Source organism: Podarcis pityusensis (genome assembly GCF_964106645.2).
Source record: "Podarcis pityusensis genome assembly, chromosome: 6".
Taxonomy (NCBI): Eukaryota; Metazoa; Chordata; class Lepidosauria; order Squamata; family Lacertidae; genus Podarcis; species Podarcis pityusensis.
The window spans coordinates 35,263,670-35,335,758 of NC_138030.1; the positions used below are offsets into that span (position 1 = coordinate 35,263,670).

General features: G+C 43.2%; 2 protein-coding genes across 2 annotated transcripts; both read left to right on the plus strand.

Annotated features, from left to right (window-relative positions):
- Positions 1 to 16,675: 16,675 nt before the first annotated feature.
- Positions 16,676 to 38,539, plus strand: LOC308479506 (protein-glutamine gamma-glutamyltransferase E-like; the record flags this gene model as incomplete). The annotated part of the gene is made up of 10 exons (XM_081010217.1): positions 16,676 to 16,738; positions 30,383 to 30,552; positions 31,844 to 32,011; positions 32,314 to 32,556; positions 32,776 to 32,888; positions 33,790 to 33,918; positions 34,288 to 34,465; positions 36,169 to 36,268; positions 37,718 to 37,824; positions 38,283 to 38,539. The coding sequence occupies exons 2-10, from the start codon at positions 30,546 to 30,548 to the stop codon at positions 38,537 to 38,539; spliced, it is 1,302 nt and encodes a 433-aa protein (XP_080866343.1). The 5' UTR covers positions 16,676 to 16,738; positions 30,383 to 30,545.
- An 830-nt stretch (positions 38,540 to 39,369) lies between these two features.
- LOC308479198 (protein-glutamine gamma-glutamyltransferase E-like) lies at positions 39,370 to 41,796 on the plus strand. Its single transcript, XM_081009640.1, has 4 exons — positions 39,370 to 39,544; positions 40,566 to 40,717; positions 41,002 to 41,135; positions 41,634 to 41,796. The coding sequence occupies exons 1-4, from the start codon at positions 39,457 to 39,459 to the stop codon at positions 41,779 to 41,781; spliced, it is 522 nt and encodes a 173-aa protein (XP_080865766.1). The 5' UTR covers positions 39,370 to 39,456; the 3' UTR covers positions 41,782 to 41,796.
- Positions 41,797 to 72,089: the final 30,293 nt, after the last annotated feature.

The window sequence follows — 72,089 nt, forward strand, 5'->3', positions numbered from 1 at the left end:
CAATTAAAGGTACCTTGTCAAGACTCAAACATCAGCTCCTGCAGGCTGATATTGATTAGGGGTTTTAAACTGCAGCGCTTGTCAGGGAACACCCCGCTGGAAATAATAATAATAATAGATATAACAGTAAGAATCCAACAAATTTACTGTGTGTCTTGTAAAGGCAACTGTGTCCTTTACAGACTAATAATTAATTGTTATGGGGCCCACTCGCACAAAAGGACAAAAATGTTCATCGGAATAGATCAGTACATGTTACTATCTTCAGGATCAACAAGTTGTTCCATGATAAGTAATGCTAAATGATAATACTGACCCCATCTCAAGCCTCCCTCTCGCCCCTAGATATGACATTATTTGCAAAAATAGATGTGATTAATTGTGTGGGATGTGAAACATATAGCAGTCAATTACAACATTCCTAGAGTGGACATGCTAGGGGATGCTTTGTACCAGCCAGGAGAAAACTTCCTGTTTCCTCCTGAGCTGGGACAAACTTCCTCTGCATGTGACTAGAGGTGGGCGTGATCTATTCTGGCCCTCTCTCTGCCCTGGGGAACAAGAGCAAGGCAGGGAGCATGCCTCTCTCTCTTTCTGCTCTTCTCCATTTTGTTTTTCTATGTGTGAGGAGAAGTGACTGCTTGTTTGCAGTCACTTAGGAACTAACTCCCTTATGGGATAGTTCCACATGTGTATATACTTTTGTAACATAAATCTGCCTTCAGGGATCCAACTGTGAACTGAATGAATGTGAGTAAACTACTGACTTTAATAAGATTGCCGTGTTTATTCTTTTTAAGAGGGACAAGAAGGTAGCTTACCAGGAATCCTATATTCAGAGGCTAAAACTAGCCTGCAACAAGCAAACCGCTGTGCGTTTAAAGGTGAATGTTTAAACTCTGCTTAGATATAGAACTTGCTAACGCAAGTTAGGAAGGATATCATTAAACAATATATCCTCTCCTGCTTCCCTGAACATTCCCACAAATTGCATGAATTTGAATTAAGTTGCATATTTTTAAAATGTGTGAGTGGGAGAGCAGTGGAGTCGCAGGTGGTGGGGAGGGTCAGTTTGTCTTCTTTCCCTGTCCCCCACCCTGCTGCTATTCAGAAAGCACCACTGGAGCTTCAGTTTTTTGTTTCGTTCCCATCCCTTGCAGCAGCAACATTATTCACTGAGCCTGGCTCCTTGGATTCTCACTCCTGGCTCTCACTCTTCTAGCACTGACTTCCGGTTCTTGATTCCTTGCTCCACCACCACTGCCTCCAGCTCTGACAGCAGCACCTCTTCTTCACTTTTCATGAAACCGCCTGTCCCCATTTCCTCTTAAGAACCGTGCTGCTTGCCAGCTTGCTGCCATTTAATCAGCAGAATCCTATCTCCACCCCACCCCCTCCCCATGTCTCTTGGAGCTGCCGTAATCTGCACTTTGTAGGAATTTATTTCTCTCTCTTCTCACCAGCAAGGGGAAGCGACGGACTCTTGCTCTTCTCCATTGTGCAGCAATGTATGCTGATCATGCTCTGTGCAAAAGTTCAAAGTCCTTTTCAAATGCATTCACAAGGCACCTGGGTGTTAATCAGGTTCTAATGTAATATGCTGTCCAAACCTCTGGAGGGTAAACCCACACTTTCTTCAAAGCAGGCTTCTCTGATAACTTATAACCTCCCTGCACCCCCATCTGCATATTCTCTCCCCTGTGAAAGGAAGTGGGTTTTGCAAAGGCATAAAGGAAAATATTATGCACTGTTTTCCTCTCCTTTGGATCGTCTCTAATGTTATTGTGCTTCTTACTGGTTGGGTGAGATTGGGGAAAATAATCCAGTCATGAGCCAAAGCACCAGATGAAATCCAGATCAGGGCATATTTAATTTTTAAGTGGATTGCTTTGCTTTTTAAAATATGTGCCAGTGCTCTGGAATTTGGGGGAGAATTTAAAGAGGCCTTTATCTGTAGTTAACCAAACATGGTTTCCTCGCTATGGCATGATAATTTTGCTTTTGTTTCATAGCAAATGAAAAACTGAAATGCTTGGGGCCCATTTAATGCCAGAACCACAATTGAACTCCAAGTGTCATTATTCATGTGTTAGTCTTTTGGAGCTTATTCTTTTCCTTTCATTTTACTCTAGATTCAAAATAAAGCAATTTGTGGGGGGAGGGACCAGGAAGAGAGAGAGAGAGAGAGAGAGAGAGAGAGAGAGAGAGAAAGAGAAAGAGAAAGAGAAAGAGAAAGAGAAAGAGAAAGAGAGAAGGGCAAAGAAAGCTGACCAAATAACAACTCAAGACACATTTAAGCAAAAGTATCCAATATTCTTTCTGCATAGAATTTTCCAATGTTAATGTCAAAGGAAGGGAGTAATGAAAGTAATGAAAGGCAAAAGCTTTCTTGTTGCTTATGTAAAGCCTTTCTCTTAGGCTTGAGGTGTGTTCCGACCACGAATAGGAGCCTGTGGTGGCCCTTAAGGGTGGTGTAGTCAGGTATATGGCCAGTAGCAGCATCCTAAACAGTTCCATGTGAACAAATTTCTCCAACCAGATTTTGAGTGTCATATGAGGCCTTATATTCCACCTGGGCCAGATTGCCTACCAGATTTTGCAGCTTTCTGAAGAACAGAGCCTTGAAGAGGTAGCATCCTCAGGGTTGGCCCCTCAGAGGAATCTATCCCTAAGGTCTCTAGCTTGGGGATCTCTGGCTGAAGGAGTTCAGTCTTGGCCTCCACAGCTTGTGCCTGTCTTCCTGATCCAGCTGGTTCCATCCTCTCTGCGTCAGAGTTCCCTCTATCTGAAATGGCTGCTATTCACAATTGATTTGTCACCTCCAGTAGCAGAAGCACGATGCCTCTGAATACCACTGGCTGGAGATCATGAGCACAAGAGTGCTATTGCATCATAGGTGGCCACTAAAATAACAGAAAACTGAACTAGATTGGCCCTTGGTTTGATCCAGCGGGGCTTTTGTTATATTCTTAAATCTTGCAGGGCTGATGCCTTCAAGGGTTAGTTGAAGGCCTGGAAATGTGACACTGGTTGGGTGGAAAACACATATTATAGGCAATAGAAGAGCAGCTGGGTCTTCCATTGAAAGCAATGGAAAAGGAATGGTGATAATGAAATAATCAATCATGAAAATGAATGTAATTTGGGACAGATGAATAATGAAATTAAAGAGGCTTGAGAGAAAATGGAGTAATGAGATAAACATTTTATTTTCATTATGAATGAAACTATGGGCAAAGTGTCTAACATAATCTCACTAAAATTTAGTTAGGGCTGCTAGAGGTAAGTAAAATTGCTTCATGGGCTGGTATGTCACCATCTTTGAACTCGGAGACCAGAGCTGTAATCTGACCCGAGATACGGAGTCATTGGGCAGCCTTTGCAAAGTCATCAACCTCAGCATTTCATCTTTAAATTGGGACTAACACTGACCTACCTTGCAGAGGTTTTGTGGTGCCCCATATAAAAATGCCAGTGGAGCACATTTTCATTTATATAACATTTAACTTGCCAATAGTTGCAGCGATTGCATTGCAAAACTTGTGACGCTGTCTTCGTGTTTTCATGCTTTGAAGGAAAAAGGAGGTAGCTTAGCCAGATGCAAAGGAGGACAGGGCTGCTATATCTTTAATAATTGCACGGAAAAGGGGATTTCAGCAAGTGCTGCATTTACCACCCCTGCCTGACAAGCCACATCTGTCGAAACTTTTTCTTCAACAAAGTTATCCAAAGGTACAAAAATGCTGTCCTCCTTTCCATCTGGCTACCACAAGAGGAGGGATGTAGGGCTATTCTTTGCTCCTAATGAGTGTTTCAGTAATGCAGAATTTTATGCAGGTTAGGAGTGGTGGTGGAATTTGCTACAAGTGGACAAAGCACAAAAGTGACCCATAGTCACTTGTCTCCTTTCTGTGAATTTCCCTGATACCATTTTTTTTTTTGGGGGGGGGGGGTATTTTTACATTTATTTCTTTTCCAAATATGGCAACATTTGTTTCAGTGCACTTTAGTCAGCTATTTGATCTGCTAACAGGGTACTGCTGAAATTTGCACAGTAAGCCAACAACTTACTTGGGGATTAAGTTCTGGGGATTGTGCCTAAAGCCAAAATGTGTATAGTCAAAACACAAAACAAAATGGGGGGGGGGAGATTGCCAAAGTCATTTCTCCTGTAACCCCACCCTCTTTTTATTTTTAATTCTCTCCCCCCCCCATAAAACTGAATCCACACAAGTTAAAAGTGCGTAAGTTGTGAACTTGCTGTATTCACTTTAACTTCTGTCTGATTGATTCACCGTTGAGGTGATCATGTTAGCCATTAACCACAACTAACATTCATTTTTTAATTAACCTTTCTTTCACTGTTTTGCACTCTGACTTAGCCAAATTCACTCAAAAAATGCAATCATTGTCTTACATCTTAATTCAAAACTATAATATTTATTAATATAACCATAAATGGGCTTCATTTGTATTTTGTGAGTGTTAAGATGTGAGTCTGGTGTATATACTATTTACATTATTTATTTAACAGTATAATAAATGGGTGTGTGCTTTTGTCATGTTGATGCTTGTTACGTTTCCTTATTAATCCATGAGAATAATTTAAAATAGCAAACTAAGCAAAATTGTATAGGTGATGAGTCCATCGCATGAAAATCCAAATCTGTACCATGAATTGGATTACATCCCTAATGCTGGTTCATCTTAGGTTTCATAGTGGACTAGAAAAAAACAGATAATCTGCAGAGAAGCATTGCATAACATCTTGGCCATGTGTATGCTGGGACTTGGGACATGGAATTTTCTGGTCAGCATTTACTTCTCAGATAGCAAACCTCAGTGCTTGTTATTTCAAAGGCTTCCAGGCAGTAGGCAATGCACAATAGTATCCTGTGATGTGGCAGTGCTTTGAGATTCTCCTGTGTTTGTTTTCTTGATTTTGCAAATTAAAACCTGAGGCTTGCCTTTCTCCAGATGTTTCAAGTCTCTTGGTGGAAACATGCAATAATCTAGAGGTGCCTTAGGGAAAACTTAACTGTGTCTTTTGCTCCCAACGTGCCCATATCTTAAGCGCTGAATGATCATTTGAAACTAAAAGATGAACAACTATTTCCCAACATGAGTTGTGCAATAAGTTGATAAAGGTTTTGCTATTACATATTGAAGAGGAACAGATGTGTCCCAGCTCTCCCCTCCCCTCCCCACCTGCTCTCCCTTACTTCCTGCACCTTCCTCAACGATACCAGATTGCTTCTGAAAAGCCAACAATGATTTCAGATTATTGTTCCTAAAGTGATAGCACAAACAGCCTTCCTGGACCAGGTACCCTCTGGATATTTTGGACTACAATTCCCATCAACCCCAGAAAGCAGCCAAGTTGGGGAAGGCTAGCATAAGTTGGGGAAGGCTGCTCCATCCTTACAACCTTTCCAAGAGAATTCCAATGTCAAAATCATTCTGTGAATGCACTAATGAGGTCTAAAAGGACACCTGTCAAAGCAAAAACAGATTTCTGTCTTGCACCTCTGTGTACCAGCTAATCTTACTTATTTAGAATTAACAATAGAGTATAAAAATGCAGAAGCACTGGAAATATTAGACCCAATGCACTAGGAACTCCATTCATTGAACTAAATGGGTGTTGTGGGAAATTGCAAGTATCCCATTCATTTCAGTGGGGCATATGCTCCTGGTGGATTATACAGCTGCTGACATTAGCTAAGGAACGTCAGAGAATTCTCAGAACCTATTAGTGAAGCTAGTTTATCCCCCTCCTAAGATTGCTACTTCATTCTGTCCAAAATCTTTTGAGAGCACTGCTAAAGCACCATTTCTGTTCAGAAACACTATAACTTGTTCAAATTTTAGGCCTTGCTGAATTTTTAATCTATCTTTAGTCAGCCAGAGCTAATAGTGCGACAAGGAGCCATGTAAAAGCCTGTGGCAGTAGCTGCAAATTGCTTTTTACTCTGTTTTCCTTACAGAATCTCTAGTCCCACTTTTGTTACATTGCGTTTTGCTGCATTGTTTCAGCACAGGGCAAAGACAGAGTGGCCAAATCTGTCCATGTATTCCCCTTACCACCAAGGGCAGCGCAGCGTTGCGGCAATGGTGGCATCCTGTTGTCTCCGCAGACTCTTCCGCCAGGGTTCCTAACAGGTGGGGGATGCAAAAAGCCTCTCTCGTCGGCTGGGGATCATTTGACAGGGGCGAAAACAGGCTTTATTTCACCTGGGTCTAAGACCCAGTTTGGCACCCTCCCAAACAAATTTGAGTACACACACACACACACACACACCAGTCAATTTTGACTGAGTACTCCCCCCCCCCCCATGTAGTCCACACACAGTCTAGATCTACTGCATATTTTTTGTCCCTGAAAAGTGCTTCTTGAGAACTACAGTGGTACCTCGGGTTACTTATGCTTCAGGTTACATACGCTTCAGGTTACAGACTCCAGTAACCCAGAAATAGTGCTTCAGTTTAAGAACTTTGCTTCAGGATGAGAACAGAAATTGTGCTCCGGTGGCACGGCAGCAGCAGGAGGCCCCATTAGCTAAAGTGGTGCTTCAGGTTAAGAACAGTTTCAGGTTAGGTACAGACCTTCAGAACGAATTAAGTACTTAACCCAAGGTACCACTGTACTTCCCTTCCAAAAATAAAATCTCACTGCAGATCGATTATCCCTTGCCTTGCTGCCATTTGAAAACAGATGAAAACAGTTGAAGGCAGTCCTGGCAATGGGGAGGTTGGCTGGGGCTGATGGGAGCTGGAGTTTAACAGCATCCTGAGGGCCACAGTTTCCTCATCCCTGGTTTACTAGACATGCCAATCAGGAAGCTAGAAAATACTATGACTGTCTTTCTCAAACCACAATAGCAACAGGAAGTGCCTGACTCCAGATACAAGGAACCCCAGTGCCACTTGGTAATTAAACTAGTTAATGCCACTTTCCACATATATGTGATAAGGGGCTATAGGGAAAGAGACTCAGGGCAACTAACAACAGTAATGAAATAGAACAGGAATAGAATAAAACAAATACAATCCCTAGAAATTCAGAATATACACTCAAATTCATTAAGTTAATATGCAACCCGTCTAACAGATCTAGCAATGCAAAAAATAGTATTGAACCAAACCAGCTAAACCTTAAAAAGTCCTTTAAAAAGGTCAGGTCTTCATCAACTGCCTGAAGCAGCATAGTAATGGATCCTGGTGGAACTCACTCAGCAAGATGAGTAGGTGCCACAACCAGAAAAGGTCCTAGCCCTAGTTGACCCCAGCCTTGCCTCTGGAGGTGGTGAGGTTTGGAGCAGGGTTCCAGATGACTATCATAGCATGCAGGAAGGAATGTACAAGGAAAGGTGGTTCCTAAGGTACCCAGGTGGCAAGCTATTAAGGCTTTTAAGAACAGCAACTTGATTTGAGCCTGGAAACTAAGCAGCAAGTGGACTTGAAGAGAAGGGAAGTAATCATAATTCTCTTTAAAAGCAATCACATTTTTAAAGCAACAGCTTTGAGGTATCTTACACAGGAAAAATGGGATAGAAATCATGCAAGTAAATAAAAATAAAGTAATGTGTTCCTTGGTGTGAGAACAGAAGATGTGGAAATGTCTTGTAAAATGGACAGGCTCCTGACTAGAGCAGGTTGTCTGGGAATAACAGTGTCTCAGCTGTCATTTTGCCCTACCAGCATATCTGTAGAAGAGAAACTGTGAAGCTTTTTCCTAATGAGCAGTCATATGCTCTTACTCCCTCAACCACTTGGGTCAGCAGGTCTCTGTTAACACCTTTCTAGAGCAGAGCGCCAGATGACGAAGAGGCCACAGCTCAGGTTGGCTGCCGGTGGGACTTGTGGATGCAGGTTAACAAGACAAAATTTCAGCATGCGACACAAAGCACAGAAAAGCTAGTTTTCAGGCAGAGAGTAAAGAGGTGGAGGTCGCAACTATAGCTTCTGTTTTTGATGCAAGGTAGAAAAAGAACTTCCAGTGAACCCCAATGTACAAAATGGATATGAGCTCTAGCTGGAATAGATGCATGTGTTTAATTCTGGATCCCTTCCAGTTGGGATTCAGGCCTCATCATGGGATTGAAACTGCCTTGGTTGCACTGGTTGATGATCTCCGGTGGGCTAGGGACAAAGGTGAGAGCTGTTTCCTAGTTCTGCTGGATCTCTCAGTGGCTTTTGACACCATCGACCATAACATCCTTCTGGACCGTCTAGAGGGGCTGGGAGCTGGGGGCACTGTTATATACAGTGGTTCCACTCCTTCCTGCAGGGCCGTGTTCAGAAAGTGGGGGGGGATGAGTGTTCAGACCCCTGGGCTCTCACTTGTGGGGTGCCTCAGGGTTCTGTCCTCTCCCCCATGCTTTTCAACATCTACATGCAGCCGCTGGGAGAGATCATCAGGGAGTTTGGGCTGGGTGTTCATCAGTATGCGGATGATACCGAGCTCTACCTCTCTTTCAAATCAGAACCAGTGAAGGCGGTGAAGGTCTTGTGTGAGTATCTGGAGGCAGTTGGAGGATGGATGGCAGCTAACGGATTGAGGTTGAATCCTGACAAGACAGAAGTACTGTTTGGGGGGACAGGGGGCGGGTGGGTGTGGAGGACTCCCTGGTCCTGAATGGGGTAACTGTGCCCCTGAAGGACCAGGTGCGCAGCCTGGGAGTCATTTTGGACTCACAGCTGTCCATGGAGGCACAGGTCAATTCTGTGTCCAGGGCAGCTGTCTACCAGCTCCATCTGGTATGCAGGCTGAGACCCTACCTGCCCGCAGACTGTCTCACCAGAGTGGTGCATGCTCTAGTTATCTCTCCCTTGGACTACTGCAATGCGCTCTATGTGGGGCTACATTTGAAGGTGACCTGGAAACTACAACTAATCCAGAATGCGGCAGCTAGACTGGTGACTGGGAGTGGTGGCCGAGACCACATAACACCCATCTTGAAAGAACTACATTGGCTCCCAGTACATTTCCGAGCATAATTCAAAGTGTTAAAGGTCAGCGCCTTTAAAGCCCTAAACAGCCTCGGCCCAGTATACCTGAGCATCTCTACCCCCATCGTTCTGCCCAGACACTGAGGTTCAGTGCTGAGGGCCTTCTGGCAGTTCCCTCGCTACGAGAAGCCAAGTTACAGAGAACCAGGCAGAGGGCCTTCTCGGTAGTGGCACCCGCCCTGTGGAACATCCCCCCACCAGATGTCAAAGAGAAAAATTACTACCAGACTTTTAGAAGACATCTGAAGGCAGCCCTGTTTAGCCCTTTTAATGTTTAATAGACTGTTGTAATTTAATATTTTGTTGGAAGCTGCCCAGAGTAGCTGGGGAAGCCCAGCCAGATGAGCAGGGTATAAATAAATTATTATTATTATTATTATTATTAGTAGTAGTAGTAGTAGTAGTATGTGTTCAGTCAAAAAGCCATTCAGCCATGCTTCCAGATTAAACCTTTTTTAAAAAAAATATCTGTATGAAGATTTATCTTTAGAGACTATTTAAATACATATTTATTTATAAAAAAATAGTTATACACCAATATATATATAAAGTATCAGAGCAGTTTACAACAATTGTACACAACATCTAATAATAATAATAATAATAATAATAATAATAATAATAATAAATTTATTATTTATACCCTGCCCATCTGGGCGGCTTCCAAAAAAATATTAAAATACTATAATACATCAAAAATTAAAAGCTTCCCTAAACAGGGCTGCCTTCAGATGTCTTCTAAAAGTCTGGAAGCCCAGCCAGATGGGCAGGGTATAAATAAATATTATTATTATTATTATTATTATTATTATTATACGATATTGTGTACAATTGATGTAAACTGCTCTGATACTTTATATATATATCGGTGTATAACTATTTTTTTATAAATAAATATGTATTTAAATAATCTCTAAAGATAAATCTTCATACAGATATTTTTTTAAAAAAAGGTTTAATCTGGAAGCATGGCTGAATGGCTTTTTGACTGAACACATACTACTACTACTACTACTACTAATAATAATAATAATAATTTATTTATACCCTGCTCATCTGGCTGGGCTTCCCCAGCCACTCTGGGCGGCTTCCAAAAAAATATTAAAATACTATAATACATCAAAAATTAAAAGCTTCCCTAAACAGGGCTGCCTTCAGATGTCTTCTAAAAGTCTGGTAGTTGTTGTTCTCTTTGACATCTGGTGGGAGGGCGTTTCACAGGGAAGGCACCACTGCCTGGTTCCCTGTAACTTGGCTTCTCGCAGTGAGGGAACCGCCAGAAGGCCCTTGGTGCTGGACCTCAGTGTCCGGGTAGAACGATGGGGGTGGAGACGCTCCTTCAGATATACTGGACTTTGTAAAAACAACATTAAATGTTAAATTTAGAAATCGGGCAACTATTGTGGAAATATATATTCTCAGTTGCTTGTATAAGCCTGATGGAACAGAAATGTTTTCAGAAGGTGCTCAAAAGTTGAAACACCTGCTGAATCTCTAGTGGCAGAGTATTCTATGACAGTGGGCCAATGACACTAATAATTCTGCTTCTTATTGTTTTCAAACGAACCTTGCCAACATGAGGAATGATCAGCAGTGCTCCTTTAGATGATCTCAGTGATTGAGCTTTGATATAAAGGTTCAGGAAGTCCCCAAGGCACCCCGAACCTTTGTAAATTAATACAAGAACCTTTAATTTGGCTCAGTGCAGATGTTTCAACAATATTATCACAGTGGTTAGACAGGTGCCCCCACCAGCAGTCTGGCTGATGTATTCTGTAGCAGCTGGAGCTTTCAAACCTGGCCCAAGGGCAGCTCTACATCGTGCGCATTGCAGTAATCTAGCCTTGAGCTTACCATTGCATCATGTAGAGTGCTCAAGCTAAATACTATATATGTATTTCAATGTATGACTTTCTAAACTATCTTATCATGAAATATACATTTTTTTAAAAAAAGACTTTGGTACTACTTTGGCTCAAGACTATATCATAAAATTCAGAGAAGTGCAAAAACCCAAGCATAATTATGTTCCATTTCACATTATTTTAGGGAAGCCAAAAGTTAGAGTCAGACCAGAAAAACATTTTCGGGTAGGAGAGATGAAACAAACACAAGGTAAGAGAACCTAATCAGCCAGGGCATATTTTCTATATTTCCAAGTGTGTGTGTTTTTGGTCACTGATTAACAACGTCAGCTTCCAAACAGATCAGACATTTAAAACACATTAGAGACAGTTAACTACTTTAGAATACTCAGTTAATTAAAAGCACGTTGTAAGATTGCCAACGAGCCAATCAACAGTTGTCTTGTGTGTGTGTGTTGTTGTTTTTTAAAAAAAATATCATGGTACATCATGCATCATGTTGTCAAGGATGTATGCCAGATTAATGAGAAGAAACGGTAAAAGTTGAGCAAATTACATTATAGACTGACATTTGAGAAATGGGGAAAAGGTATAGAATAAGCAAGAAGAAATGTAATTTAAATATTTATGTTAAAATGTATTCCCTGTATTCATAGTGCAGATTAAGCCTCATGTATTACACACTTTAAAATCACATTTTTAAAAATGAGAACAATCCTAACAATTACATTTTTTGCAATGTAACAACCACACATTAAAAGTATAGCAACAATATGAGTTAGCAGGTCATGTTCAAGGTGTTGTTATTAACATATAAAGACATGGCAATCTGGGAACAGATTACCTGAAAGCCCACTTGTATACCTGTAAGATCACTTAGATCACTTGAGGAAATTCTACTTGTCGGAAGGATAGCCCTTCACATAGGTAAAGGTAAAGGACCCTTGGATGGTTAAGTCCAGTCGAATTTGACTATGGAGTGTGGCGCTCATCTCTGCTTTCAGGCCAAGAGAACAAGCGTTTGTGTGCAGATGGCTTTCCAGGTCATATGGCCAGCATGACTAAACCGCTTCTGGTGCAATGGGACACTGTGGCAGAAGCCAGAGTGCATGGAAACACTATTTACCTTCCCTCCACAGCTCCCATGATCCCTAGCTAGTAGGACCAGTGGCCAGGGATGATGGGAATTGTAGTCCAAAAACAGCTGGAGACGCAATTTGGGGAAACCCTGCTTTAAGAAAACAAATGACTGCCAGTGCTGAAAAAGTCCAGAGTCTGAAAAAGACAAATTCCTGATGTGCCCTCAATGAGAATCCTGTGCTATGGCATTGGGGGTTTCCTTATATAGGAGAAAGGCATAATATCTGTAGAAGTTAATGATGTCAATCCTTATCTTCTGCTCAGCCAGGATATATGTGTAAATAAACCTTATATCATAGAAACATCTTAAGTCTTCAAGGAAATCATTCAAGGAAACGAACTCAGGTTATGTGCTTGAACATGTGGAACTGCTTCCTGCTTGGAAAATGGGGTGTGTATAATTATCCTGTACTGTGTTATACATGTTCCTTAGTCACCTACTGTCCTGATTTGCCTGGAACAGCTCACAGAGTCTTGCCTCTGGTAGAAGTCCCCAGTATGGGATTATTTTTTAATTAAGTGTGGTTTAGAAATATAAATAAATACAATATATTAAATACTACTTTGGTTGTCTATAATCTAATCTAGTTTTTTTACCTGTATCTAGAACACTTCTTCCACACTCCTAGATCCATCCCAGCTAGCTAATAAAAATGTGTGTGTAATATACAGCAATAAACTTTTATTGTCAAACCACTCATGTTTAATGTTGAGTATAGTGAAATGTTTGTATTTGTGGAAATTAATAACCAAGGAATTCTACCACCCAGTCTGAGCACGTTTCTTTTATTATCTGTTGGTGAACTGAGGAAGTTTTCTTCCATAATCTGTAAACATAATATAGAAGACTTTTTCCAATGGATCAACTTTGTTAAGTGCAGCAGTATGCAAACTTCGTTACACCGAACTGTTCGGCAGGATCTGCTTCAGGTGAAAGTGAATTCTGTACCACTCCAGCGCATATAGCAAGACTTTAAAAAAAAACCCGGAGTCAATGATTTTGAGTGGATTTTGTGAGCTTTACAGTTTTCTGCTCATTAACAACAATTCTGGAAAAAAGGAGATCTAAATTAATTAATTCCAGTGTTTACAGGACAGATCGTGAAGCTGAGGCTCCAATACTTTGGCCACCTCATGAGAAGAGAAGACTCCCTGGAAAAGACCCTGATGTTGGGAAAGATTGAGGGCACAAGGAGAAGGGGACGACAGAGGACGAGATGGTTGGACAGTGTTCTCGAAGCTACCAGCATGAGTTTGACTAAACTGCAGGAGGCAGTGGAAGACCGGAGTGCCTGGTGTGCTCTGGTCCATGGGGTCACGAAGAGTCGGACACAACTAAAACGACTAAACAACAACAAATTAATTGCAATGTGACATGACCAGGAACCCGATAATAGTTTCCTGCATGCTGTTTTAAGAGCACCTAATGTGGAATAGCTAATGTGGAAAAGCTGTACAATGTTCTTCATCTACCATGCCAGTTATCCGTCTAAGAGTGGGTGAATGCTTCATTTTAGACCCATATGGAGCAGTTCTCAAGCTGGTATGAAATTCAAGATTCTGCTTTTACTTGTTGGAAAAGAACAACAACAACAACAACAACAACAACAAACAACCTTATGTAAAAGCATGTGGAATCGACAAGCACTGTGTGTATGGGGGGGGGGGGAGAGTTTGCCATACATCCAGAATTTCCAAGACATATCCAGGATACTGGAGTTGGAAGCAGTGTCTGGGCAGAAGTTGCTAAAGTGTTTTTTGGGACATTTCCCCTTAAAAATAGCCAAAAGAGCTCGACAACTTTTCTGTCCGAATTTTTACTGTTTGAAATATGGCAAACAGCCCTCCCTGCCTACCCCCATTAGGGGGCATATGCCCATAGCTTTACCCAGATACTCTCACAGAGGAGTGCACTTATTTTCATCAGTGAGATGTTGATAGCTGGGTGTCCATTTATCAGGGTCAATGCAGCAGCATCATGTGTTGCAGATTCTGCACTGAGTACTGCACTGAGTATTTGGACTGAATACGAGGGTGATGCCTGCCCTCCATACTTTATGCCCTCACATGTTCTTTGAATGCTTAAACAGGGCTGATGAGTCTATGTGGATGTATAGGGCTATCCTCTTTTTCTCTCCTTTTAGAAGTGACTTGTCCAGTCCCACTCCCCGCTCAGTGCAGAATCTGAAATACAGGATGCAGTGACAGTAACACTGACAGATGGACATCCAGTCACCAACGTTGTGCAGGTAGGTGGGAGATAGCTTCCCTTGGTGTTGTATCAAAGCATTCTCTATTGATTTCCTACAATTTTCTAGAATGCAAGAAATAAAACCTCAAAATGTAGCCTGGCTCTTTGCCACAAAGACTTCATGGGCTTTCTCAGCCTTTAACGCTACCCAGCTGCTGGCTGATTTGTCAGTACTAATTAAGCACAGTGCATTCGTACCAGATTAAGTTTTTTTTTTTACTTCTGAATAGGTAATTTATAGAGCAACAAAATAAGGTTACAGGCTATTCACATAATGTTGCAAATAAAACACAGCGTGTGCTGCCGCTTTGAAAAAAAAAAATACAAATACAAAGTTCCTCTTTGAGGTCCCATCACCTAAATTACCAGAAATCTCCCAATGTGCAGGCAGAAAACATCTCCTAAAAACTAGTAAGCGTTTAGAGCAGCATGCCAGGTCAGTTAAAATGTTGGGTTCATTTCAGAACTTCAGCAGAGGGAATTTTTAAGCATCACACCCATAATTTAAAAGGAATCAACCAACAGCAATTCAGCCTAGAGAGTCTCTTCTGAAGGCCCATGGCTTTTAGGAAGACCATATTGATTTCAGAGCATGTTGCTGTAAGCAGGCAACATGCCCATCTAAGCCCATGCAGTGTGGCTGGACATCAGAACAGGCTGACCCAATAACCCTTGGAGGCCTGTTGTGACAACTTTGCAAAGGAATTTGAGGGTAAAATCACTTGCATTCATATTGAACTGCACAGAAATAGTATATATCTGAAGGGGTCTAAAGCACCATCTGGCATGGGATCAAATTCAGTTGCTGTGGCCTGATGATGTGGGCAAGATGCTTGAGGGAATTCATCCAATTGCATGTCTTTTCAAGCATTACCCAAAAGCTAGCCAGAGAGGGGTGACTGGGTAGGTCCTGTGGGAGACTGCAGTTAAACACAACTATGAGTGACTGAGAATTATTTGTAAATGACCACAGAGTTGTAACTTAGCTGGTTAGGTCACATCCCCTCTCCTCCAGAGTGGGAGGAAGTGAAGCTTTTCTTCTCGCTGTCCTCCCTTTGCATCATGTAATAAGCCAGGATGGATGTGCTTAAGCTAGCTCTAAGCTTAGAGCATGTGTCTGATGCTATCTTGCTGTACTTTCAACCCAAGAATATTTTGCCTGCATTATCCTTGCTGCTTCATGAAGGACTGAGACCTTGAATCTGTAAGTAAAGCATTTTAAACTTACTTAACAATGTTTAGTCTGCTCATTGCAAGAGGGGTAGAAAGAGGCCAGCTGCTTTGTGCAGCTGAACGAAATAGAAAGATCTAACAACGTATATTCCTAAAGCTTTTCTGTGTTGCTTATCTTTGTGAGTTTAATGCTCTGTACTGGGGCTCCCTGTGTGCAAGCCCTGTGTTTTGAATACAGGCACGCAGCCAGTTCTTTCATTGTTCATCCATACACATCTGTCCACAGGGATTCATATACACTTGTACCTTGGAAGTTGAACAAAATCTGTTCCAGTAGTTCATTCGACTTAAAACATTTGGAAACCAAAGCGCAGCTTCTGATTGGCTGCAGAATGCTCCTGCAGCCAATTGGAAGTCGCAGAAGCCCCGTCAGATATTTGGCTTCCAAAAATAGTTCGCAAACTGGAACAGTCACTTCTGCTTTTTGATCATTCAGGAGCCAAAATGTTTGAGAACTAAGCTGATTGAAAACCAAGATACGACTGTATTTATTTCCTCACAGGTCCAGGGAGTAGTGAATGTTTTGCAGAACCATGCAATGCCATTTGTTTCCATGCAGAAATGTTCCAGTGAATTTAATGGATGTACACCTTAATGTTGATTTGGTTTGAGGTAATGATATACATGGATTGATTTCAGAAATACTATGAAACAGGAGCAGTGAAATTTTAAAGCGAAATTCTGTCATTTGATGAAATGAATAAACTTTTGACACTTGAGTTGCATATTTTTTGGGAACTACCCTGTTCTTGTGATTGCAATTGGTTTTTAATGCTATGTTTTTGAAATATACTCAGAGTCGCAAAGTGATTTCATGCTCTTTATTCAGCTCATAGTGGTGAGGAGGAATGAATGAAAGTCCCCTCAAAGTATCTGCTTTATATACATTATTTACACAATGGGCTGCACATGATTGGCTAATTTCTGGAATTCTACTGTAAGCCAATCAGGTTGTGGATTCACTTCTATCTGGAGCATGATTGGGTGGTTCCTGCCAACCAATCATACTGCTGCATTGTTCTAGGACCAATCAGACTGCTGCATTCTGAATCCTATTGTTCTAGGACCAATCAGACTGCTGCATTCTGAATCCTATTGTTCTAGGACCAATCAGACTGCTGCAATTTGGATCCTATTGTTCTAGGACCAATCAGACTGCTGCAGTTTGGATCCTATTCAACTCAGTACATAACAGTTTTAAATTACTCTGACTTGCTTTGGAACTTTAGGATTGAAGGTGAGTAATAAACCAAAATAAGAACTATTACTACTAAAAAAAAACCTTCAAGAAAGTAGCCCCAAGATTTTGTCCTTTTGTTTTTTTAATTTTTTTTCTTTAAACTGAACGAAATATCGGAAAGAAGGTTCTTTTGATCAGATGCTTGATAAATGTCTGGGCCTGTGCAGCTTCCTTTTTCTCTGGAGAGATAGTTTTATATGAGTTGCTTTTGGCTCCATTGTCAGTTTCACACGCACCTCCTACATCCAGGAAGCAAAATACTGTCAATCTAGCACTTTCTTTCTTTCTTTCTTTCTTTCTTTCTTTCTTTCTTTCTTTCTTTCTTCACTCTTTCTCCTCCCCTCAGAAATGTACACCCATCTAACCAAAACAAGCAAATAAAATAGAACAAAAACAGTGTGCTGATAAAGTAGGAACACTCTAATTTATGTTCCACTTTTTGCTGGGACTTGTTTCTTTCCTAACTTCAGGCTTATAAAACTCTGCACCACAGACACATTCAAGACACGTCACTGAAGCCATTCCTGCCACTGGCAACATGGTAGGACTTGCTAGGCTAGAATTCAGGATTCAGAACAGCTCCCATTCAGCTCTCACCATTGGTGAATGCACAAGAGTGCTTTATTCAACGTGCAAGCAGCCAAATGCATGTATGATTCAATGCCTGCATGGGAATGTGTTAAGAACATGTACACTACTACACACGAGTGCACACCACTTGATTTGTACAAGGACGTCTAAACGGGACTGCTGTCACAGGCTGCATATACACCATATGCTGAAAGCACACACCCCAAGAACCCTGGGAACCTCTGTTTGTTAAGAGTGCTGGGAATTGTAGCTCTGTGAGGAGCAAACTACAGTTCCCAGGGTGTTTTTTTTTGGAGGGGAAGGGAATGTGCTTTAAATGTACGGGGTGTGTGCAACTCTCCTTAACAGGGGAAGAGAGGCTAAGACCAACAACATGAAGCAACCTAAAAAGAACATAAGAAGAGCCCTGTGAACTCAGAGTTCTAAGAAAGCATTGCTAAAGAAAACCAATTGACTAAGCTTTTTTTTTCTGTCTAAGTGATGCAACCATGCCAACTAATGCATGGAACAGCCACTACCCTGGATTCAAGATGAGTGCTGGAAACTAGAGGAAGGGAGAGTGCTCTTATGCTCAAATCCTGCTTGTTGGTTTCCCACATGCAGGGATGAAACTACCTTCGGCAAAGACCCAGTTTGACACACCCCCCCGCACACATTTGCGTATACACAGAGAAAGACTGGGAGCTCAATGGTACCCCTCTGAAGGCTTCACCAGGGCAAAAAACTTGGTTAGACATCCCCGCCCCCCATAGCTATAGCTCTGCCCACATGCATCTGTTCAGCCACTGTGAGAGCAGGTTGGCCCATTAGCCTGCTCCGGCAGGCTCTTCTTATGTTAATATCTGTTCCCTTTTCCTCCTGGTTTCCCCCTGGCTCTTTTACTTAGAGTTGGGTAGCTTCAGTCTGTGCCAATTGGGGAGAGCGGCAAGAGGACATTTTCACCCCCCCTTTCTAGATAAAGAGAGAAAAGAAATAGAACACACACACACACACACACACACACACACACACGTCTCACTAATTTCCTTCTTGCTAAAGGCGTGCCAATTTGGATTTTAGATCTCTCATGTGATTCTGAAATTGGCACCTGCCTCCTAACCGTTCAGGCTTTCTGGCATGGTTCCCGCTATTTCTATCACCATGTCTTTATTCCAAGCGATAACGAGCTCATCCAAAACAAGTAATGTTTAAGGAAGTGGGGCAGAGATAAGCCACAAGCAAGACAAAATAAGCATAAATTCTGCATTCCAGGGAGCCTAACACTCAGAAATCAGCTTACTTATCCAGCATATGTAGGGATCTTCACGATTGTATGATGAAGACAAAAAATGGTGAAAGAAAGAAAGATAGAATCACCTCACCTGTATCTTGTTTGGCCAAAGGGTGAATGGGGGGTGCCTTCAATGAGGAAAGGTCTGGGCAGGGTGTGGCAAGGCACTCACTTCAAATATGGATTTGGTGGGGCGGGGCAATTGCTTCTATGCTTAGAGAACAGAAGAGGTGTTAATCGGAAGGATCTCTTTGTGGGCTCCTCTCTGACAGATTTAGCTAAGGAGGAATCAGTATCATGTATTGGGAGGATGCTTTGCTTGTGACTATCCAGTCTTTGAGCAATGGAGTCTTTGGTGTAAAGCAGAGACAAACAACAGCTTGGGGCCAATAGGTGGGGGCTGGGGGGCATGCAGCATAGAAAGATGTGTAAAGCATGGACAGCAAACATTAAGTCAACATGATTCTTCAGTGATATGTAAGTAGGGATACCTGAGAATTGAAACAATGATTTTTTTCATCCCTTGTTCGGAACAGGAACCAGTCCATTGAATACGATCAGTATTCACTGTTCTTGATTCTTTCAGTTTACAAATGATATGTAATTGTTTACATTCACAGTGCTGTGTATGATTAATACAAGTTAGAACAGAAAATGATGCCTTTCACCCCTACCTGGAAGGACAGGTTCCTTTCAGTACATCAGTACATCGCAATAAATAATAAAATAATAAACAGTAAACAGTGAGTAAACAGTGCACAACATCGTTGGCAATAGGAAAGTATGATGATGATGATTTAATTTCTATGCAATTTAATATATTTAAAATATCTCTAAGCAATGTACAGAAAACTGAAGCAACAGCAGACAAAATAAACAGAAATATTACAAAAAGCAGGCAATTACATATAAAAATGTTGCATTAATACAACTGGGAAGTAGCTTTCCCAGTAAAGGGGCATCACAATTTTGCTTTTCTTTGTTTATGATAGGTCATGGGTTGCAGGGAGATTGTGCCACAGTAGCTCAGAGTTCCAAGGAAGTATTGTACAGTAAAATAAAACCACTTAGCTGAGTGCCTTTCCCCCTAGCTACCTGATACAGCCATGCATGGGACAGCTACCACACTGGGTTCAAGATGAGGGGAGGGGTTGCCATCATCACACAGAAGAAGAAATACATCTGCATCTCCAGAGATTTCCCTCTTTGATGAGGCAACAAAGGATGAAGAGTTAATCTCTATTATCTTTTCTTCCAACTTTAGCTGTGGCATCTCCACCCCTTTTTCTTGGAAGTGGATAATTCCTTTCAACATGTCAGTCAATTTATTTGCAGGAAGGGTTTGTCAGCATAATGGCTTTCCACAATACTTCTGTATCATTAGAGATGCCCCCCTTTGATGAGGCCACAGGGGATGAACAATCTCTATTCCATTTTCCCTCTGGCATATCCACCCCTTTTCCTTAAAATTGGGCTAAGCTTTTGAAGTTGTCAGGCAATCAAATTATGGCCAATGGAGAGCTAATCTGCATTTTAGATCCCTCATTTATTCTGGTATTGGCATCCATCCCCTACCATTCAGACTTGCTGGCATGGCTCTCTCTTTTTCTAATTGCACCAGCAATATTTCTGTTACAAGCTGGTACTGTCTTCACATGTGTTGCCACTGTTTTTCACTCAAGAAAACATCAGAAAGAACTATCTGATGGTAAGAGATGTTCAACAGTGGAACAGACTCTCTTGGAATGTGGTGGACTCTCCTTCCTTGTTGGCTTTTATGCAAAGATTGAATAGTTACCTGTTATTGATGCTTTAGTTGGGATTCCTACATTGCAGGGTTTGGGACTAAATGACCCTTGGGTCCGTTCCAACTCTGGTTTTGCATGCATTGCTGTTTTTCACTCCTTAGGCCACCCTAAGGTAAAGGTAAAGGGACCCCTGACCATTAGGTCCAGTCGTGGCCAACTCTGGGGTTGCGGTGCTCATCTCACTTTATTGGCTGAGGGAGCCAGTGTACAGCTTCCAGGTCATGTGGCCAGCATGACTAAGCCGCTTCTGGCGAACCAGAGCAGTGCACGGAAACGCTGTTTACCTTCCCGCCGGAGCAGTACCTATTTATCTACTTGCACTTTGACGTGCTTTTGAACTGCTAGGTGGGCAGGAGCAGGGACCGAGCAATGGGAGCTCACCCCGTCATGGGGATTCGAACCGCCGACCTTGTGATTGGCAAGTCCTAGGCTCTGTGGTTTAACCCACAGTGCCACCCGTGTCCCTGGGAGGCCACCCTAGGGCTGCCATATTTCTAACACTGAAAATCTGGACAGAAAAGTTGTTGAGTTTTTTTTAGTTTCCCCCCAAAATGACAAAAATGGCACTGCAGACATGAGCTGCCATATGTCTGGATTTTCCCAGACATTTTCCCAATTTCTGTCCAGAAAATCCAGACATATGGGAATCCTAGACCACCCTCTCTGAGAGGATAGCTTGATTCTTTGCTTGTTCTCCTGGCTGCATCTTCTTTCACCAACTCTCACTTCCAACTACCCAAAGGTGAAAGATAAGTTTTCTTTTTCCTCTTCTGAGGGAAAACAGGAATACAGAAGGACTGATGTAAAAGGGATGAATCTTGTCATCAGTTTATATGCTGATGATATGACATTCCTTTCGGATGACCTGGTTGCTGTGACCTGGGCATTAAAAGTTGAATTAGACAAGTGATTGGTTTGAGGGTAAATTTCAAGAGATCTGAACTACTGTGTCATTATGTTACCTCATCTATTCAGTTAAAATTTTCTAAAGACCTAAACATCCTCCTAGTAAACAAACATTTCAGATACTATGGGATACAAGTAACAAAGAACCTAAATAATCTGTTTGCTAGGAATTATGTGGCAGTCTGGAAAGGAATAGCAAATGAAAGGAATAGCAAAATGGTGGACTAAAATGCCCCTCTCTTTTTCAGGTTGTATAGCTACCATTAAAATGATGGTGCTTCAAAAATTATCACATTTATTTTACAAACACACATTACAAATATCTTACAGAAACCCTCAATACTTGGCAATCTAAAGTAGCATACTTTTCCCTGAAAGTCACAACCCCTGGGTTCCAAAAACCTCAAGATACAAAGCAACTTTGTAGGGTGGGTGATCCCAAATTTCCAGATCTATTTTGAAGCTATCAAATTGGACATCTGATTTCTTTATTAGAAGAACCAGCAATGGGCACAAGTTGAGAGAGTTTTAATGGGCCAAAGTTTTCCAGAGCAAAGCATTCTTAATATCCCCCCCCACACACACACACATTTCAGCCTTACAATGTACCTCTACTATGAAAGCAGTCTGGCATGTTGGGCAGAAACACAAGGAAAAACTGGTGCCTGGGATCTACCCTCTAATTCCAATTCATTGTCATCTGGGAATTGTTGGGAGCAGACAATTCCCTTTTAAGTTTCTGCAAAAGGGATGTACAATACATTTTTCTACAGTAACATCTTCTCCCAAAGGATTTGTGGAGGACTCAGCTGGAAAAAAGGGTATCCCATGGCCGGTGTGGTACCAGGTTAAAAATTGGGTGAATCAACTAACATTAAGGAACAGGCCCTAGGCAAACACATTTTATTTGAAAGGTTTCTGGACTCAGCAGATGGGATGGATCCTGGGCTGGTCTCTATGCTATATAAAATATTACTCTGGGTGGACATGGGTACAACTAATGGGCTGTGGCCAATGTGACAAATTTCTATTGAAGAGGCAGATTGGACTGCCACGTGGGACAAATTAGCCTTCAAGTTGGTGTCAACCTCAATGAAACAAATGACATTGAAAATTCTACAGAAGTGGCACCTACTCTAGTTCTTCTGGCCCATATTAGTGCTACCCACCACCCACCTGTTGGAGGAGGTCACAATGATGGGTTCACATCAGGATGTGACCACATTCTTTGAGGAAGTGTTCAAAGAAATTAGAGAGATAACTGGGCAAAATATAGTCAGAGGCCTGGAGTTGGTTTATTTAATTTTTACATAGGGAACACTATGAATCTGCATTTTAAGCACCTTATTGGCCAGCTTTTATTAGCAGCCATGATAGAAATAGCTAGATATTGTAAATATTTAGATAGAGTGACATTGACCACATGGTATAAAAACTCTGGTGATTAGCACTGAAAGAAAAACAAAACTATAAAGTTTGGGGGAGGTACAAAGGTTTTATTTGATTTGTGGTTTTATTTTCTCATCTTCCTGCTGCCAACACAGAAATAAGTTTGGTTATCCCTACCTGCCAGTGTGAGATGAAGACCAGGAAAAACCAGCTCTGCCTGATAGTACTGCCACCACCCCTGTAGCCCCCCAATCCTGAGCCAAGGGAAACTTAGCTTACATGTGAACACCCTTAGGATTGTTGGGATACTGCCAGGGAGATAAAGTCCATCAAGGCCCCCAAGCCGTCTGCCGGACGATCCATCGACCTCCCGTAGGCACGCAGCGACATGAGTTTCTAGAAAATATCTTGCCACATTCTAGAGCTCATGCACGCTCTATCAGCAGATAATGCACAGCAAAAGTTGCACCCAGGAGAGCATTATTTACAAGTTTATTCAGCGTTGATCAGAACACAGAAAAACATGACCGACTGCTTTAGTATCTGCGACACCAGAGAGAGAAAACGAAAGCAACAGCAAACATAAACATCCTGTGAACAGGAAATACGCAGACTCTGACTCACAAAGCCTGCTCCCTTTTAAGGTGGAACGGAAATATCCTAACATCCTCCCCCTTTCCGTGTAACCTGTAGTACCTGTGGTTCAACCCAATTGCAACCTTTGTACGTAAACCTTAAGTTGTTCTCTGTTAACAACCTTAGACAACAGATCAGCAGGAATTTCATTTCCTGGCATGTAGGACACCTGAATGAGTCCTTTCTGAATACACTCTCTTGCACGATGTAGCTTAATCTGCAAGTACTTGGTCCTTTGCTTGCAACTCTCCGAGTTCAGCAAAGCCAAACACGATCTATTGTCTTGATACACTTGTACAGGACATTTCACAGAAACTCTGATGTCCTTAAACAGTTGCATCAACCATTCACAATCCATGAGTGAAAATGACAGAGCATTGAGTTCTGCTTCACAGGAACTTAGGCTCACTGTTGTCTGCTTCTTGCACAACCAGTCAAACAGGCAGTGGTTGTACGTGTAGCATACTCCAGAAGTGCTTGTACCATCCGTGGTGTCACTTCCAAAACTTGCATCTGCAAAGATTTCAAGACCTCCAGTCTTCCGACTGGTGAACCTCAGCCTGTAGTGCAAAGTCCCTTTCAAATAGCGGGCTATGCGCTTCAGAGCTTTCCAATCCTGAACAGTAGGATTGTTGGCATGTCTGCTAAGCAGGTTACAGCTTACAGCTATGTCAGGTCTTGAGCATCTAGCAATGAAATTCAACTTGCCTAGAATGCATCTGTACAGCGTTGTGTCAGAAAACGCTTCAGCAGTACTGTCTACCTGGTAACCTGTCACCATCGGTGTGTCTGCTGGGTTTGCATCAACCAAATTCAACCTGGTTAATACATCAGCAATTTTCTGTGTTTGGTGTACCAGAAAATTACCTGCTTGGTCCCTCTCCACCTGCAGAGAAAGATAGTTGGATACCTCACCAAGATCCTTCATGTCAAAATGCTCCTTCAGCTGAGCTAGGGTGCTTTGGTACAAAGCCTGATTCTTCCAAAACATCAGAAGATCATCAACAAAACATAAACAATACAGTTTGTTTTGCCCCTCCTCCTTGACAAACACACATGGATCAGCTTTGCCCTGGTGAAAACCTAGAGAAAGCAATGTCTCAGTGAGTTTCGTGTTCCAACACCTGGCACTCTGCTTGAGACCATATAAGGATTTCCGCAGTTTACAGACCATTCCCTTCTGTATCTGCATTCCGTCAGGTGGAAGCATAAACAGCTCCTCCCCCAGAATCCCGTACAAAAAAGCTGTATTAATATCATGATGGGAAACATGCAGTTTCTCCTCCGCAGCGATCTTGAGCATCAGCCGAATGCTCTCATATTTGACGGTGGGTGAGTAGGTCTCGTGGTAATCCTGTCCTGGTACCTGTGAAAAACCTCTGGCAACCAATCTGGCTTTGTGTCTGACAACCTTGCCATTCTGGTTTGTCTTGGCCTTGAAGACCCATTTGCTGCCAACCAGTCTCATTCCTGGGACTACCGGTACCAATTCCCAAGTTTGGTTCCTGTTCAAGGAATCAACTTCAGCCTTCATGGCATTAAGCCAAGGCTCAGCATCTTTAGAGGTTAACTCCTGAACCTCTTTGAAGCTTGAAGGTTCCCACACCTTCTCTGAGCTACTAAGAACAGCAGTTGCTGTCTTAGCAAACTCATCAGCAAATCTCTTTGGAGGTCTGCCCTTGGTCGCTCTCTCAGATCTGCGTACTAGACGCAAGTCTTCTGGACTCATCTCCTCTTTCTTAGGAGAAAAGTGACCAATGGTGAACAGTGGTTCTTCCAGTTCATTGTCAGACGCATCAGATGGTCTGACTGAGGCCTTTGCGCTCTTGTAGTCTGCTGTGTCATCACTTTCACTGACATCAGCAGCAGCGCCGCCCACTGAGCTGGAATCCGAACTCTGATCATCATCATCATCATCATCCTCAGCAGCTTCCTCAGCTTTAGCTGCTTCTTTGACATCACCTTCATCCTCCTCTGGGTAACTCTGGAAAATTCCCACATTTTCCCCCCACTTAGGATTGTACTCAACACTCTTTGTGAACTTAATGGACTTAGAGTTGGTCATCCATACCCTGTATGCACCTTTTTCGTACCCCATGAACAAACCATGTGCCCCACGCTTCCCAAGCTTGTTGCTTTGTGGGGTGTGTACCCACATGTCAGAACCAAAGATTCTCATGTGTTTGATGTTGGGTTTCTTACCAAACATCTTCTCATAGGGGGTACAACCAATAGGTGATGACAATCTGCGATTATAAGTGTAAGCAAAATTCGACAGAGCCTCCCCCCAATACTTATCAGGGAGATTGGCATCATGCAACAATGTTTTCATTCCTTGCAGCAACGTTTGATTTGCTCGCTCCGCAAGCCCATTCATCCATGGCGATCTAGGCATTGACAAGTCATGCTGGATTCCCTTCTCAGTCAGGAAAGCTTCAAACTGCTGAGAAGTGAACTCCCCGCCTCGATCAGTAAACAGACAGCCAATGCGTTTACCATGAACATTCTCCAACCAAGCACAGAATGCCTTGAACTTAGGAAACGCTTGCAATTTCTGCTCGAGCATAAACACATGAATGTACCTGGAAAAAGAATCAATTAGAACCATGAAGTACCTTGCTCCACCCAAAGAGGGCGCAAGTGGACCAACCAGGTCTGCGTGCACTAGCTGGTAGGGTTTGGAAGCCTGCCTGCTAGACTCCTTGCCTTTTGGAGCAACCTTCACCTTGTTCTCTGCACAAGATACACATTTCATGTGAAACTTACAGGGTTTGATGTTCAAACCCTCAACCATCTCTGGCATCTTGGCCAGCGCCTGCCAAGACATGTGACAAAATCTTCTGTGTGCATCATGAATGCATCCTGCATGAAGAACTTTGTTAGTTTGTGCAACACAACAAGAATCAGCATTAGACACAACAGCACCATTGTCGTCATAAGTTATACAGAACAAGCCATCCATAAACTTTGCATGCAAAATGTCCTCTTTGCCTTTTCTGATGACACAGACGCTCCTCTTGAAGGAAATCTCAAAACCACGCCCAGTAAGCTGTGGGACACTGAGCAAATTGTCTGCAGCACCTGGAACATATAGTACATCTTTGATGGTAGTGTGCAGACTTGCCAGTTTCACAGTCCCTTCTCCCGCAATTTGCAACGTCTTTCCATCAGCCAGGTGGATCTCACCTTCTTGAGGTTTGAAGGAGATAAATAGGTGGCGGTCCTTTGAGATATGGCGGGTACAGCCTGAATCAACAACAAACCTGGCCTTGGCTTTTGGAGCAGCCTTTGCAGCAAGCAAAACCTTGTTTTCCACCGGCGTGGGCTTTTGCAGCTTGCCCCCCTGCTTCTGGCCATCAGACTTGCCTTTAGCCTTTGGTGAGGCTGTGCCAGCAAACAAAACCTTGTTTTCCACTGGCGTGGGCTTTTGCAACTTGCCCCCCTGCTCCTGGCCATCAGACTTGCCTTTAGCCTTTGGTGAAGCTGTGCCAGCAAACAAAACTTTGTTTTCCTCTGGCGTGGGCTCTTCACCCTCCCTCTGCTTCTGGCCATCTGCAGGCGTCTGCCTCTGTTTACCTTTGCCCTTCCGGCCTCTGCAAAGGTGATGACCTTGGTTCCCATGAGAAACAGAGCTCTCAGCTGCCGACTCCTTGGCTCCCCCTGGAGGCTGGAATGCTGCCTGGGATGACGTGACAGTCAGCTCCCCCTGCAGCTTGCAACCGGTGCCCTCAGCATCCCTACATTCACTCGCATTCTGGGAAACAGCCAGGACCTCCGATGCAGTCAAACTCTGGGCTGGGATGACTGGCAAATGGGCTATCTTCAAAGCATGCCACATCTTACGTGCAGTCAGATTGCCAGCTAGCGTTTTTATTTCCTCCAGAGAGACGGACAAGACGATTACGTCTATCGCCCTCAAATTTTCGGCCTCCCATCTTTCTGTCAGAGGAACTGGAGGGGCCTCACACACAGTATGCCACACTCCAAACTGACGCAGCAAGCTCTCACACCACACAGCCCAGGTCCCATAATTGTGCCGATTTAACTTTGGGCACTCAGCAGCCTCAGAAGCCTGGAAAAACTCCATTCCAGCTTTTTATTTGAGCCTGAGTCTTAATGCCTTCAAAAACGTCTTATCTCGGCAGCCATAAATCTTGAGGCCTTTGGCGCGGCTCCCAGATCCAATTAGGCCTGCCGGACATCAAAGAGACTTTGCCGCGGCAAACAGAAAAGCCTTACTTTCGCTTTTCCTCCACATACCTTTCAGCAGTCTGTCGCAGTCTTACTCTCCTGTAAGTGCTGTGAATCTGGGCCCGAAACCTGTTGTTGGGATACTGCCAGGGAGATAAAGTCCATCAAGGCCCCCAAGCCGTCTGCCGGACGATCCATCGACCTCCCGTAGGCACGCAGCGACATGAGTTTCTAGAAAATATCTTGCCACATTCTAGAGCTCATGCACGCTCTATCAGCAGATAATGCACAGCAAAAGTTGCACCCAGGAGAGCATTATTTACAAGTTTATTCAGCGTTGATCAGAACACAGAAAAACATGACCGACTGCTTTAGTATCTGCGACACCAGAGAGAGAAAACGAAAGCAACAGCAAACATAAACATCCTGTGAACAGGAAATACGCAGACTCTGACTCACAAAGCCTGCTCCCTTTTAAGGTGGAACGGAAATATCCTAACAAGGATTTGCAAGGACAAGAACCAAATAGTTCAAAGTTCAAATCCGTTTATTGTGAGGACCATGCCTGTACACAAACATTAACACAACAATAGTTAAAAAATATTAAAATTCATTACATACTACGCCAACAAAACCATCATCCCACAAAATAGAAAGAGAGGGAAAACAAGCAACGAGTTAAACAGACGATGAAGGGGTCTTTACATTGTCATCCATAAATCTTTCCCTGGCTTTCATGGCCTTCATCACAAAAACCGCTACCACATGGGTAATACGTGGGTTTGCATCAACTAACAAAAATTTTACTCTATCTTCAGGATCGGTTATAGAGTTGGGTATAATTTGCAGCAATGCGTCTCTAAAGCCCGAGTAGATGGGGCAATAGAGGAGGTAATGTGTAAGATCCTCTTTAATTTTCATAAGGCAAGGGCATAAACGATGTTCTACTGGGGTTTTTGTGAATCTACCGGTCAGATATGCAGTTGGCAGTGTTTGAAACCGTGCCATAGTGAAAGCTCTCCGAAGGGTGGGATCAGTGATCTCCACCAAGTAGTTGGCACAGATTTTGACTGCTTTTACTCGGGGAAACCAGTAGGAAAACCCAGAGTTTTTTATCTTTGTGGAGTCCAAAAAGGCGTCTTTTTCAAAGATCCATTCCCGAACTTTATCAGGGCTCCACAATTTAAGGGTATTAAACTCAGGTAGATTGTATCTGGATAGGATATCTAGTAGGTTTTTATGCCAAGTAGTATTATTTTGTAATGATACAAAGGCTTGTTTAGCCAATAAGGTGTTCGGGGCATCTGTGAGGTTGGTGAAAAAACGCAGGAATCTTAAGTGGGCCCTGGCAGACACAGAAGGTAATCCTACTTCCACTCTTAGGAGAGCTGCCGGAGTACTCTGAGGGAGGCCTAGAATTCTTCTGAGGTAAAAATTTTGGAAGATTTCAAGCCGTTCTAACAGCTTCTGATTCCATCCCCAGAGTTCTACTCCATATAGCATCTGGGGAATCACTTTTCCAACAAAAGCTTTTAGTGCCGGGATCACCAGTTGCCCTCCCCTCGAATAAAAAAAAGCTGAGCAGAGCACCGATTGTCCTACGTGTTAGAAGGGCTACAGTCTTGAAGTGGGCAAGCCAGCTAGATGTAGCTTGGAAAGTGATACCAAGATATTTAAAAAAAAAGACACTGTTCAATTTTGTGTTCATCTAAAGACCATCTAAATGTGTGGCGAGCTCTAGTAAATACCACAATTTTTGTTTTGTCATAATTTATCTTTAGATAGTTTTGGGAACAATAAGCTGCGAGCCCCTCCAGCATGCTATGTAGGCCCCTTCGAGTAAGTGCCATGACATAAACATCCTGTGAACAGGAAATACGCAGACTCTGACTCACAAAGCCTGCTCCCTTTTAAGGTGGAACGGAAATATCCTAACAAGGATTTGCAAGGACAAGAACCAAATAGTCTACTCACTGCCTTTAGAGCTGTACACCCCAAAATTACTCTGCACATTATGACCATGAAGCCAGGAACCAGATTCAGAGCCAAGCTTACTTTAAAAAGACACACAAGGGATAAATGCCACACTTCATTAAGGAGGTTATAAACATGAGAATAAGCACCCTTTAGCAATATAAAAGACAGCTCAGAATTGCCAACAGTATAAAGGCACCTTTGGGAATTCAGGTACAGAACAAAATAATGTAGGTTGCTGGTCTCACCCTGATACAAGCCATTAGAGTCATGAACCCAACCACCAAGCATCTTTCAGGTACTGCTGTTGTAGTTCATGGCTGATCATCTGAATGGAGACCACAGACCAGTTTTTGTACAAAAAGGCCTGGCTCCAGAAGGGTAGGTTTGCTTTCAGCCAAACAGGACTTAGGGCATATTTTCACAGTACTAGAGGGTGTATCTGTTGGAAGATCATGCAGGCACTCAGTGGATTTCTGCACGGATATTGTGACCAAGTTATTGTGACCTTGACATGGTCATAAATCACACTGGTAACAAGATGAACTAATTAAATGGGACTTCTTCCTCAGGAAGTCAGGAAGACTGCACCCAGAACTCTGAGTAAAAAGAAAATAATAATTAATAAATGGGCCAAAAAAGTGGAGTTTCTTATAGGAGAAGTATGTCATCATCCCAGCTTTCCTCAATACTTCTAAATATTGCTGTTTTCCCCTCCTCCCCTCCCCCATTTAGCTCTGGCCCATCTACTTGTTTTGCTTACAACTGGGTGATTCATTAGAACTGGCCAGGTAATCTGTTTGCTAAAGATGTGCAGATATGGATTTTAGATGCCTCATGTGATTCTGATATTGTCATCTGCCTCCAACCATTCAGACTTCCTGGAATGGCTCCCACAATTTTATTGGACTGTCCTTGGCTTGTACAGAAAGAGAATCCTCCTTTTTGCAGTATATAAGATGCTTCCAAACCCCTTTAGAACTTCATCCTACGACAGCAAGGACTCCAGAGCAAATCAGAACGCAAAGAGCAAGAGATAATGGCTGGTGAGTATAAGCAGTCAGCAAACTTCTGGCTTGACAATTTAAGGAAGCAGGGCTTGAGGTAGGTGGGTGGGTGTGAAGACTTAGAGGGGTCAATGGAAAACCCAGAAAATAGGAGGTCTGGGTTCTCTTACAGGCTTCTTTTCAGAAATGGAGGCTCTAGAGATCTCTGCAGCCAAGTTCCACCAGTTGAAAAGAAAATATACCAGAGAGCCTATTGGACAACAGAGGGAACCCCCTATATCACTTTATACATAGCATTTTAATGCTCTAACTCATCTCATTACGCTCACCATTTGATTGAATGCATGCATCTATAGGTGCAGAAGTGATCAGAATTGTGGCTATTCTGCATGAATAAATTCAGAGTAAGAAGGGTAACACCTTGCTAATGTAGCACCAGCTTACAAAAGTTCCTCATGTGTGCATGGGGAGCTTGAGGCCATGAAGAGGGAAGGCAGACTGCACAAGCCCCCTCTCATGACACCCCCAATTACTAACAGCTCTGTATGCTAAGCAGTAGGGATGGGATTCAGAATCACTGATTGATGTGAGGTTTTTTCACAATTTCCTTTGGCAAACTTGATTCCTTCCACAAAATGGTTCATAAAACCCCTTGGTGCAGCCATCTCCTTGACCATTGACCATGCTGACCAGGACAGACAAGGTTTCCCATCAAATCTGATAGTAGCTGGAGTGCTTGTGTGTCTTATTATCACTTGATTAAGCATGTAAGTATGTTTCTGTGTTCATTTGGGCATGTCATACTATGTCCAGAAGAACATATAAGTCAATGGGCTTGCCATGACTTACAAGGACATTTCCAAGTCAAAGTATGGTTTGCATTCATGACTTTTTAAGAATGATACTTGCTTAATATAAAAAGAAGCATTAACAAAATATTCAGTAACATCCACCTTTTAAATAAAAACATGAACTCTTTCCTTACCTGTCTCCTAGCTCACCTCTGTCCATTTATCTAGAAAAAAAGTGGCAGAACTCTGCATGAACACCTCCCTTGTTCTCTTATAGTGGCAATGGTGCCCCCCTGACAGGTGCGAGAACTGAGTCTGGTGAGTTCCGGCTGAAAAAGTCCCAGTTTCATTTTGTCATCATGCAATGGAGAGAGGAGAGCTAGGAGACCTATAAGAAACATAACAATGAATCTTCATAGCTCTGTTGACACCTAAACGAAACAGGATGGTCCTGGGGAGGACTGCTATAGAGGAACTGCACTTAGTCCCATTCATAGCTTGTTGTTAGTGGCTCCATTTTCCTCCTGATGTTTTTGCAGGTTTGGTAAACACTGATTGGAAACTGAGAGAAAACACCATCAAACACCGTACTGATGAATATCCCGGCAAGGAACTGGTTGTGCGACGAGGACAAGCCTTTTTGATCTCTCTGACATCCAGAGGAGCATTGCCAGCTGCAGACAAACTAACATTTACTGTAGAAACAGGTAAACACTTTATCTTCCCCTGTCCTCTCAAAAGGGAAAACAGTCCCTCATCTGTAGAGTGGAACTAACCAAGCTTCACTCATATAGTCTTTCTCCAGCCTTCCCCACAAAACCTGCAGTAGGCTCTGTGCTGCACAAATCCACAGAAATGTGTAGCGTGACTAGGTAAGTCCTCTGATCTCCTTGCAAAGAGGGCATCTATCTTGACACACCAATCCATCTTGATGGTGCGTGGATTTCTCAAAATATGAAGTCAACATACAGAGAAGCCTCCTCTTCCTCCTCTTACCTTTTCTTTCCAGGGTCAACCTGTGCTCTACAGGCAGAGACACGAGTGGCATTTGGCATCACTAGCACACCAAGCAGAAGATCTTGGAGTGCAGTACAGACCTCTGCTGGTTATGGCTCCTTGAGTGTCTCCATTTTGAGCCCAGTGGATGCTGCCATTGGACGCTACCAGCTCAGCATCAAGACAGACACCAGCAGAAGCACACTCCCCTCCAGCCTTGGCACTTTTGTGTTGCTGTTTAACCCCTGGATGCCAGGTACAAAACATGTTCCCTAAGTCAGTGCTAGCCTAGCAGTTCAAAACCTGATCTCTTCCAGGTCCACTTGTAGGCTTTTGCATGATTGGTGGTAGACATAATCACTGTGTTGTATGTGTAGAAAGGTTAGAGATAGGAGAGCACTGGCATGATGCCGCACTGGTCTACCTGGACAAAGAGAAGTGCTATCACAGTACCTGCTTGTCATTCATCTTTCAGAGGATGATGTGTTCATGGCTAATGAGGCAGAGCGCAAAGAATATGTCCTCTCAGAGTTTGGTGTCATCTTTTGCAACAATGGAAAGACTTTACTGCCATGGAATTATGGCCAGGTAAATATAACGTGGAGGGATTTCAAACTAGGGATGGAGAAGAGTTTGAGCAATGATTAGGAGGCTGGAGGGATTTGCAAACAAGCTGACCCACTGAGAAATCCCCAAACCTTTTTGAAGTGAGTTCCACCAATCAATGGGGAGGAAATGAATTTAATGCAAACCGACCTAATTTGTACTTACCAAACCAAAATGCAACTAACCTTCATAACTGGCATATCTCTGAATTTTGTGATGCAATTCTCTAACTAAAAAAAATCTATACCAAAAGGCATACATTGGGGAACATGTGTGCAAAGGTGCATATATTGCATGGCCAGGCACCACAGCCCCTACCACCCCAACCAGAGAGAAATAACCAGTCAAAACACATACTTTTGGGGTCAAATGAGACCACAACATTATTGATGACTGATGTACAGATTTTGGCGTAGGCACTGGGAATGGCCTGAATGACCAGCTCACCTGATGGAAGCTTATCCTCAGGATGGTCCTATGACTTACATAAAATGGGTATCCCCCCACCCAGATTGCCACCTTCAGGACAGCTATGGCCCTAGCCTCTAACGGGGCATTGGACATCTGAAAATCATTTTATAGAACTAAAACTTGGGAAACTGGCAGATGAAAGGGTTGCAGATGATGAAGAAGTTCCCTGGGCTGGATCTTAACAGACTTTGGATAATTCTCTGGAAAAGCTTGAGATTTCTCTGAGAATATGTCACATGGAAGTAAGTAAGTTTGAAATCAGTATTGGCAGCTGCCACCCATCAAACCCATTTCACTTGGGGACACTGGAATTCCTGGCACTCCAGTATTCTTAGAAAGCTCTCTCTGTGCTAATAATTTGATGGTGGTGGTGCATTTCACTCACTTGTCGAATATTTTCTTCTGTGGACAGTTTCAATATGGCATTCTGGATATCTGCCTTTCTATGCTGGACATGGGCTTAAAATACCACAAGGACTCAACTGCTGGTGTGAGCCAACTAAGTGACCCCATACATATTGGGCGAGTGCTCAGCGCTATGGTAAGGAAAGACTTACAATTTTCACTCTTAACACAAATACAGTAGGCAAGTGTTTCTGTGGAGCAGCCTTTGCTAACATGGTGGTTTCCAGCTGCTTTGGGTTACGACTTTCATTACCTCTAGCTGCTCATTAGGATTTATGGGAGCTGTATTCCAAAACAGCTGGAGGGCACCAGGTTGGCAAAGGCTTCTGTAGAGCCACAAGAGTGACTCCCACCTTCCTTCATGCAGGTGCACATTTTTTTGGTGGTGGCAAAATGCTGGTAATATGTGACATCCCTAAACAGAGACTGGATTCTGCACAGCATATGAAGAGCAGCAGTGTGTTGATTGCACAATAAATGCGCAAATATTTTGACTTTTTTCCAGATCAACTGCAATGATGGAGACAGAGGAGTGTTGCTTGGATGCTGGAAGGCTTGCCGTGATGGGAAAGACCCAGGAAGTTGGTCAGGAAGTGTGGAGATATTGAGGCAATGGGAAAGCTCTGGATTTGAACCTGTCCGGTATGGGCAATGCTGGGTCTTTGCAGGAGTTCTGACTACGGGTATGTCTCCTTGGAACCTTCTGTGACATTGCCCTTCCAGACATGGCGCTGGGATGAGGAATGTGCTCAAGCACCAGGAACTACATTGTGCTATAGTGGAAGGCAGTGTGAGATTTTTGCAAGTACTGCTGCAGCTGGTTAACAGCCCAACTAAAGGAGGTCAATGTGCATCACTGGAAAGCATGGGTGGTTGGATAAATGCAAAGGGAATCATGGAACTCATTTTAAAATGCATGCCCTGCACAACATGTTCAAAGTGCCCAGGGAATAAAAGAATCACAGTCTCCCCTAATTGCTCCCTAGACTGACCCAGAGAGCCAGTCCAGGGAACAAACATGAGGGAGTGGATGGAAGAGAAAGGGGAAGCCCCTATGCTGCTGGTAGAAGTGTAGCATTTGGGAAGACTACCTAGGGCTGGCCCAATATATTCTGGCACCTGAGGTGAACCACAAAATGGTGCCTTCCCCCTCCTCCGACTGCCGCTGCCAGGGAAGAAGTGTGAGTGAAAATCTACATTGGAAAAAGCAGGGGAAATTAACAATATCCAATGATTGAAGTTGGAATCAAAGCCTGTTGTTGGGATGAGAGACCCACTCTGGTCCAAAGCCCAGCAAACACCAGAGGGCAGTGGGAGGAAACCAGCAGCACCTCCTCTTCACTGAGAGGCTATTGTAGAGGCATCATTGGGAATGGGCTGCTGAGAAGGCAGGGTATATGGCCTCCAAAGAGTGCACTGCAATAACTGCTGCCTCTGCAGCAGCAGCAGAGGGTGATGCAGGCCAGATCTGCTGCCCCTGTGGATCTTGCCGTCTGAGGCAGTCACCTTACCTTACCTCATAGGTGGGCTGGCCCTGACCTATTAAGCCATACTTCCAGCTGCCCTTGATCTGCAGGAGGGAAGATGCATCTGTCGCAGCTTAAGAGGTACATTTGCAGCCATTGACATGTTCCAGCCAACACAGTGTTGTTGCTTAGATTTCCCAGGTTCCTAGCAAGGCCAAGGAGCTGTCCAGCAGCATAAGTAGCTGATCTCTTGCCAGGCTGCTGAAGCAGTAAGTGAAAAGTCCAGCCCATAAGCAGAATTATCACACAAGACAAGGAGCTAGGCAGCAGGATGTGCTGGGCAGATGGACGAGCTATTAGCCATGATGGATATTATGCCGTGCCTCCATGGATCATGAATGTTTTGCCTCCATGGATAAAGGCAGCAATGGTTTTAAATACAATTTGCCTGGAAACTGCAGGTGGGGAGAGTGTTCTTGTGGTCAGCACCAGCTTGTGGGTTTCCCACAGGCATCTGGTCAACCACTGTGAGAACAGGATGCTGTACTAGATGGGCCACTGGCCTGATCTGGCAGGCTCTTCTTATGTTCTTATGCACTAGAAACAGACAGGTGACAAGTGGAAGGTTCTATAGTTGACCCTGTTGGCCCAGAATTTCTGGGAACACCTAGAGAGTACTTTGGCATATGGTTCTTCCTCCTTAGTAGGACTCAGAGCCCCTTGTGCTGTCATGGGCCACAGAGGCCAGTGAGCCAGGCAATTCATTCCATGCTGCTGCCTGGCAATGTGACATTTGATCCAAGGAGCCAACAAAGGGTATCTTAGAAAGAAGTGCTGGCTAAAGAGCATAGTAAGGAACAATGTTGCTGAATACCAGTGAGTCCCATTATTTCCATATTCTCTCTCTCCCCTTTTTGTAGTCCTCCGGTGCATAGGAATTCCCACTCGCATCATTTCCAACTTCAGTTCTGGCTGTGACAAAAATGAAAATCTGATTCTGGAACCATCAGAGAGTACCTGGTAAATCAGCCTTCTTCTCATCCACCACAATACATCTAGGGCTCCTATACACCAGCATCTGTAGACGAAACCAGAGATGGAAACTGAGGCACAACAGCTGTAGGACAAAACCAGACATCTTTGTCCTTTGCCCCCACTTCTCTGCCACACTTGGCAGGATCTGTGACCTTCCCTACATCCAGACATGCAAAACATCTCCTTGCAGTGACTAATAATTCCTTACTTTCTGTGATAGAAAGCCCAGTTACAGCTAGCTAAAAGGAGGGAGAAAACAGCACTTTGAGAGGGGGAAAGAGAAGAGTTTTGTGCCTGATGTCCAGCTGTATAAGAGTGTGGCCTCTTAGCTGTGTAAAATCCACCCCAAGGGAATATTTACAGCCAAAAAGGCAGTCTCTGAGCTGGGGGTAGGGGTGGGGAGGTTAGATTGAAAGACAGTGGTTATTGTCTTTTAAGGGTATACTGACATAAGAGAACTGGGAAGCTGTGTGGGAACGCTCTACTTAAGTCCCAATTCATTAGGGTGGGGATGTTTATTCTAGGAAGAGAAGAAGAATCCCAAACCGTTTAGAAGGTCTGATATACAGAGTCTACTACAGGAGCCTCAGGAGTGAAATTTCTAAAGGTGGAGGACCTGAAACACAACAGGACCAAAAGAATCAGCCTGTTTTAATACCCACAATTTATCGAAGTCTAAGTTATAACACCTTATGTGTTAGATGTAAATTTGCTATCTTATTGAAAAGCCTGAGACATCTGCTGAGTTCAGCATATATAATTTGCTAATTCTTTGAAGTTTTCCAACTTCTGAAACATTCTTGTTCGTCATTCTTGTTGTGAAATAGACCCTTTTTCTGCTTAACCTCATAAGTGCCAGAGTTTTCTTTTTGGAAAAAAATAGTCAGAAGGAGAGGGGCATGCCTCATCTCCCTGGACAGCTCACCCTCCATGCTCTGCATTATTCAGATAACAGTGGTAGTGACCCACTGTACCATTCTGTTCCAGCAGCACCAGACAGTACTTGCTCAGTCACAGGATGCTCTGAGGTGTGAGCTTCCCAAAGCCATTTGTGTCACACTGATGCTATTTTGCCTCTTTCTGATGCAAAACACTTTGAGCGTGATATATATAAAATGAACAGCTTCCACCATGGCTGCTGTTGGAAGCAGATTGTTAGTTTAGGTAGACTCACCTTGGTCTAATTCAGCTGCAAGGCTCCTTCTTTGTTTTCCTCCTATGCTCTCAACATTCATTCACCCCCAGAAAATCTTGTCACCATGGGTCAGTTGCGTCAAACACAGCATGGCCTGCTAACTACAACAAAAACAAGCAGACTTAGAGCTCCCGGGTGCTCCTGGAAATCAGCTCCACTCACCTCTGAAAGCAGCTGACCCTAAGATTTGGGGCATCGTTGCAAACCTGCACATCAGATTTATTTACTCTTGGCTGCAGGAACTACCACGTGTGGAATGAATGCTGGTTTGCTCGACCTGACCTTGGCTGCATGTACAATGGGTGGCAAGTTCTGGACGCAACTCCACAAGGTCGAAGTACTACAGGTACAAAAGTTGACTGCTGGGGGAGTTGGTTGTGTTCAGATCTCTGTTCAGCTTCTCGCCATGCTATTGCTGTATGATAGAAATGCCCAGATTCTGTCATGCCCCCTCCATATTCAGAGGCAGTATGAGCCCTCAGCACCAGTTGCTGAAATATAAAATGAATGGGGGAAAGCTGTTGTTTAGAGATATACTTCCCCCAAATGTGGAGGCTTCATTGAGCTATCATTGCCCATAACCACTGACAGACTCACTCTCCATGATTTTGTGTAGTCCTTTTCTGAGCAATTTAAGCTAGCAGTCCTCACCACAAATCCCATGGGTTCACCGTGCAGCATGTAATGTCACACTTGTCTTATTTAAAACAACCTATTTTGTCCCCAGGATATACAGTAGTTCTGCCTGATCATTTTTGCACAAACTGCAGATGCAGACCTTTTCTCTTTTCCTTAACTCTCCAGAGAAAGTAGAGTGTGGTCCAGCTTCAGTGAAGGCCATCAAGGAAGGAGATGTGGACCTGCCATATGACACTGCATTCGTCTTTTCAGAGGTCAATGCTGACATCGAGGGCTCATTGGACACCAAGTCCATTGGGCAAAACATAAGCACAAAGGCTGTGGGCAGCAATGATCGCCTGGATGTCACTGATAATTATAAATACAAAGAAGGTAATGCAAAAGAGCTTCCTCTACAAATAGGTGGAAATGTTTGGAGATGATTGGGTCTCTGCTATGACACTGGCCTGTATTCAATTTAGGAATAAGCAGATCATTACGTAAACTCCCCCCTCCCCTGCCCTCTAAATCTGTTTACCAACCCCTACTCAGAGTAGACCCCATTATGCTAAAACTAGCATTTGTCTTTGCACAAGTATTTAGCTGAATATCACCTTTTTACAGTCAATGGCCACTTAACCCATGGTGGCAGCAACCACGCTTTTTCATGCCTGCAGCTAAGAATGGTCTACATATATTGTCAGAGCAGGCACAGATGCTAGGCATAAGGAAACCAAAATACACAGACCCAGAGGCAGTTCAAATGCATTTTCAGGCATCTTGGTTTTTGTCCAAGTAAGTGTTTGGCTGGGGCAATGAAGACAAAATGGATGGCATCTTCTCTCTAAATCTGCACTCCAGGCACAGCTAATTGTATCTGAATCCATGTGCAACATCCAAGCTGGACCTAGGTCAGTAGTCAACTAGCCAGTGAACCCTACATACTCCAACCATGCTCTGTGTTAGAACTTGCACTGCTGTGACATTTGAGTAGTTAAAGTGGTCTCTAGCCTAGGGAAAGCCAGAGAGAGAAGGCTGATGAGCTTCATGCAATGCACTCTTGATCCCAGGGGCTGCTAATGAACTTGCATCATTTGAGTCAGAGGGCCCTGTCAAATTTCGCCATCCTATTCTTACTTTTTCAGGCTCTGTCAAGGAAAGGGAAGTATTTGCAAAGGCTTGTGCCAAACTAAATCTGAAAACAAACCACTCTGAGTCTGCCAGAAGCCTGAGAGAAGCTGCAAAGCCCAGTGTCTTAGGGAAAATCAAGGTGAAGAGCCCACTGGAGATTGGCAAGGATGTCCACTTGGTCTTGAGGCTGACAAACCTTGGCTCTACAACTGAGTACCTAACACCCAATATGGCCGCTTGGTCAATTAACAACACTGGGAAACCCATTCATGAGATCTGGAAAGCCTCCATCTTGGTGACCCTTGGCCCCAAAGAAGGTAAGTTTTTTCATGGGTTTCTTCATAACCAGGTATGAGATAAGCCAGAGAATGTGGGCAAGGAGGGAGGATCATTTGGCACCTCAACCAGATGAGGGGACTACTGAAGTTGAACACACATCATTGATAAAACCTGGTGAAATGAATCCTAAATGGTCCATCCTTGTTAACTGATGTGAGGGACAGAAGACTCCAAATTACCTGTTGCACCCCGGCAGGAGATAGTAGACATGGATACATTGCATGTTACATGCCTCTGGAAAATCAAATCACAGAGTTATATCAAACTAAGTTACACATTGAAATTAATGGATTTAAGTAAGTCATACCCATTAATTTCAGTAGGTCTATTCTGAGCACACCAAACATGAATATAATCTACAGCAGGCATGTCCAACTTCCAAGAGACTGCGATCTACTCCCACTACCACGGACCCCCCCCCCCCAAATTGTCCAGTAGATCCCAATCGACCTGTTGGACATCCCTGATCTACAGGAAATAAGTTTACCATCCCCCAAGTGCTGTTGAACCAAACACTACTTGGCAATGATGGCTTCTTCCCTTGGGTTGTTCCATCCCAGGTGGTCTTCTAGTCAGCCTTTGACCAGCAATGTGGCTGCCTCATGCCTCACCAGAGTGCAGTGATGGACAGTTCCTGCTTTCTCACATTCTGGGAATACAGGGAATTGCCTGTGTGATGACATCAGTGCACACCTGCCTCCTTTCCACTTGCTCCATCCCAAGCAAGAAACAGGAAACGATGGAGAAAGGCATTGCTTTTTCAGCCATTGGCAATTGAGGGAGGGATGCAAAGTTTTTATGATTCTTCTATCCCTCGCCATCTCCCTTCCAGCTAGGACAGAATTACAACAAAGTGGGCCCCAAAGGGGGAGCCCTGCCTTGGGAACATTCTGGTCATTCTTCATCAGAGCAACATAAGGAGGGTTCTCTTAAATAAGGAACAACTATCTGCCAGGCTTGTGCAACCACACCTCATAGTGATTTCCCCCCCTCCCCCAGAAAAAGAATTCCCTATCAATATTTCATATGCTGAGTACAAGCAGTACCTGCTGATAGACAACCTGATTAAAGTCGCAGCTTCATGGTCAAAAAAAGAGGGGGGAAATGTGAACAGAGTCATAATCCTCGAGAAACCCAGCGTCGCAATAAAGGTAAACCCTTAGCCATTATGAGCTGCCATTATGAGCTGATTCCCTTGTGTCTGCCTAGGGTTAAGGCAGGCTCAAATGTCATACATAAAAACACCCCAAGAATCACTGCACTTCTCTACCTGCAACTCTGAGTGCAGGCAGGCAGAGGAACCAGCAAGAGGAGGTGGTTCCCAGGGAAAGGAGGAGGAGGGAGCTGTGTCTCTATGGACCTATCATTTTGAACCTGGGTCAGGGTAGCCTTAGGAAGGGTTGCTAGCAATTCTGTTCAACTTTGTTCTGAGCAGGTGCTGGGAGAGGCAAAAGTGGGCAAGGAAGTGAAGGTGGCAGTGACCATTGACAACTGTTTTGATGAGGAGCTGAAGGATGGTGTGCTGAAGGCGGAGGGTAGTGGCTTACTGGAAAAAACCTTCAAGAAAAAGTAAGTATAAAAAAAGGGGGGAAAAAAGAAAGAGTAAGTATGTGGGGCGTCTGGGCAAGTGTGGTGGCTCTGCACAGGGTACCACCTTCCCTTCTGACTGGGTCACAGATAGAGAATGGAGGGGCAACATCTCAAACAAGACATTCTCCCCTTTGTGGCCTTGTTGTTTTGCTTTCCAATTATCCATCTGCACTTGCAGAGCAAGCAAAGTCTGCACTCCAGTGTGGAGAGCTGCAGCAACCAGTATGGAAACAGGCCTCTAGAACAGCATTCAGTTTGCCCAGCTTGTGATACTTGTGATTGATTGAGTTAATAAAATGATGTTCTGCCTAACTATCAGTCTCCATGGGAGCTTTTCGACACATGCAAAATACTGCCCATGGCCAGCCTTAACAGACCAGCCTCTGATCCCCCTTAACAGACCATCCTAAGGCATGCACTGTGCTGGCAATCTTCCCAGGCCCAGGCTGACTTTGCTCCTTTGCTCCTTATCCACAGTATACCACCACTGAATCCCCAGGACAGCTATCAAGTCCAGTTTAAGTTCTTTCCCAGAAAAAGTGGGACCAAGTATCTGCTTGTCAACTTCTCCTGTAACAAATTTAAAGACAGCGTAACCTATCAGGACATTAATGTGGTCGACTGATTCAAAGCCCTGAATTTGGCCAGCCAGGTCACACATGGAGGAGGTATGCAGTGAATGAGTCCTGGGCTGCAGGGAAGCAAATGTTTAATATGCATCACATAAGCAATTACCTGAGTGACAGAGTTTAATAAATCTTTCCTTCTTGTATCCCAAACTTGTGGTCTTCTTTTTTTAGAGCTGTTGAATTCCTTTGACAAATCCCTGTAGTCAGAATGTAAGAGCATCCATTGCTGGGGGAGACTAAGACCTGCCTGACTCAGCAAGGCATTCCTGGAAAGCTCATAAGTCAGACATCTCTAGATTGCTTTTGTGCATGGACTCTCCACTGAGCTATCAGTGAGCTGTTGACTCCTCCTCCCTGAACGTCTTCAATAGCCCTTTTACAAAACTGCATCTTATACCTCTGAGTGCAGAAAAGTGTCCAGCTACCAGCAGTTGAATCCAGCCTGGGACATTTCTATTTAGGCTTAGTACCACCTAGGAACTGACTAGATGTGGAGGAAGTTTTCATTGTGACCACAGCATACAGGCAAGGCAAATTCAACCCATTCCCTCTCTGTTGAAGTCCTAACAGAAAGGGCTTCCCCTGACAGCTGCCACTAGTCCCAGAAGGAAAACTCCTTTCTGACCACAGTGATGGAAGACAAATGTAAACTTTTCCTCCCCTCATCTCAAAAGTTGGGTTCGCCCATGTACCTTTTATCAATTTTTTTAAAAGTGCATATGTATTGACTACCTCTAGGGACCCTTAGCAGCACAGCCAATAAAACCTGTTCCCCTTTGAGGTTGGAATTCCACCTTCGTTTGGCCAGGACACTCCATATTTACAATAGCTTTACGATCCTCACCTATGCAAGACTCTTTCCCTCACAAGATTTAACGTCTTACCATCTGCAGTTTTGCAAGGTAGATTTTTTTAAATCCCATACTCGAAGGATACTGCCTTTGTGGCACAAAACAGGTCAAATCCATCAGACACATTTTATTTTATTTGCCCGTTTTATGCAAAAATATATGATAAGTATTTGACGCCCTTATTGAAGGAGGGGATTTACCGCACTGACTCTTTCAGGGTGTATTATCTGCTGAACAACTGTAGGCATGACGTAGAGAATGTGGCAAGATTTTTGAGTGACACCTTGAAATCACATCACCATAGGTCCTAAGAGCCATTTTAGTACTTCACGATGTCTGGAAAGTTTTATCCTAAAGTATCTCCTACTATGTTTCGTTAACTGTGTTGTGTCCTGATCCATGTATACAATGCACTTTTTCTATGCCAGTAAAGGAGATTGATTGATTGATTGATTGTATCTAGGGTCACAACTAGTTTAGTCACAGGATAAAATCTGGCAGGAAATGTACACAACCTTGTAGTAAAGCATTGAACAGTATAATCCTATGCATCTCTGAAAAGTAACCATCACTGATTTTCAATGGAGGTTAGTTTGTAGTAGCTGATGTGGTTGGGGGGAGCTGCAGAGCCACCCTTCCAACACTGACATCACTACAACTGGGGTTACTCCCAAGTAAGTGTTTACACTACTACAACCTTGGTGACCAGCACCTATGTGAAGCCTGTTTTCAATCATCAAACTATCAGCACTAAAGAAGGAAGAATCAATTTTGGTTTCTTTTAGTTTCTCATTTTTCCAGTCTTGACCAGTTCTTCTTGACCAGTTCTTCTCATTGGTGCAGGAGTCTGCATTTTTTTGGGGGGGGGGATCCTTATGAAAATTTGTCAGCATTTCAGTGTGAATTTTTCCTAATATACACATTTTTGTGTGTAGTTTTGAGTAATATGCATATCTTGCAAGCAACTTTTCCTAGTACAGTGGTACCTCTGGTTACGAACTTAATTTGTCCCAGTGGTCCATTCTTAACCTGAAACCATTCTTAACCTGAGGTACCACTTCAGCTAATGGGGCCTCCCGCTGCCGCTGCGTGATTTCTGTCCTCATTCTGAGGTAAAGTTATTTACCCGAGGTACTACTTCCAGGTTAGCGGAGTCTGTAACCCGAAGTGTTTGTAACCTGAGGTACCACCGTATACTGTACTTTTCCGTGTATAAGACTAGGTTTTTTTACTTAAAAATTATGTGAAAAACTGTGGGTCGTCTTATACACGAGGCAATCTCCCCCCCTATTTTCTTAAATTGGAGTGCCTAAAAATAGGGGGTGTCTTATACATGGGGGCATCTTATACATGGAAAAATATGGTAATGTATTTTTTGCATCCTATTTTCACTAATATATGGATCTGTATGCATAATTCAAGAAGTACAAATTTTGAACGATAGCTTTGGTTCTGTTTCCATATTGCTATGAGGAGTGTGGATTTGATAGTTTATTGTAAAAATACAAACAAAATCAAGTTTCTCTCCCATTCATAGTCAGCACCCACACAGCCTTACAATTACAACAGGGGGGCTTTGAACAGATTTTTGTGACTCTGGGAGACTTACAAAGAAAAATCTATGAACTAGGTTCATTTAGGGCAAACCAATTGCATATGTGTGACCCACCCAGGCAGTCAACTGCAACCCTAATCCCAGCTATGTGTACACAATGCCCAGACTCATACTGGCCTCCTGGCTGTCTTCCACTCTGCAAATATTTCTCTAATTTTACTCCTCCATAAATACGTGCTTGTTTCTTCCTCCATTGTTTCCCTGCCTATTTTCAATTTGGCGTTGCACTTCAGTACATTTCAAACCAATCAACCCCGCCCCCCCATCACCTGATAAATGCATTTTGGAAACATAACACCTAATCCTGAGATATTCTTGTTCTCAGAGTTATTCCACAGGAGCAGGTGGCAATTTACAAACAGCAGATTCTAAGGAGAAAAGGAAATACCAATGCTAATAGCTTACAGAAGGCATTTGGCTCATTTGTGCAAGATAATGGTTTATTGCCACTATAGAAAGGTGATTCGATTAAAACAGACAGCAAGAGAGCGGCAGGAAAAGGACACCGAAGAAACCACAAGATAATAACTACATTTAAAATATCACTTAGCAGATTGATTCACCTCTTAGAAATACAGCTGGTAGATAATACAGTCTGCCATATTCTTTGTAGTTCCCAGACACTGTGCTGATGAATCTGAAGTACTTTTTCTTTTCTTTTTTAAGAAGATGTGCTTTCTGTTAATGGCATCAAAACGCCATAATGCAGGAATGTGTCTCTCTAAAGCCTCAGATAGTGGCCACTTTTGGTTGGGATTCAATCACATCCCAGCAAATTCAAACCGGAGTTTTTGCAGTGCAAAGTTGAAAATGGGTGCAGAGCAGGGCTGCAGAACAGAAGAAAGAAGTGGCTTCAGAAATGGGCAAGCTTGCATAGGGCAGAAAAGGGAGGCTCTAGTGGGGTAATATGAAGAAAATGTCAGGGGGGGCAAGGAAAATGAGCAGGGGTGCAGCCCCTAATAAGAACATCACAATACAAGAAGAGTCCTGCTGGATTAGGCCAATGGTCCATCTAGTCCAGCATCATGTTCTGACGGTGGCCCACCATATACCTATGGCAAGCCCCAAAGCAGGACCTGAGTGCAACAGCAGTCTCCCCACTTGTGGTTCCCAGCAACTAGTGTCTGTACTTCTGAGTAGACAAGCAAACAGTCTGTGAGCACCTAGAAAGGAATGCTGTGATCACCAATAGTCAGCATGGATTTCTGAAAAATAAGTCATGCCAGACTAACCTGATCTCGTTTTTTGACAGAATTACAAGCCTGGTAGATGAAGGGAACGCAGTGGATGTAGCCTACCTTGATTTCAGCAAGGCATTTGACAAGGTGCCCCATGATATTCTTGTAAAGAAGCTGGTAAAATGCGGTCTTGACTATGCTACCACTCAGTGGATTTGTAACTGGCTGACTGACCGAACCCAAAGGGTGCTCATCAATGGTTCCTCTTCATCCTGGAGAAGAGTGACTAGTGGGGTGCCACAGGGTTCTGTCTTGGGCCCGGTCTTATTCAACATCTTTATCAACGACTTGGATGATGGACTCAAGGGCATCCTGATCAAATTTGCAGATGACACCAAACTGGGAGGGGTGGCTAACACCCCAGAGGACAGGATCACACTTCAAAACGACCTTGACAGATTAGAGAACTGGGCAAAAACAAACAAGATGAATTTTAACAGGGAGAAATGTAAAGCATTGCACTTGGGCAAAAAAATTGAGAGGCACAAATACAAGATGGGTGACACCTGGCTTGAGAGCAGTACATGTGAAAAGGATCTAGGAGTCTTGGTTGACCACAAACTTGACATGAGCCAACAGTGTGACACGGCAGCTAAAAAAGCCAATGCAATTCTGGGCTGCATCAATAGGAGTATAGCATCTAGATCAAGGGAAGTAATAGTGCCACTGTATTCTGCTCTGGTCAGACCTCACCTGGAGTACTGTGTCCAGTTCTGGGCACCACAGTTCAAGAAGGACACTGACAAACTGGAACGTGTCCAGAGGAGGGCAACCAAAATGGTCAAAGGCCTGGAAACGATGCCTTATGAGGAACGGCTAAGGGAGCTGGGCATGTTTAGCCTGGAGAAGATGAGGTTAAGGGGTGATATGATAGCCATGTTCAAATATATAAAAGGATGTCACATAGAGGGGGGAGAAAGGTTGTTTTCTGCTGCTCCAGAGAAGCGGACACGGAGCAATGGATCCAAACTACAAGAAAGAAGATTCCACCTAAACATTAGGAAGAACTTCCTGACAGTAAGAGCTGTTCGACAGTGGAATTTGCTGCCAAGGAGTGTGGTGGAGTCTCCTTCTTTGGAGGTCTTTAAGCAGAGGCTTGACAACCATATGTCAGGAGTGCTCTGATGGTGCTTCCTGCTTGGCAGGGGGTTGGACTCGATGGCCCTTGTGGTCTCTTCCAACTCTATGATTCTATGATTCTATGCTTAGAATTGCCCTGCACAACAGGAAAAGGGTGAGGGAATTAGCTTGCCAGTGGCTATGAGGCAATTAATACATTTCTCTGGCTCATGCTCTCAAGGCTATGAACTTCAAACATAGCTGAGGTCAAATATAAAATGATTTGGGGTTCCCTTGATCTCAGGAGGGCACGACACACCCACACACCTTTGTTCCGGCAATGGAGCCCAGAACTGCGAGGGGCAGGAGACACAGAGAAGGGCAAGGAAGTGTTTGGCAGGACAGGATTGGCATTTGCTGACTTGCTCTTTTGCAGGGCCCTGAAACACTGCCACAGAAGTAAACGTTTTGTTATTCATCTCATGGCCCAGGAGTTATCAAGGACAGGGCAGTAATAATTACTGAGACTGAGAGTGGAATCAGCCAATGTCAACCTGATTCATTTGATGTGGAAGAGAAGAGAACTGTATTTCTAGTCTCAGGTAAACCAGGAGAAATTGCCCTGGGCCAAATGTTCCTATGATGTAAGTGGCCACAACTCCCTTTGGAGTCTATGTCTGCCTGTGGAGAATGTAGGGACTTACAGAGTGCCACTGAAAAGGGAGTTTTCATAGAAAGGGGGTGTCTTCTCTCATTTGGCACCTGGAGTATGAATTACCATGGGTGGTATAGCATGAAATGCTTTTATGTTAACCTCTGAAGAAAAGAACACATGCAAAGAAGGAGGAGGAGGAGGAGTTTGGATTTGATATCCCGCTTTATCACTACCCGAAGGAGTCTCAAAGCGGCTAACATTCTCCTTTCCCCTTCCTCCCCCACAACAAACACTCTGTGAAGTGAGTGGGGCTGAGAGACTTCAGAGAAGTGTGACTAGCCCAAGGTCACCCAGCAGCTGCATGTGGAGGAGCGGAGACGCGAACCCAGTTCCCCAGATTACAAGTCTATCGCTCCTAACCACTACACCATACTGGCTCTCCACACAGCAGATACAAATACACAGCCTAGAACATGGGTCACCAACATGACCTGCAGGAACACATGTGCCCATAGAGGGCTTCTCTAGGGGCCACAGGATCTCATCCCCCAGCCTCCTGCCACTGAAATTAGGCTCTCACTGTGCATGCATAAATGTGTGGTTGCACATAAATGTGTGGTTGCACATAAATGTGTGCACACATAAATGTGTGGTTGCAATGCGTACACAGTTGTGGTGCAAATGTGATGCCTGCAACAGTTTTTCTGCTTTGCAAATGTGCCCATGGGTCCAAAAAGGTTGGCAACCCCTGCTTTGGAATAAACTGGATTATGACCTGGTAGCGACTGACCAATGAACAAATCCAGCCCAAGACTTTTTGCCGCCTAAGGTAGAACCCTGCTTTCATCTATTTCCATCCAACTTGTGTGCCTCCTGAAACAAATTATTTCATTCTCCTGCATGGCAGTTCCCTGTCGGTGAGAAACCTGGCACAAAAAGAGTCCTCTTAGCAAAACAATTATGAGACAGCAGAATAAATTTCCCAGGATCACTCTGTTCTGGGGGTAGCCACTATACACCTGTCTTCTGGGGCTGAGACTGTGCCATTTTTAAGAGTAAGGATTTATTAAGGTTTGCCCCCTCCTTAGAAAACATGGATAAACATTGTTTTTGAGGCATGTTGAAAATAGGTCATCTGGAAAAGGATTATATTGTTGACTCTGTGCTGGTGAATTGTTTGAAAAGAACTAAGGCTAGCATTTATTTTTTATTATTAAAATGAAATTGAAATATGAATTCTATATTTGTAGCATCCATTAGTCAGATCTCGGTTCTGATGAATCAGATGTTAGGTCTGTTATCTGAGGAATGTTCTGCATCTTTATGGCTGCTTTTTGTTTCAGTTTATTTTTGTGCTATAGCAACTAGGTTGGGGTGAGTGGGTTAGCTCATGAAGAAAACCATCTAGAACATAATTGTAGTCTGACTATATGATTCAACTTTTTAATGAACATATTCACAACAAAATCCCCCCATGAGACTCCTGCAGAATAATCTGACTGAAGACACTCAAGGTTGCCATTGCTAGATCTTCTAGTCCTTCTGTAGCTCATGTGCTCTTCTAAATTAGCTTCATTCTGGGAAGCAGAATGTTTTTGGCATTGTAACAATATCTCCAAGTCTGATTATTTATTTTCCGTTATGCAAAGAACTTTTGGATTGATTCCCATATTTTAAGATCTGGAATATGTACTGACTTTATGGTTATGTTGTGTCTCTTTGTTGAGTAAAAATCAATGGAGCACCGGGGATCTAATGGCTCTCCAAATAGTCAGAATTCAATCTCTAATTTCAGTGCATTAGCAGCCAAAGAGAAAATTGTGTATGTTAAGTGAGGTGCGGTAGCAGAATTTGATAAAATCTGAAACGTTTTCTTAGACTGTTTCATTCAGTAATTCTCTATTACCCATTTCCTTCCTACACCATGTGTCCAATTTCCTCCAATTGACTCTTTTTGTTAATCCAGGTAACATTTAATAAGAAGTGGAAGCCTGAGGTGTTTTATGTTCACCTAATATGAATGTTTCTCACAATTGTAATTTTATGTTTCATTTGAAAAAGCCACAAAAGCTTTTATTTGTAGTAAGGTCAGAAGTGGTAGAAAATAAATTAGAGTTTATTTCTGTCCCCAAAAATGCATTAGGTCAGGTTGCTTTGGAATAGAAGATCCAATATTTGGTCTTACTTGGGGAATTTAGGGAATTTGATACCCTAAAACTGCACTTGTTTTATTAACTGTATTTACAGCTTTCATGATGTGCAAATGCATATCCACTTTAGGACATGTTGATCAGTTTATACTGCAAGCATCAGTGACTGTGTAATTCCATTGACACATGTATAAGCTCCGGTTTCACATGTGTTTTTGAAAAGTGATGGCAAGCAAATCATCTAGGTGTTTGGAATGCAATCTGTGCTTGTGTTATTTCTATCCAGAAGATTAATTCTGTTCAAGGAAGGACTGTGGTAAACAATTCTGTCTATCATCTATCTATCTTTCTAGCAACTAGCATCTATCTGTCTATCTATCTATCTATCTATCTATCTATCTATCTATCATCTAGCAATAATAATAATAATAATAATAATAATAATAATAATAATAAATTTATACCCCACCTATCTGGCTGGGTTTCTCCAGCCACTCTGGGCAGCTTCCAACAGAATATTAAAATACAATAGTCTATTAAACATTAAAAGCTTCCCGAGCTATCTATCTATTTATCCCAGGGCAGAAATATTCAACAAAAGTATTATAAAATAAAACCAACACACAAACACACATGCATCAACAAAATGCACAAGTTCAGACTATGTTTAATCATGAGATAAGTAAGAATACTTAAATGGCTCATGAAACATTACCACCATCCAAAAGTCTGGGTAAAGAGGTGATGCCTATGCTCCTGATTAAAGGCTAAGAGTATTGACAGTAGGTGCATTTAAGGAAGATAATCATTCTAGAGATCGAAAGCCACAACAATGAATGGCTGCTCAGGTCACACTGTCCCTCCCATGCGTCCCCCAAAAGTAGGAGCACCAAGTCTCCCTGCAGATCTTAATTCATTAGCAGGGCAATGTGGAATGAGGTGCTTTGTCAGTTATTTGGAGCCCAAGTCAGTTGGGGCTTTATATGTCAACAAAATCACATTGAATTAGGATTGGAAGTGGCAACCAGCATTGCTCCTTTAAACCTAGCATTGCACAAGCTTGACCAGGAGTGACTATCAGCACTCTGGCCACTGAATTGTGCACCAATTTCAGCTACAAGTTCAAGGGCAGCCCTACACAGAGTGCATTAAATAGTGCACTGCAGCATGGTATGATACAATAGATCATGTACAAACAACTCTCCCCATCACTGTTTTTTGCAAGACTAGGTCGGCGAGAGCCCATATGAAATAGATACGTGACCATCTGCTATCAAGACATGGAAAACATAGCAGTATTAAGTCACCACTGACCACTGTGAATAGTCAAGAAGTTTGTGGGAAAACACATATGAAAAAAGCTGGTTGAATGTAAATTCCTAAGAGAAAGTAGGAAATTCCAAACAGCCTGCTACCTAAACTAGCCTACTGAATAGCCTACAAGCATTTAATCAACAAGAAGGGTCAAGGTTCAAATTCTGAAGCTGATTATATACTTTTAGAAAAAGTTCATTATTTGTCTCTAACTAGCAGCTTATAAAAGTTTCTACCCAAAACTCTGTGACTGGAAGTAAAAAATGAGATACCAAGTAAATTTATTCCCTGATTGTATAGCTAGAATTGTCAGTCAGTTACAAAATCATTTCCTCATCCTCTCCTTCCCACTCCCCTTGTCTGTTATTTTAATTGTATGGAGAGCTTGGGGACTCTCCTGTATCCTGCAAATCTTGGAAGCAGATATGAAGCTTTGGGAGCAGCCCAGTTTGCTTTGAGCCACTTTGGGAAAGCCCTGCCTTACTTTGAACAAAATCAGAATTACTCCCAAACACTCCACTACTTTGATTCTGGATTTGGGCTTAATCTGAATCAAACACAGACTCCAACTATTTATTTTTTTGTGATACAGATAATATTGTTATGGTTGTTAAGTGAAAGCTAATGTATTATGTCACACAGCCATAAGCCCTGAAATTTGTAAGTTACATAACAAGCAACCTAGCTTTTGTGGACAATAAGGAAAATCGAATTTGGACACCACTCACAGTTACTGAAACACATCTTAAGGAACATCTTAAGGAAGCTAACCAGAAACAGATAAGAAGATTCATTTGAGCAATCATCTAATATTCATTTAGAGAATTTTTGATTACGTGTTTTCCAAGCTGCTTGTAACAGCAATATTCTTCAGACTAATTTGTAATTCCCAAGCATTCCCTGGGTTGTTCTAGAGGGATATAAACCCTACAGTGTTCTGTTAGAGTAAGAATGTGAATAATTGCCAGTCTTCCAAGTGTGGGAGGAGAAGGCTGTCAGCCTTGTGTTTGTAAAATGAGAGATGTTTGCTCAAGCCAGAGGGTTGGAGATGAGTCGCGTGTAGCATAATCAGCCTTCCTCAGTTGCACTGGTTTCCACTCCAGGTTTTCCAACCAAATTTTTAACCTCCTAGTAATAATGCAATTCATTCTGTGCTCTCTCCTTTTATCAATGTCACCCTGTTGTGTGTAAAAATAGGTAATTCAATGATAACATTAACTGCTTCAGTTTGCACTAATGGAATCTCTAACTGGGGTCAGTAATTGCACATCAATGAAAGAGGAGAACCGAGAGCCTTACATGAAGTCGCCAGCGCCGAAATTGTTTGTGGCAGATCAGCCAGCCCAGTTTCTGCATCAGAAGCAGGTTGCTCTGTTGCGGTGGAAAACGTAAGGGAAATATTACAGGAAGCATCAAAGGGGGATCTTAGGAAAGTATTGTTAACCCACATCAAAGATGGAGACCTGAGCAAGTAGCTTGGCAGGGAGAGCTGGCGTCACTGTAGTAACATCAAATGGAATAAAATACAAAGACGTGCCACACACCTTCATCAGATGTGCAGATAAATAACGGAGCTTCAAAGGATTTCCTACATTCATGAATGACTGGTAAATAAATAAACAAACAAATAAAAGGCTGGGCTCCTTGGGAGCTGAGCAACAAGGAAGTGGGGAGCAATAAAGTGCGGCGAGACCAGGCAGTTCCAGACAGGCAATAAAAGAGAAATAAAACAAACGAACTTGGACATTTCCCTTGCCACCATCATCCCGAGAGCCCCCTTCTCACATTAGCACCTTTTTAGCTACTGCAGTTGCTACTGAAAGTGTTTTTCTATGAAACACAGGGATATATGGATTCTGCAATTCCATGCAAGGACAGAATTTGCTGCCAGGTGCAAAATCCAGCAGCTTGAGAAATTGTGCTTTCATTTAACACACACATTTTTTCAAGCGCTTAACCCTGCAAAGAGAAGAAGTGGGAAACTTGTATGACAAAGCCTCTGAGGCAGGTGGGAGCGGGAGAGGATTCACAATAGCAGGGGATGGGAATTCAGTGGCCCACATAGCTCCTTGTCCCATCTGGAGCAGCATAGAAAAATAAATAATGACAAATAAGCAAATATTCAGTCCATATGTCACATATAGTCCTCCTGAGCAGGTACTGCATGCAACTACGCTTGCAACATTTAAGCTCACAGACTAGATAAACGGTCAGCTACCTCCAGACTCCTTAAAAGACCCAGCAGTAAGACCACAACAGGCTGCAGAGAATTCACTTATTAAAGTAATAAAACTGAGCATCTCTTTTCATTATTGCTCCTAAACCTTGGCATGTGCCTGCACAAAACAGGGTGGATTGGAGGAGCTTGCATTGAAATTCTTCAACACACTTTTCTTATCATCCATCACACATCAGGGGGGAGGAGGCAATAACCCGTAAATGGGCCACAAGATGTTTGCTTGCATGAAAACACCATATAAAGCAGTTTTCATACGACACACAAAATGAAGGGGGAAATGCCTGATACAAAATCCAGGCAATGCAATAGAGCATCAGTATATGGAGCTTTGGGAAGGAAACTGGTGGAGTGAAGGGACAGAGGAGCATGAAAGAATGCCACTGAGCATGATTCACCTATTCTGCATCCTTAAAGGCTTTTAGAGTAGTGTTGTTTGCAAAAAGTGCCCGCCTTCCTTCTGCCATTTCTTAGACTGAGGTATAGAAAAGAAGTGTTTGCCCATTCAGTGAGAGGGCAGGAAGTTGTGCCATAAATGTAGACGAGCTTTTGATGGGTTTAGGGCTGGTCTACACATGAGGCAAGTTGAGGCAGCCACCTCAGGTGGCAGGATCCACAGGGGCAGCAGTTCCAGCCTCTGATGCATCGCCTGCTGCTTCTGCTGTGCCATGGTGGTAGCACTACGCCAGGCATAGGCAACCTTCGGCCCTCCAAATGTTTTGGACAACAATTCCCATCATCCCTGACCACTGGTCCTGTTAGCTAGGGATCATGGGAGTTGTAGGCCAAAACATCTGGAGGGCCGAAGGTTGCCTATACCTAAACTACACTATCTAGTGAGCACTGATCCTTAGCATGAATCTTACTTACATATTCTGTTGAAAAATATCGGCTGATGAAGAGTATTACAAAACAGTAGTATCATTCTGGAGACACTGTCCTTTTGAGGCTTTTTAGACGTCTTCCGTTGAAACTTGAAAGACTATTGAGAGACTTTACTTCTGAAACTTTTGAGACGTCTTCTGTTGAAATTTTTGAAAGACTATTGTGAGACTGTCCTTAGATATCTGTTCTGAACACATGGCTTGACGGTCCTCGCTACCACTCTGTTATATTGTAGATATGAACTTTGATTGGCTTATTCCTACAATTTGAATGATATCATTACTCTATTATATATTCTGTACTAACTATTAGCCTACGTGTTGTGTTACCCATCAGGTAAGGTGGATTTAATCCTCCTTTTGTTCCAGAGGAAGCTATTCACTTCTTCCCTTGTTCCCAATATAGAACTTTACTAACCCTTTCTTCCCTGGTAGGAAGAGGGAACACACCATTTTGTGGTTCACCTCAGGTGCCAAAATGTCTTGGGCCAGCCTTTGATATTTTCATATAGTCATATCTGATTGACTTCATGGTTGCACCATTCATAGTGAAGTTGGAAAACAGCATCCCACTAAAAATTAAGAACAGAAAATTTCTCAGAAGATAAGCAATAGCCCCTGTTAAGAGCAAAAAAGGGGAGGAAATAGTTGCCAGATCTGATGCAAAGTAATTTAAATTGAATTGCAGATACTATAAAGCTGGAAACCAGGGCACATAGCATTTCAAAGAAGTGTCACCTGAAATATTTAATCTTAAAGACTATAGCCCAATACTTTTTTTTTTTGAAAGGATATATGCAGTGACAGATAAATATCTAGAATCATATAAAGCAGTGTTGTTTCATGAAAATTGCTGACCAGGGCAATTAGTATTTCAGTGAGGGAAAGTATGTGTTTTCCGAAGACTTAAGTGACAGTTAAAATAGTGTCTATTTTCTTTTCATCATTACCAGTTTATAGGTGCAATAATAAAGTGTAAGCATCAATGAATTTTGTTGAAGCCACCCAATCTAATAAGCAGAACAACATTAGCTGTTGTGTCCCACTTTGTATTGCCAGTGGATGAAGGGTGAGAAGCATTTAGCGATACCAAAGTAACAGCTTAAAGAACGCATCTGTTTTTCTGTTCCCCAGGATTCCAGCTTCTCAGGGAAATGCATCTTTTGAGCCTCAGAAGCAATGCTGACCTTTATAAGAGCAAACTTTTAAAAGGCTCATTTCTTTGCAGCAGGATAATTTGAGATTTGTTCACATTTTAAGCCAGCTCATTTCCCTGCTTATTATCAGAATTTGCTGTTTAGACAGCAGAACTGTGGTCTTTGTTCAAATAACGGCTCTGGATTTAGGAGGCTTTGCCACATTTCTGCAGCAGTGGAGGTGGAGGAGAGGGGAATAAATGTGTGAAACAAATATTAAACACTGAACACTTTTTCATACAATGGCCAGAAGTGGGTGGTCCTTGTTAATCAAACCTATAATTCCACTTACTCTCAATGTTTCATTCTGGATTTTTTTCTAATACACAAGCAAAATACAATGGGGAAAGCATAAGAAACTGGCATTAAAAGTTAACCATCCAGAGAATGCAGCCTAGGCATGCATGTGTGTGAATGAACACACACACAAACACACACACAGAGGATGCTCCTTTATACCAAGTCAGACCATTGCTCTACTTAGCTCAGTATTGCCTTCCCCAATTTAATGTCCTCCAGATGTTCTGGACTACAGCTCCCATAATCCCAGCTTTTGGGCACGCTTGCTGAGGCTAATGGAAGCTGTAGTCCAAAACATGTAGAAGGCACCAGGTTAGGGAAGGCAGGTCTACCCAAATTGGTAGTGGCTCTCCAGGAGTCATTTGTTGCCCTACCTGGCTATGCTAGGGATTGTCCTGGTCCTCAAACACTCTGCACTTCAACTGGGAGAAAGCCGCACTCGCAGAGCTCAGGCGATGCTGGATTTCGTCATCAATGTTGGCCCTTGTGGAAGAATAACTGCCTAGGTAGGAGAAGTGATCAACATTTTCCAACGTTACACCATTGAGTTGGATTTGTGGTACAGCAGAGGGGTTATTTTGTACTTGTTGGTGCAGCACGGTCAACAAAAGAAGACTGCCTCAAAGCAAATCTAAAAAAATGTAGTATAAACACTGACAACTGGGATACACTGGCCTACGAGTGCTCCAGTTGGAGAACAGGTGTCATAGGCTTTGAAGACACTTGAACTCAGGATGAAAGGGAGACACGTGCTAAGAGGAAGGCACACTTGGCAAATCCACACTGTGATCAACTCCTGTCCGGAAACCAATGTCCCTACTGTGGAAGGACGTGTGGATCCAGAATTGGCCTCCACAGTCACTTACGGACTCATTGTTAAAACCGTGTTTATGGGAAACAATCTTACTCGGCTACGAGTGATCGCCAAAGAAGAAGAAGCTAGGGATTGAACCAGGAAGCTTTTGCAGGCAAAATGTTTGTCCTACCATGGGTCTACAACACTTTCCCCACATACACGTATATGTGGGATCCTGCTTCTTCAAATAAAAGGTCTTATATGAATGATCTGCCTTTGCTGTCTGCAACTCATCCTATAAAGCTGACGAATGCAGAGAAATGTGGGTTATTCTGCCTTTCTTCCTCCTTTCTGGAGGCTAATGACAGCCTACTCTTGCCCCCACAGCTTGCTATCTCCTGGCTTCTTATCAGGAACCACTATTACCATACAGGAACAGAAATGCCAGAATCTCACAGCATTCCTCTCATGTGGCTGTTCCAAGGGAGGTGGCCTTGCATACATGAAAGGTGTGTAGGAGGCCTAGTCATTGTCCCCCATGTTACAGAGGCTTAACTGGCTTCAACCAGAGGTCATTCATTTAATGCTGCCTGTCCCATGCTATGGAACACACTTTCCCAGCAAAGTTTTGGCAAGCACCCTCATGTTTGACTTTCTGATGTTCCTTGGAGAGATTTTTTTTATGCTGGCAGGCCAATGCAGTTGCTTAAATTTTATTGAGTACCCAATCACAAAAATTATTATTCTGTACTGCTCTCTCTCTCTCTCTCTCTCTCTCTCTCTCCTTTCTCTCTCTCCCTGTATGTGTGTACATACACCTATATGTACAGTGAGTGCCCTGCTAAATAAATGGCAGGAATAGTTGGGTATGTCCTTGACTACAGAAGGGAACTGAATGATTAAGTCCTGTGTTCCCTTCCCCTTCTTTAATAACTCACCCAGTGTCTCCAGGTAATATTTACTTATTAAAAAAGAGGTGGGGTTGTACCCAGTGTTGAATGATGAGAGCTTCAATTGCAGAACTGGACTTCTGTTTTCACTTCATTTCCTGTGCACCCCAAAAAATCTGCTCTGGAGAGGCTCCCTCCGGAGCTGATTTTGAGAATGTGCGTCATATATCTTGCTTAGTGAAACATTGCTGTGAATACAAGGAGATGTGGAGTGGAAGCAGCCATGCATTCCTCCCACAATATGGCACTTAGGGCCATGTCACAAGTGCTTGGTCATGATTCTGTAACAACAGGCACAGTGATGACAACTTGCATGTGTGATGCCATCACATATTAAGAACAACAGCACAGATATCATCTCTGTTGCAATATTGAATTAGCCATTTCAGGGCTGAATTACATATGTTATCTGGTGATGAAATATGCATGTGTGAATTAGCCATTAGTGTGTCACAGAGGCAGGTGATGGTATTTGTACCCAGCGGCGTAGCATGGGTTGTCAGCACCCGGGGCAAGGCAAGTAATTTGCACCCCCTAACCCCTAACCTGCCGCCGCTGCCAGCTTCTTCTTGCTGCTGCCTGGGCTGGTCTGGTGTGGTTCTCTCCCGCGCTCAGCGCTGCTCTGGGTGGCCGCTGCACTGTCCCTCCCCCAGATAGTCCCTCGCTCTCTCTCCGCACCGCACTCCTGGCACCCACCCCCTCCACAGTGGGCGGCGACCCAGCGGCTCGGATCGGATTCGCACAGCCAGCACTGCAGTGAGAGAGCCAGGTAGGGGCAGAGAGCTGCGAGTGCGAGCGCGCCCCCCCAAATGTTGCGCCCGGTGCGGCCAGCCCCCCCTGCACCCCCCACGCTACGCCACTGTTTGTACCCCACCCATCTGACTGGGTTGCCCCAGCCACTCTGAGCAGCTTCCCAGATATAAAAAAGCATAATAAAACACTACACATTAAAAAGCTGCCTTCAGATGTCTTCTAAAGGTTGACTTACTGCTAGTGTGTGGGTGTGGGTATTGTTTTGAAATGCATGTTTTATAGAAATATGAAGGACTTTAAAAATGTGCACTCTTAGGGATAAAAATAAAATACATATCTCTGCAGCATGTATTGGTTGATGTATAAATTGCACAACTAAGGAAATGCATGAATGAACAAATGTCAACAAAGGTCTTCCCTGTAGAGGAGTGGAAATTCTTGCTCATCTGTGGCACAGGCATTGTGAGACATTAGCAAGGCTTCTAGGCCAAGGATGCAGCAAACCTTGGATGGAAATGTAATGCATTCATATTTGGATCAAAAGAAAGAAAGTGTGCAAAAGCCGGAAAGTTTTTGAAGCACTTTGCATTTACATGATAAAGCAGTTAGGATTTCATGTCTTATTTCAATAACATCTTTAAGTGTTGTCCTTTTCAAAACAACAAAACTCTGCCTTTCGAAGAACCTGTTTTTGAAAAGGCAGTGTTGTACTTTGAAGAGAGATCTTGACCTCTGGGCATGCTCTGGTACTTAGGGATTGCAAACAATCCAGTTAAAAAGGTGTATTTTCCTCATGGTGCTAGAGAAGCATTATCACAACATCTGTCTTTCCACAGTAGCTGCCTTACTGAGGAAACCTCTTGCCTCCTCTACACAGCTGAACCAGTTTAACGATTTCCCAAATCCAACACCCTGTTTCCAAAAGTGGTTGGACAGATTTCTTGGGAAGCAGACAAGCATGGTGTAAAGGCAACAGCCCTCTGCCATTGTGTGCTCAGATTCAAAATTTCATACAGCTGGTTAGCCCTCTCTCAGAATACTCCATTCCATTCCCTCTCTGTTCCCTGCCAACAACCAGTCAGCATTATTTGCCTACTGAGCATGCTCAGTCTTCATAGGGCCATTTTTGAGGTAACCTACCATTCTTTGTGTTCTTTTCACAAAGAACACATCTTTAAATATATATTTTTGCAAATATATTTCACCCAGGCTTGCTGGTAACCCCCCTTTTTTAATGTTGGCTGGTGCTGTTTTATTTACATAAGGACCCACACTTGGATTAGTACATATAATACCCTGCCTTTGAACCAGGATGCTTTAGTTGAGATTTCTGCATTGCAGGGGATTGGACCATATAACCCTCAGAGTCCCTTCCAACTCTCCAATTCTATGATTCTAGGTCAGTGCAGTGCAGCTGCAAGAGTAGGAGGAGCAGACTGGCTCCACCAGCGCACCCCCACCATGCCAACCTCCTTGCTGCCTCACTTCTTCCCCTCCCAATAAGCAGCAGTGACATACTTGCTCGGAAGCTTGTGTGATTGTGCCCAAGTCGTCAAACCACTTCAGCCATATAGCCACCATGACTGACAGCATTCAATAGGCCAAATCTTCCGTGGATTTGTCTTATTTCCTCTTAAAGCCATCTACGCCAGTGTCCATCACCACATTTTGTGACTGTGAACTGGTAGACATCAGCAAGTAAAACGGGACATTTAGCACTCATGTTTTATACAGTATGAATCTGGGTGACATATCCTCAGTCATCTGCTCCACGCTGTAGGTGTTAAATTGCCTTGATTTTAGGCACACTTCTCTTCTTTTCTATTGTAAAAAAGAAGGAAAAAAATTATCTTTGCTGTCAGCCGAAGGAAGAAATATTCATGGCTTGAATGGTAAAACTCAGTAAAATTCACTTTTAATGAGATTGCATTGTAATTTATCCATTACATCATTTTTATTGAACTTATTTATGTCCATTGTACTTTACAGTTTCTATTAGAAGCAGTGAAAAAAAAAAGCTAATAAAATATCACACTCTTCCTTTTGTCATGATATACTCATTCCATGGGGAGCTGCACAAAACATAGGGGACTGAAAATCATGTATCCTGACCTGACCTAGGGTTTGTGGCAATGTGAAATATGTTAACTGCACAGTTCCAAGCTATACAGAGAGAGCACAACAAATGAGACTGGCATCCTGGCGCCAAACATATTTACTTACCAAATCCTGGCATCTCAGGGTAGAGCTGGGAGAGACTTCTGTCTCAAACCCTAGAAAGCTGCTGCCAGATAATCAGCCTTCACTGATCTGGTATGCTCCAGATGTTTTGGACTACAGCTTGTATCACTTCAGGCAGTGTTACCTGAGACTGAATGGAGTTGTTGTCTAAAACATCTGGAGGGCACCAGGTTAGCAAATGCTGGGGTGATCAGTACTGAGCTTGATGGGACAGTGGTTTCAGTTGGTATTAGGCAGCTTCCTATGTTCACAGTAAGCATTACTAGCAGGTTAAATTCATATTCCAAATCATGTAATCACAGATGTCAAAGTTCAATGGCACCATTAGTCCAGCTAACCTACGAGTTGAGAAAATGTTTTCAGCTCTAACAAAAACACTGCCTTACGGCATTGATTTACCTTTTCGCCAGATGTTGTTGCAAATAGCCTCAGCCTTTTTCTACTCCTTGTTGCATAACTTGCAAAAGAAATCCATAAAAGAACTGGCAGCAGATGACCTGCTTAAAAATCACCATTCTTCCTATAGACAGCATCACCATCAAAGCCAACGTGGGGTTTCAAGTTTACAAAATATATATATTTCTGGCAGAAGCAGCTTAGCAGGTAGGCCAGAGAGACTATGTTTGCTTCCTGGAAGATGGGTTGTTGTTGCTTATCAGGAGAGTGAGGCAGGAGGGAGGTCAGCGCAGTGTGAATGCACCAGCTGAATCAATCCAGTGCTTCAACTGTGCTGACCTCCTTGCTGCTTAGCAGCCCGCCTCTTGGTAAGCAACAGTGACCCACCTGCTAGGAACCAAGCACCACTGGAGGAGGAAGAGGGGGGCGGGCAAAGCACACCGCCCCGGCAGCGTGATCCCCCACCTGCTCTGGACACCACGCCCCCGGGACACACGCCACGCCCCTGCAGGTGGTGTGCCACACCCCCAGGATGCACGCCAGCCATGCCCCCGCCTGCTCTCTGCCCCCTGGTGCTGTAGCCAAGCACAGTGAGTTCCAAACAACTTTCTAGGTCTCTCTGTATTCAGAGCCCTCCAGGTTAGGGGCCAGGGTCCCAAATGCATATAAAGTGCAGCAAGGGAGTAGAATGCCACATTTCTTGGCAATATTTGAAGTGGAATACCTGGAGTTGATAGACGTTTGAGACAGACCATAGTGATTTCTGAACAGTCCTGGAGTCAGAGCCCAGTGCTAAATGTTTCTAACTACCTAAAATGTAGAACTTTAGGAAAAATTGCTTCCAGGTTTTTTTCTCCTGGTGGGATAACAGCCCTACTTGCATGCGATTCAGGAAAAAGCACATGATCTGGATGCTGTGGACTTCTTATTGGCAAGGAGAAGCAAAAGATACTGATGGGGGAATGTTCATGTTCACCACTCAGCATATATACACAGTGGTGGGGGAGAAATTCAGCACAGTGCACATTTTATTATGAGCCTGCTTAATTGGTACTTCCTGAATCTCTATGCGGACTGGAACAGCTCTCCTTTGAAATTTGCAGTTCTCCAGATTTTGTGATGCAGTTCACGAAGCAAAACATGAACACACAAAATGCATAGGGAACGTATGTGTATACTAGTGAAAGTAATGCATCAAAATGCATTATATTCAGGACAACGGCATGCAAATACACATATTTTAGGGGAAACAGTGTACGAAATTGGGCACGTTAGGAGAAAAGTACATGAAAATGTGCATACATTTTTGTGTAGGTTTTTCAATTGAAAGAATTGCGGACTGACAACTTAAGACTGGAAAAATGAGAAACTGGGAGAAACCACAATTGACAGTTTCCTCCATGCCTACACACACACACACACACACACACACACACTTACACAGCCACACATCCCAATAGATTGAAACTCCTGTGTTTAATGCTATGGAAGTTAACACATATGGGCCACCACTGTTGTGATATTTAGACCTAAGATCCCCAAGATCTACGAATATGCCACTTAATGGCATCCAAATGCAAAACAACAACAAAACCACAACCTCAGAAACTGCAGATAATTCCCTGAAGGCTATTCTGCTTCAGGATTACATTTGCAAGCCCCACCTTCCCCAGCGCTCCTAATCTGTATGTACAGAAGGATGAATAAAACGTTAACATATTAGGAAGCCTAATCGGCTCTGTGATGTACATATGCTCTTTTACTCCTGGCAAACGCATTTTAGGGATATGTTGAGGTCAGCATGAAATAATACAAATGCTGTTTAAAGAGAAATACATTTTTCAGTCCCAGCTGGCTGCAGAACTCACAGCCAACTGTGCATTAAAATCCCCAGCTCAGCCTTTCATATAAACTGCTTTTCTTTTTTTGTTTCCATCTAAGTGTGGCCATCATTCAACCTTATAACTGTAATATAAGGTTGTCAAAATGCTTCCAAACAAGCCAGTGTGATATGGCACAGGCAGTTAACCCACATCAATTCTCTTAGGAAATGTCATGTTGGTCCGTAGAATACATTCTCTTTACAATTATTCAGATAAGTTGTCGCAGAGGGCACTGCTCAGCACTGCAGGAGGAAAGGCGGAACCTAAACAAAGGCAGGAGTAAGGCTTGAAATTTGTAAAATGAGAGAGTAAGAGAGAAACACACCCCACACATGCACATGCAGGAGTTAGAGGTATGCAGCAAACACTTCAGGTAAGTTCACTGTAGAGAAAGAAGGAAAGAAAAGTAAGCAGGAAGCTGCTGTCCTGTCCCCACTTACCTGAGAGTAACCCCCATTGAGCTCACAGGGACTTACTTCCAAGTAGATGTGAAGAAGCATGCGCTGTGCATGAACAAAACTCCTAGGGACTCGAGTTGATTCAAAGAGAAATGTATTTAATTTAAAACAACTCATTTTAGAGAGCTCCAAACGGGGATAAACGTGCTAAATAATTGATCAGCCAAGGCCTAGGAAGGCAGGAGAAGAGGGAGATTTTTTATTTTTTAAAGAAAGAAACCCACACAAACAGAATGAAAGGCAAGATTCCGTAGCAGAGAAAAAGCAACTTAAAAAGAAAGCTCACGCAAACATTTTTAGCATTCCGCACATACCTGGCAAACACGTTTCTGCTTTCATTTGCTTCCAGCAGGGGTTAATTTCATAATGAATTAGTGAGCACTGAAGGGAAGTCCCAGAATGGCAACCATCTTACAATGTTCTGCACTAACCTGTCAAATTAGGCTATGCTCGACAAAGCACCTGAAAAAGCCGGCACCAGCAGACCCGCCTCTCTGCAGGGGTCTTGTTTTACAGCCAGAAAACCCCTTGGGCTTCTCTTTGTATTAGTTTCGCTCTCATGTTCTTGAGAACATTTCCCCTGTTCCTTTCAATGAAATAAAATTGGTGGGCGGAAAGGCACAGAAAGCAGGGGATGGAGGATCTGGGGTTGGACTCTGTCTCCCATCAGCACGGCCAATAGCCAGGGGTTATGGGAGCCATAGTCCAACAATATCTGAAGGGTCACAGGTTTCCCACAGGGTTTATAGTGATTTATTCAATGAAAAATACAGGCTCTGTGCACACACACCCCAACTCTGAGTCTCCGTCTCCAACCCACCCATCTCTGCCTTTGCAAAAGCTCTCCCCACCAGGCCTGTGCAAACCTCTTCCATCAAATAAAACCAACAACCCCATGTAGTTTCATTAAAACCAATGGGGGGGGGGAGTGCATTAAAAAATCCCATCCACTTCTGAAAGGCCACAGGTAGTTAAAGGCAGAAAGCCTGGTTATACAGTGGTACCTTGGATTACATACGCTTCAGGTTACATATGCTTCAGGTTACACACTCCGCTAACCCAGAAATAGTGCTTCAGGTTAAGAACTTTGCTTCAGGATAAGAACAGAAATCGGGCTCCAGTGGCACGGCAGCAGGAGGAGGTCCCATTAGCTAAAGTGGTGCTTCAGGTTAAGAACAGTTTCAGGTTAAGAACGGACCTCAGGAACGAATTAAGTACTTAACCCGAGGTACCACTGTATAGGAAAGCTTTTGCCTGGCGCCTAAAGGCTGGGAAGGGTACTTTGAAGGAAACAAAACACAAGCTGAACAAATGCCGCCGAACTCTTTATAGGACTGTATTTCTGTATTTGCAGCACCGAAGTGACGTCTCTGGGGCACAAGCCTGAGCAGTGTGTATGGAGGTCCTGGGCTGCCCAGATGACAAGACAAGGGGGGCCATTGGAGGACAAACTGCCCAGAAGGTGCACGACGTGTCCCCCACCAGAGATACTGCCCCTCCCCATACATTAAAACATATTTAAACACCCACACACATACCCCAAATAATCCTGGGAGCTGTTGTTCACCACTGGCAGAGCTATAATTTCCAGCAGCCTTAAAAAGTACCCAGGATTCTCTAAATGTATAGTATGCACCCAGCCTGGAGACAAAATTTACAAAAGAATGAAGGCAGTGTGAGCTTGCTGCATTTTAAAAATTAAAATTTCCCCGTCCCCAAATTGCAGAATGTTGAGTTAATTTCTAGCCCTTGATTGGAAGTTAGCACTCTCAATGAGTAAAATTCAGCCCCTGTCCTCTTCATCCCCTTCTCCCTACTCTGTTGTTCTTCTTATATGGTACTGTAATTAATAACTGCAACACTTTGAATACAGACTGTCTGGTTTTAACGAGATGGTTTTTAGTTCCTGACCAATACAAATGTCTACAAATTGTTTCAGGTCCATCTGCTGTGCTCCGTAGTGATTTGTAGCTATTGTAAGCCGGCATAAATGGATATAAAATGGCCTGATTTGATTCAGGATTCACAGCCCTACAAAAGACCTCTTTTGCGCGTGAGCACACACACACACACACCAGCAGCGGTGTGATGGCTGCTATGTCTGAGGTTCCATTCCCAATTGCATGCAAAGAGTTTTTGCCCAAGTTCTAGAGTTGAACTTACAGGAATGGAGGCTTGGTACAAATTAAGCCTTGACATGGAGGAAGATTTTTCCTCAGTGCAAGAGTCTGGCTTAAATTAACGTCTTATCTCTTTCAAGCATTCAGCGAAGTGCGGACTTTTGCTCTCACTGCCTGCCCCAATGGAATAAAACCAGTTGGCCAAGGATGATAGCAGTTGGGAACTAGGCTGGTTCCGCACTCCCCCCCCCCCCGGCCAACTTGGATAAATGATGTTTCTGTTTAGAGATTGCTTTGTATCACCTTCCCTACTCTTAGTGACTGGCAGCCTATTTCACTCCCCTGACAAAGGTTGTGCAAAGAACAGCAGATGGAATAAACTAAGTCTTTGTGGCAACAGACATAGAGATAACAGCTGGGACTGGTAACGAACCAATCCGTCCTGTCTCTGCAAAGTGTCAAGCTCGCAGTCCTTCCTGTGCTTTGGACAAAGGTCAAGAGAATTCTAGATGTTCTGTGATAGCCAATTAAACCTAACTGTGGATGAGATTAAACTTCTGCTGCCCTCAATAGGATATCTCTTTAGGACAGTGTATTGTAACTGCCTAAGTCTGCTTACCGGAGCCTCTAAGGTATTAGCACCATTACAGTGCTGTCCTTTAAAGGGAAATTCTGCACCTTGCTGAGGTGAAGAAACAGCCGCTCATACGAGAAAAGCAAGACAGTATGTTTAATGAAATGGTATCAGGCTGTTTTCTTTTCCCTCGCCCTCTGTTGACCTCACTACCACACAGTCTGTCTGACATTTGAAGAATGACATTAAGAATGGCAAAATCCCCACTGAAGTCATGCGTGTAGGCTTTCTATACATAGGTGAAATGCCTGGCAGTGCAACGGGGCCTATTCCCAAGGCTACTGGGTCCTCACATAAAGACACAGCCATGAAAATCCGCTCCATTTTGAATGTCTGACACACAATCGTTTGTTTTATGTATATGATTTCTAGCCCGCTTTTCAGGATAACCCTCCCCACCCCAAACAGATTTTGACTTTAAGATGTGGAATAAATAATCAAGCCTCAAAAATTATAAACAATATTCAGTCTACGAATCCCCAAAATAACAGCAGAAAATAAAGCCTCCGCTGAAAAGCACAGGATGCTAAAATTAACCAAATGAAGACAAGAATAACTTTTCTTTCAAATTCACCTCAAGGCCATCAAAGAGGGGTCCATGTGTACTTTGGTTATTTCAAATATGTGGTGCCACAACATAAAAGGCCATGTCATTTTTACTAATTTCACATATCTCAGCAGAGGACCAGAGAGCAGAACTGGCTCATACAAATGCAGCTTGCCAGTAAGATAATCTCATCCCAAACCATCTGGGGCTTTAAAGGTTAAACCCAAGAGTTCTTAAAGAACTCAAGTGTGAAATTACTAACAAAAATGCATATGTACCTTCTCCTTAAGATCACCTTCCATACCTGAAGACTGAAAGGTTTTCAATGTAACACTTATTTTAAAAAGGGGATCCAGAGAGTATCTGGGTAATTATAGGCCAATTTCAGAAAAAGGCAATTTAAATGATCAAGGGGCAGGAGCAACTCCACCACGAATGAATGTTACAACATTTGGAACTGTTCCATTATGGGGCGGGGGGAAGGTGAGCAATGGGGGTCATGATAAAGGTATATAAAAGCATAGGTAGTGTTTTCTTTTCTCTCTTTTGTTGTATTATCCTTTTCATTATTGTTCTTGTCCTTTTTAAGGACAATTAGAAACCAAAATGTTTAATGCATTGTTGCAGTAAGTAAGCAGTATGGGGAGAGACTTTACAAGAATAAGAGGCCCAGAACAGCAGTGATCATTATTTTTATGTAAGAGTTACTCAGTGTTTAAGTAAAGTACCTTTGTTTCTTGAATCTAGTCTCTGGTGTGCTTAATTTAAATAGTTTGTAGCAGCAACTGTTACAATAATGAAATCACTTATTTCGATAGACTGTGTTGTCATTATGAACCAGGCAATATGGCAGCAGTGACATGTTGATGCCAATCTATGTCCCTTAGGATATCACTGAGATGTGTTTTGTTATGTCAAAGGAAGACTTCTGAAGTAAGCAAAGGCAAAGCAAAGTCAATGCTCGTCTACAAAGACAAGCTGATGGATGCAATGAGATCTGGGTCATTTGAAAGTCAGTGTAGGGCACTGGGCAGCATGGATTCAGCCAGCATTGCTATAAAGTGCCAACTGAGTAAGCCTGGATTTTTACAGAATATTGAATAGTTAAAAAATGCTTCTCATATAGTTATATAAGAACATACTTGCTACTCAGAAAGAATGATATGAGATTATATTTGGAAGGTCAAAGACCATTCCTGTCCTCCTCCTAAAATGTGTTCAGCTTTTTCACCATAAAAATTTGGCATGAGCTCAGATAGCTGCACATGTGACAAGACTCTTCTATTGAAAGGTTCCCTTCCTTGAATACTGCAGGAGTTATAATGCCAATGACATTTCAACATGGCAGTTTCATAGGTTGACACGTGTGTGGCTATATCTGAACAAACTAGTTGCAGTAAGATTTTCAGTATTGGAATGACTAATCTGTTAATCACAAAATTGCTGGTGATGTGGAAGGTCTGGCAAGATTACTAATCTCCCAGTTCAGTACCAGTAAGCATCACTGAATCTTATCGTAAAGATTTTGGGCTGTGGTACCTCTGAGACGCAGATGATCACCAACTCTCAGTGGTGGTTAGAGAGGGAATACGCATTTTGTGTTAATAGACATCACTTAGTCTACTCCATAACACTGTCACGGGCCCCCAGAGCAGTAGAAGAATGCTAATGTAAAAGAAACCAATTTAATGGTAATATAAACATAAGTGTTATGCACTGCATTGAATATTGTGTTTAACTGCAACATTAGCAACTCAGTATGGTTAGGAAAAATACAGCTTTGTTTTCCTTCCTTAAGCTCCTTTTTATTTAAAGCATATTCACATACTAAGACGATGGAGCTTATGATGGAGGAACCCACCTGCCCAACTTACCCTGGGGTGGGTGGCTTGCCAAGACGAGGATGTTGGCCTATAGGGCTGAAAGGTTTTTCCACCCCCAGATTTCTAATATGGTATGGTATGGTATGGTATGGTCATCAATAAATCTAGAGACTGGATGTTAGTCAAGCGGCAGAATTCCCTCTCTGCTTCTCCAGATTTTGTCCACCAACTCAGCATCAGCTTGCTTTTATAGATCATGTAACTTGTCCCATAAATGCATAGGACTGTAGAGCTGCAAGATTGGAAGACTGCAGTCTGCTGTAATCAAGGCTTTCCAAGCCATTGTTGTGAAGGGTGTCTCCAAGAGAAACCTGAAGGATCAATACATCAGTTTTTAATTTGTCATTGCATATGTCTGGCAACCCATTCCATGCCATGTGGAAAGGACAGTGCTGGAGAGATGTTTGTTTACACTTCTGAGGAGCAGCAGTACAAGCATAGAGACTGCATCACTATGACAATAAAAGATAATAGCGCCTGTGATCTCTAAAAGGGTCACATCTTGAATCTACATAATGATAGTCCATGGCCAATGTGTCGGCATTAATGCACTGAAGTCAATGGAGTTCTGGAAGAAAAGGCTCTGGTGTTTTACATGGTCTCTCTTTCCCCCTCTGCAGTAGGTGTCGTTCTCATCACACTACCTTATCACTTAGCCAATGCACATAAAGTATTGCTTGCCTTCCTGTCTCACCTGAAAACAGATGCATGAGGGGGAAATGGCAGTGGAGGAAGTATCTGGGAAATTGCCAGCTGAGCCCCATGTTGATGCAGTGATGAGCTGACTATGAAACTAGATCCCAACACCCTGGGTGATGAGCTGGCAAGCAGGCTGAAATGAAACAAGGAATGTATCACTTGACTCGCTGACACCTCATGCTTCTCTTCTTGTCAGATAAAAAAAAATCAGCAGCCCCTTGAATAGTATATTCTGTGTCTGAGATGAGGGAATGAAAGATAAGGAGCTCAGGTTGCCAGAAATGATGGCTCTCTACATTGTAGCTGAGAATATAACAGAGTGGCTGCAGTGTCTTTGGAACAGTGTGAAGAGCACTGAAAAGCACACTGGATTATTCTGAGCATGCTGTTTTCATAGCTGTTTATAGAACAAAGCCCATCTGAATAAGTGAAGCAAAACTAGAGGACGGAATTATTTCAAGATACATTTTTGGCATTTTGGAGGGTTAAGCTAACAATCCACAGAAGTTTCTCGCAAAAGACATTCTGTACCCAGTCAGGAAAGGAAACCTGTGGATCCTTTTGTTACATGTAAAGCTCTGATACTATTTAGGACAGCCATTCTAATAATACTGTACCTCTAATACTGTGGTACACCCAGAGAGATAGATGGCCAATGCTAGGAGAAAGGATGGGGGTTGATTCTCCTGGATTGTATGGTGACTTTTGATGCTACCAATCGTGTATCTTGTCAGACTGGCTCTGTGGGCCAGGAGATTGGGAGCACAGTGATATGGCCTATAACAGAGTTTGGAAATATGTTTCTTTTGACTCAAGGCACTTGCATTATGGCAAGAGCCCAGGGGGCAAATGTGGCTCTCCAAGCTTCTCTGTCTGGCCCTCAGGACTCTCCCCAGGCCACACACCCTACCATACCCCCTTAAATTGGTCCCGCTTTGAACCTCTCTTGAATATCGCTGTGCAGCTGGAATGTGTCCTTTGGCTTTCCTGGATGGAGGACAGTGTGTGTGTGTGTGTGTGTGTGAGAGAGAGAGAGAGAGAGAGAGAGAGAGAGAGAGAGAGAGAGAGACTAGCCTACTAAATAAGGGGCTCCACCCACTTTTGCCCCTGGTCCTGCCAACCAAAAATAATACACGGGAAACTTGTGTCCCTAGGACTATCTCCATCTGAACTATTAAAATTGGATTTAACTTTGGCCAAAAGAATTATAACCCACAAATTAGAGGAGATGGATTTACAATTTAATATTGCGACAGGTGGTGGCACCTGTTCGCCGATAAACCTTGGCTTAACACCACCAACGAAACTTCCATCTTACTTAACTACCTTGTCTGTGGTGACGCACAGGTATGCCTTTATAATGGCTAGATTCAATGCTTTCCCATCAAACGTGTTGGGTAACAGACTCTCCAACGGACAGATCTCACTCTTCTGTGACTGTAAAAGCGGATCTATAGAATCGTTATATCATATAATCTTCTGTTGTCCATTACATTCGGCTTCACGGTCCAAGTTTCTGGCCCCATATTTATCGAGAATTGCGGACAGTCCTCAGGAAGCCCAAATAATATACTTATTAAACGACGAAGATACAAGTAGATCCCTTGCAATCGCTAGATATCTGAGTAATGTTTTATTTCAAAAGAGGAGAAATGGATCACTGTGTGTTTCTGACAGCTTAGCTAAACTTAAGAACCATCAATAAGTGCCAGAACTAAGACGTATACCCCCCAAAATCTGATGGTTCGGAATTGCGGTTTACATAGAGGGAGCTTATTGTGTATAGTGTTTACTTAACTAAAGTAAAATTGGTTTTATAAGGGTGTTTTAACTGGAACTGTTTAAATTGTATTGTTTATGGATAAATTCTGATGTATTGTTTTCGATATGGGCCAATGGCCGCAATAAATCTAAATCAGTCAATCAGTCCTGCCAAGCACTTGTATGCAGTTCATGGAAGTCCATCCAGAAGGGAGTGCAACCCCCGGGCTGCAAACATTCCCCACCTCTGTGTTATGGGGTTCCCTTGCTCCTTGTGTTATTTAACATCTCTAGCAGCCTTCCCCAACCTGGTGCCCTCCAAATATTTTAATTACAACTCCCATCAACCACAATCATTGGTCATGCTGTCTAGGGCTGATGGGAGCTATAGCCCAAAACACCTGGAGGAAACCAGGGTGGGAATGCCTGGCATAGATGTCCAATAATATAAGGGAGTAGAAGGAACCCAGTGGGGCCCCATAACAAATGACATGGGTGTTATATAATGGCCAGTGGGAGAGGCCATTTGGGGATGTGGGGTTAAGCATCATCTGTATATAGATGACACACATCTCTGTTTCTGTCATCTAAATTGGTGAGGCAATAGAAGAGTGAAAGGAGCAATCACAGATCTAACTTTGTCACTTGAGGCACAGGTGCCCTTAGTGGCATGGAGTGCTTTCTGCCTCTCAGGCTAGTATGCCACCTGCAACCTTTCTTGGATAGGGATGATTTGGACCAGGGGTCGGCAACGTGCGGTCCATGGGCCGGATGCAGCCCACAAAGACAGTTTTACTGGCCCATGAGCCTCCCCCGAACTGAGCCGCCCACTTGGCGAGTCCTTCCCTCCCCCACGCTGCACTAAACCAGCACAGCACGGCGCGGGGTCTTGCTGAGCAGCACCGGAAATCATGTCTGCGCAGGCACAGATACCGGAAATCACATCTGCGCATGACCAGACGCCAAAAATCGCTTCTGCACAGGCGTGATTTTCGGCGTCTGGTCATGCACAGAAGTGATTTTCGACACCACAGACATGCACAGACGCGATTTCCGGTATTGTGCTGTGCCAGTCCGGCCCACGGACGATCTCTGTGGGAGTGATCTAGCCCATGGCCAGTAAACCTTGTCGACCCCTGATCTGGACAATCCATGTTCTGGTTTAAAAGGCAGGGGGAACAGACTACTGTAAATCATTATGCATAAAGCTGCACTTGGTTCAGAAGCTGCAGCTAGTTTCAAAATGCTGTAGACAATATTTTGACTGGGATGGCTAACTTACTGTGAAGCTATCTCACCAGAAATAATTTGGTTATTGGTTTTGATTATGGATCCACTGTCTGTTGCTGTTGGTGATCTTGAACAGCTTTTGAAAGAATAGCATAGCCAATGAAAATAATTTTTAAGGAGACTGCTTCTTATGTAATGCCATAAACATTGTCCCACTTCTGACTCAAAATTCATAAACTGAGAAGCGTTTATGCACAAATCTAGCCATGAGCAGTACATGAGTATGGAGAATACCTCTTGGATGCACTGCATGACTGTACTTTCCTCATGAGCAGAGCCCTCCTATGGGATGTAGCCTCAACACTTTACAGAAGAAAGCATGTTACAGTGAAAGAGCTCTGCTAGAGGCTGCTTTCACATCTAATTTTTAACATGAGCCATATTGATCCACATTG

Excerpts from the sequence above, each read along its gene's own strand:
- LOC308479198 (XM_081009640.1), top strand. The coding sequence starts at position 39,457 with ATGGCCGCTTGGTCAATTAACAACACTGGGAAACCCATTCATGAGATC. Across the intron at positions 39,545-40,565 it reads GACCCTTGGCCCCAAAGAAG|AAAAAGAATTCCCTATCAAT; the intron begins GTAAGTTTTTTC and ends CCCCTCCCCCAG. Across the intron at positions 41,136-41,633 it reads GAAAAAACCTTCAAGAAAAA|TATACCACCACTGAATCCCC; the intron begins GTAAGTATAAAA and ends CCTTATCCACAG.